Raw genomic sequence first — 71,355 nt, forward strand, 5'->3', positions numbered from 1 at the left:
TGGGGTTTTTGAATCTGGCGGTACCTCTTTCTCCCTCCTTCAGTGGGTCCAGACACAGCTTCTTAGCCAGAAGCCTCAGGAGGTGTGGGCGGCTTGCACCTCAGCCACGCACAGGGCTGACTGTCCTGGATGTCCGGCCTGGCAGCACTCCAGGTCCCTTGGGTGGCAGAGGCACTGAGCTGTGCATTTTCTGTCCTGTTTGTCCCCCCCAGATCCCCACCCAAAGGGAGCCTGCAGCTGTCTCTGGGATGGAATCCTACAGGCTTTAGGCTGAAAGAGAGGGATTTCCTCTACAAATCTTCAAATGAACCCACAGCCAAAGCCTCTTCCCTCCGCTGATACATCCATCTCCGTCATTCATTGACCTGCTCATTCATTTAACGCACAAATGGAGCCGTTCATTCATTGAGTTCCTTGTTGAGCCCCACGAGGAGCCAGACTTTGAGGAGGGAGGGGTCTTGCCTTGAGTCCTTGGAGGGGACAGCCCCCCAGCCGGGGTGAGTGGAGCCCTTGCCTGGGGCAGAGTCCTTGTCTGCCTGTTCACCTGTATGCCACAGTGCCTGGCACATTTGTTGAAAGGACTCACAACACACACGGATAATGAGATGGCTAAAGGGACAGGTGCAGGTTGTGCTGGGGGTGGGGGTAGGGATGGGGAGGCATCTTCTTCAGCATAGGACCCAGAGGAGCCTTCATGGAGGTGATGGCCCTTGAGTTGGGCCTTTAGGAATGGGGCAGATCTCCTCTGGAGGAGGGGGTTGGGGTGGGGATGGCACCCCGGGCAGAACCAGCAGCATCAGAGGAGACATGAAGCAGGAAAAGTCAGGTTTGTTTGGAGGAATAGCCAGGGGTCTGAAAAACTGGTTGGAGCATGGGGTGAAAAAGTGGGGGGAGGAGAATCAGAGGCATGGATCTGTTTACCCCTGTCGGCTGGATTTGACCTTGAAGTGGGGAGGTTTAGAGAAGGAGATCAGAATTCGAGAGCCCAGAATTCTAGAAGCTTGGGACAATCTGATCCAATTCAGAGAGCCCACCTTTGATGGGAGTGTCAGTGTTGGGCTGTGGGTGGGGGGTTCCTTGGCAGACAGGCTCCCAGTAAGGGCAGGAAAGCATGGACTCCCTAGAAGCATCCATAATGGGGAAAAGGATGAGGCTCCCTGGCCCCAGGTGAGTGGGCAGGGGGCAAGGCCAGAGGTGCTTGGTGGACTCACCCTCTGCCTCTCACCCAGGCCCAGCTGAAACTACTCAGCCGGGGAGCTCTGATTCTGTGGACACCAGCTGGGGGAGGTCTGACCAGGGTGAGGGGGAGAAGCCTCCAGAATGGCTGGTGGAAGAAGGCGGCCAGCCAGGCTGCCTTTGAGAGAAAAAATGACCTGAGAGTAAAAGGAGATGGGGCAGATTTCAGCTCCAAGGGCCAAATCAGAGTGTTAGAGCTAGAAAGGGCTGGGGGTTCGGAGCTGAAATAAATAGAGTCAGGGGATCTGGAGCGTTGAGGCTTCAAGTAGGTTTATTGACCAGCAAATGGCCAGGAACACTGAGAGAAGTCTCAGGCTTCCCAGGGTTGGGGGGGGTGGTAGTAGGTATTATAGGGGCTTGTGGCTGAAGTGACCTGTGTCAGGGTTCGCATCAGGCTACATGGGGGTAGGAGGAGAAGGTGAGGGGTTGTAATGGAACATTCCATGATAAGGTGTGGGCTGAAGATGAACAAAGTCAAAACGTAGTTAGGGCACAAAATTCTCCAAAACCCCACAGCCCCTTTCCTGCTCAAACACAGGAGTTTCTGGGGCAGGCACCTGGGCAGAGACTCAAGGACCTTCCCAGCTTGGCGGTCTTGCTCAGGGGTCAGCCCAACCCAGGAGGGCAGAGGACAGAAGCCCCCGGCCTCGTCGGGACACAACTGCTTACTGCTCACTCTCAGGACAAGCATTCTTTCTCTCTCTCTCTCTTTCTTTTTTCGTATTTTTAGGGCCACATCTGCAGCATATGGAAGTTCCCAGGCTAGGGTCGAATTGGAGCTATAGCTGTGGGTCTATGCTACAGCCACAGCAACACAGGATCCAAGCCACATTGGCAACCTACACCACAGTTCATGGCAACGCTGGATCCTTGACCCACTGAGTGAGGTCAGGGATCGAACCTACATCCTCATGGATATTTAATGGGTTTGTTACCACTGAGCTACAAGGGGAACTCACAGCATTCTCTCTTTTATGCTCCCAATTTCCTAGGAGGTGGGTACCATTATGGTCCCATTTTACAGATGCGGAACCTAAGGCACAAAGGCATTAAGGAATTTCTCAAGGTCACACAGTATGTACATGGCAGAGCCTGGCTGAGTAATTGGCCCAAGGTTACAAGGAAGTGGCCATCCAGGGACTCTAGCCGCATGCTGGGACCAAGCTGCTACCTCACAAGCAGATTTCTCTGTTTCCAATCTCTTTTTGAAAAGCAAATATCCCCTGGCAAGGGAGGCATGAGGCCCTGCTCCTTGACCCCAAGACCCCTTATTCAGGAAGGCGGTCTCCACCCCTGCAAGGACAGCCTAGGACAGGTGGGCCCAGCGTGCTTCTCCTTGTTCCCCACCTGGACATCCTTCCCATGTGGCATCTAAATCAAGTCACACTGCGCATGCCACAGGCACCTGTCAGCCCAGCCTCTGTTCTCAGCTTGGAACCCTGCACCCCAGGCTGTTCCAGGACAACCTGGGGCCTGGGCTATAGGCTTCCCCAGAGGCCTCTCTGGAGCCTGGAGGGTGGATGGAGGCTGGTGGAGTTCACGGCGCAGTCAGGATCACAGCTGCACCTTGAGAGGCATCAGAGCAGGATGAGCCCAGTGTCCCCAAGGCTCACAGCCCTCTTTCGCCAGGGTCCCGGTCCTCCCTCCTCCTCACCATCCCTCCCTCCCTTTCTCCCTTCTTCCCTACTTCACCCTCTCCTGTGCTCAGTATGGACCAGGAAGCAACCAGGGGGAGGGAAGGCTTTGGAGAGGGCTGCTTCCTCTCTCAGCAAGCCTGACACCTGCTAGGTGATCCTGCCTTCCAGGCGTCCCCCCTCAGTTTCCCCACCTGTAACATGAGAGTGTGTGTGACCTTAGTGATGATTGCAAAGCCCTAGACCCTGGTATGTGCCTCCATTGAGAATCCCTCCTGCGCCCTGAACCCTTGCAGGGAGCTGGGGCCCAGGCAAAGGAGGAGGTGCACCACCACCCTCCCCGGTTCTTATAGAGCTCACAGTCCTGGGAGGGAGTCCAGTCGTTCCAGATGGGCTGTTACAGAGCTTTGTGATGTGCCATGTGGCAGACAAGTGCCAAAAGGCTGTGGAGGCCCTGAGGAGAGTATTGTCTGATGGGCTGGGATATCAGGGAAGGCTCCATGGAAGAGGTGACATTGGAACCAGGTCTTGAGTGGTGAATAAGACTTTGAAAGGTAAAGAAGGCAACTATGGGCTCCAGCATAGGAAGGGCATTGTGAGAAGGTCAATGTGTTTGGAGCAGAGTGAACATGGCAGGAGGCAACACTGGACAGAGATGGGCACCCGATGAGGAAGAGGCTTGAATGTCATGCTAGGAGTTTAACCTGCCCTGTTGGACAAAAGCAAATGGGAAGCCATTAAGCTCAGGGGAAAGGAAGCTTGCACACATGTGTGCACGTGTGTGTGTGTGTGTGTGTGTGTGTGTGTGTGCTCATACAGGGAGACAGAGGAGATCAGAAGGGAAACAGCCTGGAGGCCAAGGGACAGGTAGAAGCTGGTAGTGATGCTTCTGGACAGAGCAATGAAGTAGTGGCAGTGGGGATGGAAAGCAAAGATTTCGGGAGAGCATTTGGGCAAAAGTGTCAAGGTCTGGGGAGAAGCTTAATGCAGGAGGCAGTGTTAAGGACATGGGCTCTATGGTCCTTCTGTTTGGGTTAAGTCCCAGCCCCATCATCTACTGGCTGAGTGGCCTTGGATAAGCTAACCTTATCTCTCTGAGCTTTGGTGTTTTCATCCATGGTACATGGGTAGTAAGAGTCTCTACCTCTGAGGGGTGCTACCCAATAATATATGTTAAGCACTTGGAATGATGTTCAATCATTTGACAAATATTTACTGAGCCACTACTATAGCCCCGTATTATTCTACGGGTGGCAGATAGAGTGGCCAACAAATTAAAATCCTTGTTCCCGCTGTGGCACAAAGGGATCGGTGGCATCTCTGCAGCACCAGGATGCAGGTTTGATCCTGGCCCAGGACAATGGGTTAAAGGATCCAGGGTTATTGCAGCTGCAGCTTAGGTCACAGCTGTGGCTCAGATCTGATCCCTAGCCTGGGGAACTCCATATGCCAAAAAAAGAAACAAACAAAAATCCTTGCCCTCAGTGGGGCTTATACTCTATCTAGAGAGTTTAGGGGACATGTTAAATAGGATATACAAGCAGAATATACAGTCTATGAGATTGTGATAACTGCCCAGGAAAAACAAACAAGAAAACAGAGCTAGGAAACGTGGAGAGGTTGCAATTTTAAGAGCGATCTCAGTGCCTGAGTGACTCAGGTTTTGAAGATGGAGGGACCATGGATAGCATCTCAAGTTCAAGGAATGAGTGAAAATGGGAGACCGAGCTGGAGGGACAGCAAAGATGACTGAGATTTGGGATTTGGGTGACACAAGCTCGGGCAGTCAGGTGCAGTGTTCCCATGGAGGCTAAATTCATCCCGGATGATGACAGGGTTTGGGGAGCAGGAAAGCCAGGAGCCAGGGGCCAAGTGTTGGCTAAAAGGAGGATGTGTTTGGGACCTTGAAGATGGGGGTGGGGTGGAGCCAAATGACATCAGCCTCCCAACCCGAGGGGTTGGAGGAATAAGCAGCCCCTCCTAGAAGGAGGGGAAGCGGGTCCTCAGGCAAGAACACGGAATCTAGTGGTGGTTGCAGAAGGCACGGGGAGGTTTGGTGAGGAGGAAGATGGCCGGGGCTGGCTCCGGGGCACAGAACAGAACATCCCATATGGACAGATGCTCTGTTCAAAGGTGAGTGGGACCTCCGGGCTGGTGGGGAAGGTATATCTAGAGCCCCGACTCATAGACACTGGGACCAAGACCTAAACGATGAATTTCACTTCAACATCTTCCCTGATGAGATGCCCTGGGCCTGATGGCCAGAGAATTTCTCTCCCTTAGCTGGAAAAATGGGAAACCCAGAAATGGCCAGCTCTGTGCTGTGATTATACACGTAAATTGACTCATTCATCCAACAATATTTATTCACCACCTACTAATAGCGCAAGCACGATTTGAGGCATTTGGGATGTATCAGTGAGAAAAACGGGCCCCAAATCCTTGCCCTTGTGGAAGGGAGACAGATGATAAGCAATAAACATGATTAATGCTTTATATTGAGTATGTTAGTAACAAATGCTATGGGAAAAATAAAAGAGCAGATGAGGGACTCAAAGTGAAGATGGGAAAACAGGTTGCAAGTGTAAATGCAGTATTAAGGATAGGCCTCCCTGAGAAGGTACCATCTGAGCAAAGACTTGGAAGGAGTGAGAAAGTGAGCCACATGGGTAGCGAGGGAAAAAGCCTTCTGGAAGTGGAATAGCCAGTGCAAAAGCTCTACAGCAGGAGAAGAGCTTGCATAGTCACCAATGGGGAGGTCAGAAAGGAAACGGGATGGGGCCTAGATCAGGGGGCCTGGAGGAATGTGGGGAGCTGGCAGGGGTTTGAACTATAGCACCACATGGCTAGATCCACATTTTCAAAGGATTTTTCTGATGGCGCCACTGGAAAGAGATTGTAGGGGAACAAGAGGGTGGCAGCTGTTGAGGTGACAAGGAGTCAGGTTTTGAATCTGTAGGCTTCCAGCTTTATATAACAGCTGTCTTTCCCATTCATTTATATGACATCTGCCATGTTCCCCACTCTCTCCCCAGCATCTAGGTGATTACTACAGGCTAGTGTCCTTCGGAAACTGCTGGCATTCATTCATTCATTCATTCATCATACTTACAAATATTTATTAAGCATCTACTATGTGCCAGACACTGTGCTGGGTACTTTATACACATTATTCAATTTCATCTTACAGTACACGTGAGACGGGATCTACTGGCCCCTCCAGTCCTCTGGTTTTATAAACGAGGGACTGAATATCCAGGGATTAAGGTGACTCATGCAGGGTGAGGCAGTTCCTTATCCACTGGGATTCAAACCTAGATTTGTCTGGCTCCAAAGAGGCCTGGCCTAAGGACAATGATCATTTGGGATTTATGAGTTCTAGACCATCAGGGAGCAGTCTTCGTATTTAACCATCACTCGGGGAACCTCCCATAACCTGCAAAGACACCTCCAGGCTCGGGTTCAGCACAACATCTCATTCAAAGAAACACAGTACAACATCCCGCATAATTTGAAGAATTTTAAATGGGACCCAGCTTATCACTCCGAGTAGCCCTTCTTAGAAATCCTCTTTCCTGCCCACATCCCCTTCCCACCCTCCATTCTCCCAGCAGCTGTTCTAAGGTCTCGTGGCCCCGCCCATCCCTTCTCCCAGCCCATTCACTCCCCTTTCTGTTTTCTCACACCTCCCTGGCCCATTTGCCAGATTCTATATCCCCAAAGTTAAGGATCTGGGCAAAGACAAATGGTTTGGTCAGTGAGGAAGGAGGGGAGGAGAGTAAACACCAAGTAATTATTGACCTTGATGCATTAAGACCAGCCCCTGTCACCACCTCTGACCTGTTCACCCCAAACTGTTCTTGAGGCCAAACCTGGCTTTTCACACTGTCCTGGGGAAGACGCTGGTAGCTTCCTCCCTGTTAGGTCCCTCTTGGCTCTTTCTTGTGGCCTGATGCCCACTGGAGGCCCAGGTTGGCATGGGTGGAGGACAGATGCTCAGTGTTGGTTGTCTGGTCCTCATCATTTACAGGGACTCCCTGGGCTTCTCCAGGAGAAAGCCCCACGTGTGTGCCCATGGTGCCTGCACATCCTTCGGGCAGCCCGAACTCATATGCAAGGACGTACACATCTCTCTGAGGCTTCTATGTCCTCTCCTGCAAAACAATACTCTTTATAAGGTTGAGGATTAAATGAGAACGTATGTATGCCTGGCACCTTTTCAATTTTCAACAAATTCCAGCTGCTATTTCTATTATCTTCCCCTGCTCCCCAACTCTTCTGCTTTTGGATTATAAGTTACTTAGGGATGGAGCTGTGTCTGACCTGTGTATCCCCAGTGGTTAATTCAGGGTCTGGAATACAGTAGGTGCTTATCAATATTGGATAAATTGATGAAGGATATGCATGAATTAGGCCCCAAAGAATTTCAAGTTTATTCTTCCTAAGAGGGCTGATGCTCTTAGGGTCAGTTCTGAGTGTGTCTGCCAGTGTTACAAATGTCACTTACCCAAGCCCCACCCCCTGGGTGAGGAGTGGCCCCAGAAAGCCAGGGGAGGCATAGGGACAATGTGGGACAACTGGGTTGGTTGAGATGCTCTTGGCATCATCCACTCGAAGATGACCCGAAGCTGAAGTCCAAGTTCGCCATGCATCTGGAGGCTAGTTCCCAGTCAGCACTCTGAACCGTAGTGAGTGAGGAAGAGGGCGGGAGAGTGGATGGCAGCAGATGAGGCTCTGTCAGGAAATGAGCTCCACCATCTTGCTCTGCCCCTGGGAGCTGCCAGGCTTTGCTCAGGCCCTGAAACAGAGAATTCCTGAGAGAAGCCAGCTGGGGATACAGCCGCTGCCTCCTGGCTTATCTGCCTCCTGCTGTCAGTCAGTCCGCTGCAGATAAGCCTGGCCTGAGAGCTGTCTGGGCCGGAGCCACTGGGAGAACATAATTAAAAAGACATTGCTGGCCTGGTGGGGAGGGCGGGAGCAACCGAGGATCCCAGCTTGGGGACACGAGGAGGACAGAGAAGCGAAGAGTTTCCTTCTCAGAGACAACGCAGGGAAGTCAGCACTCGTTGGACAGCCTTGCAAATACATGGCAACCGGCTACCCGCTGTGCCTGGCACGTGCACTGGTGAGAGAAGACCCAGAAAGAATCTGACTTGCATTTCACACCCTTTGTTTGACTTTGCTTCTCACTCGCACCCCAATGCGCAAAGGCAAGTGATCGCCTGGGAGAGTCGATACCCAGCCCTGAGAATCGATACCCAGCCCTGAGAATCAATACCCGGCCCTGAGAAGGGCTCCGAAGTTTTTGGTGTTGGAATGATGACCGTCGTCCATTCTTTTCTTGATTCAGTCAGCGCCGAGGATGCAATGGGAAGCAAAAGTAGACGAGGGGTCCAGGAGCATGCACGCCAAAGGGGATGATGGATGTGAATAAAGTAAAGGAACAGGACGCATCCCCACATACTAATGAGAGGACTCAGGGAGAGAAGCTTGGCTCGGTGAGAGGCAGACAAAGGATGCTGTGCATGCTTCCCTGCAAAGGGGACCCTGCGTTGACACTGAAGGAGGTCACTAGTTTACAACAGGTCGTGGGGTAAGCGTGGCAAGTACAAAGGTGGACAAGAGCCCAGGACACACCCGAGGGATGGAATGGAAACAAAATGTGTTTGGGAACATGGTGACAGCTGGAGGGGCCCCAAGGCTGAACCACACAGGGCCCTAGGCCAAAGTCTTTAAGGGTTTTGGTCTCTATCCTAGAAGCAATGGGAAACCACTGGTGGGTGAGACAGGGTGATGGGGTGATGGAGACCTGTCCAATCTGTGTGATGGTCTGTTTATTCTGGTCACTGGGTAGAGAATGGGGTTGGGGGGTTGGGGAAGGTGAGGAGTAGACTCAAGAGGCCAGTTAGGATCTGCGGTCCAGGGGTGTGGCAGTGGCTGGGAGGAGGGTGCTGGTGGCAGAAGAGGAAAGACATGCATAAATCATGATCTTTGCCACTAGATTAGGTGTGGAATGGTGGGGGAGGGGGAGAGGTCCCAAGAATGGCTCCCAGGCTTTTGGAGGAATGGTGGCTCCCTTCCCGTCATTATTTTGTCACTTCCCTCACATCCTGAGTGTCAACTCTAGTGGGTTAGACTCACCGAGGTCAGTGAATGAGGGACTCGGTGAGCTTTTCCAGTCTTCTCATCTTCTCATTCTGCAGAGGAGGCGTATAAGGCTCAGAGGTGACAGGACAGACAAAGGGACGGGATCAGAGCCCACAGCCCTGGACTCCCTTGGGAGCTGGGAGAGCACTGTCCTTGGGGAGAACGCCAGGTTGGACGTGAGCCCACCTGGGCTCTAGCCCTGCCTGTGCTCCCACCTGCCGTGCTACTCCGGACAGGTCATGTGTCTTCAGGCCTCCGTTTCTCTCCTGCAAAATGGAAAGAAATGGAATTATCGCTCTTCTTCTAAGGGGTGGCAGAGAGTCACCCTGGGTCACTCAGTGGGAAGTGCGTGGCAGAAATGAAGAGAATGACACTCTGACCCTCTATGGGGGCTAAAGTGGGAGAACTGAGCTGGGGAGGGATGGGGGCGCCTCTTCCCATTTCCCGCCTTCTCAGTCTCTTGCAGGCCCTGAAGGTTGAGCAACCATCAAGATGCCCGGTCTGCTGAACCAGGTCACAGGGGCGGCCCTGCCCCTCACCGCGTCCGACGTCACCTCCTTCGTCAGTGGTTACGCCTTGGGTCTCACTGCCTCCCTCACCTATGGCAACCTGGAAGCCCAGCCCTTCCAGGGTAAGGACCCTTGTTGGGGCTTCTCTAGGGCCACCCCCTCCTCCACGTTGAATCCCTACCCTGACCTGTATGGACATCTCCAGGCCTCAGTTTCCTCATCTGCAAAATAGAAATACCATTTCTGCCCTGTAGGTCTTAAAGCTCTAGCAAGCCAGGTCAGGATTCAAACCCAGATTGGGGCTCAGCCCCAGCCCACTGCCCCAGCCCTATTGACATTCCACAAGACATGCCCACCTGGCTCCAACAGTCAGGCCCCCGCTTTCCCCAAGGAGCCTCCAAGTAGGAGAAGCGTTCGGACTCAGTGGGAGCCAGGAGCTCCCAGTCCTAGGCATGGCTCTCGTCTCTGTGACCTTGAGGAAGCCGCTGTCCTTCTCTACATCAGGATGTTCCTGCGCCTGTCTGGATGCCAGGGTGTGCGGGAGGAGCAGATGAGGTAATGCATGAGGAAGGGCAGCGTGGAATGGAAAACGGTCTTCAAATATGAATCATCAGCGAGGAGCAGCCAGGCGTTGTTTGTAAATTACACTCCTCTCTTTGCACCTAAGAAAGGGAGTCACAGGAAGGCCGGCCCAGAGGGTTCAGTGTAAAGGCTTGTTATAGTTAGGATCCCTTCTCACCCACAATAATGGGGGCCTCCTAACCCCCAGACTTCATGTCTCAGGGCACCACTCTCCAGCCTGATCCGAGCTTCGGAAGCCATTTCAGTTCCCCACCAAGACACCTACAAGGGAAATCCCTCCCTGCAGAAATCTCCTGGGCAGAGCAAATGACCCTGTTCCTGTGTATGAGGAAACCTAGAGAGGGCGGCTTAAAATGAGATTAAATAAATGAACAGCTTTCAGACAGCCCTTTAGCTTTCCCTGTGCAGAAAGAACCAGCCCCCCCATTTTAGAGATGAGGAAATGGAGGCTCAGAAGGATGGGGACCTGGGGTTTGGGGGGGATTCACCATGCACCAGGCACAGTCCTATCTCCATGTTGGTGGGCGGGTGAAAGGAAGCATGACCTTGAACCTCTGAGTGTGGTTCCCCTGCCATCGGCACCATCAGGGCTGGTTAGAAATGCAGACTCTCAGGCCCTGCCCCTGAACTGCTAGATCAGGATCTGCATTTTAACCAGACTCTCAGGTGATTTGTGAGCTTTAAGGTTTGAGAAGCACTGAGATGGAGAAATGCAGGGCACACACTATGGGGGACCTAGCTTAGGAAGTGGTGGTTTTTTCCATTTTCATAATGATCCTGAGTTTGGTTCTCTTATCCCCACTTTACAGATGAGGCTGCGAGGCTTAGAGACGTTAAATCTCTTATCCAAGGTCACCAGGCTGGGATAGGGGCAAGCCCAGATTAGAATCCTAGTCCTAGTCCTCCAAAGTCCCAGCTCTTGGGCAAACCACTGCACAGAGGTATCTTCTTAGGCCCACACAACAGGTCACAGAAAAATCCAGATTTCCACTCTCGCTGGAAAAAGCTGAAACCCCAGCTGTGCCAGCCTCACAGGCCGGCAGAGTAAGAGTCGGCGGGGACAAGAGAGCGGCCGTCCCTTTCCAGCCGCTCCACAGCTCACACAGAGCCTATAGTTACCCCTACCCAGCCCCAGAGCCAGGAGGGCCCCGCCCGAGTCCACCCTGGAGTGGCAGTGAGTATCATCCATCCACTCAGATGGCAGGCCCGGGGCGAGGATCCCTGCCCACGGGTGGGGCATGCAGAGTAGGGCTGGGGCCCCCCCGTGATGCTGGGCCCTGCTCCGGCAGGCATCTTTGTATACCCCCTGGATGAGTACACCACAGTGATCGGCTTCGAGGCCGTCATTGCTGACCGTGTCGTGACAGTTCAGATCAAGGACAAAGCCAAGATGGAGAGTGGCCGCTTCGATGCCGCTGGCCTCCGAGCATCAACGGTCACAGGTAAGAAGGCCAGAAGGGCTGTGGCAGCACCTGGGTATGGCTGGAGTCTCAGACGGACCATAAGGGCAGCAGTGGGATAGTGTAGAGAGAGCACTACACTAAGAGTCAGGAATCCTGTGTGATTGTGGGTCAGTAATTAACCTCTCTGAACCTCACCTTACTGTCTGTAAAATAGATGTAATTGTCTCTGTTCTCACCTAGAAAGAGTGGCAAGGATCAAAGGAGGCAACCAAAGAATTTTTTTTCTTTTTTTTTTTTTGCTGCCACACCTGCAGCATATGTAAGATCCCAGACTAGGGGTCAAATCGGAGCTGCAGCTGCAGCTGCAGGCCTACAGCACAGCCACAACACCAGATCCAAGCCGCCTCTGCAACCCACGCTGCACCTTGTGGCGATGCCAGATCCTTAACCCACTGAGCAAGGCCAGGGATCGCACCCTCATCCTCACAGAGACAACGTGGGATTCTTAACCTGCTGAGCCACAATGGGAATTCCTAGAAGGATTTTTAAGGTATCTCTAAAGAACAGAAAAGCATGCCATTTAAGCTCAGAGGTTGTAGAATGAGTCACAGCAGGGTTTGACTCTCCATCTGGATGCTCGCAAGCAGTAGGAGCTTAGATAAGAAATTAAACCTCGGAGTTCCCGTAGTGGTGCAGTGATTAACGAATCCAACTAGGAACCATGAGGTTGCGGGTTCAATCCCTGGCCTTGCTCAGCGGGTTAAGGATCTGGCATTGCCGTGAGCTGCAGTGTAGGTTTCAGATGCAGCTCGGATCCCGCGTTGCTGTGGCTCTGGTGCAGGCCAGTGGCTACAGCTCCCATTCGACCCCTAGCCTGGGAACCTCCGTATGCCACGGGAGCAGCCCTAGAAAAGGCAAAAAGACAAAAAAAAAAAAAAAGAAAGAAAGAAAGAAAGAAATTAAACCTCATTTGTAAAATGTAACTAATAATCTATACATCCAAATCTCAACAAAGAGCATGCGTGCGGAATACTTATCATGGTCCCTGGTAACAGCAAGTACTCAAAACATGACTGTTAATGCCTGCTATTGAGGGTACTGAGGCTCAGAGAAGGTGAGTGACCAGCCTAAGTTTGCACAGCATGTTAGTGGCAAAACCAATGCTTGAGCCCAGACCAAGGATCACATGATATAAGAGATTCCAACCATTGAATCAGTGATGGAGGTGAAATTTGTTCACCTGCTCATTGAGATGTTCGAGTATCTTTTAATGAATACTCACAATGTGTACGATGCAAAGTTGCCCCCCAAGATTTTAGGACTTCTCCCAGCCTGGAAGAAGAGCTGGAAATGCCTGGGAGTGACCACGGTAGGAGCGTGAAAGTGGCTGTGCCCAAAGGGGTCCAGATAATGTCAGAGGAGGAAAAGAAGGGACCAGATAGGACCGGGGAGCTTTTCGTGGAGGGGTTGGATGGGTGGGTAAGATGAGCTAAGAAGGACTGAGGGATGGGCCTTTCAGCTGAAAGGAGAGGGCGTGAACTCCGGGGGGGAGGGGATGCTCAAATGTGATTCTGGGGGGGAAGCGGAATCTGCGGATGGAGATGTGACCCTCTTTGGGGAGGGATTGTGGGTCCCAGTCTCCCATTCCCTGCAAGTACAGTGGAACATACACAGGCCTGGAATCAGACCCCCATAGGTTCAGATCTTGGCTCGATAAATGAGTTATTCATTGCATAAGCCGAGCAAGTGTACTCCTACACTAAGCCTCAGTTTTCCCATCAGCAAAATGGGCTGCTCTAACCTCACACACAGTGGGCTTAGGGAGGTGACAGGTAACAGGCACGGTCCTGGAGCCCAGGCCTGGCATGTAGGAGACATTTTGCCAATGGGGGTTTCCGTCACCCCTCCTCCCTGACCATCAGGAAAGGTGGCTCTGGACGAGGATTTGGAGCGGATCCTGTTCGTGGTCAACCTGGGGACCATTGCCCCTCTGGAGAACGTCACCATCTTCCTGAGCACGTCCTCGGAGCTCCAGACGCTGCCCAGCGGGGCCGTGAGGGTCCTGCTGCCTGCCGTCTGTGCCCCAACTGTGCCCCAGTTCTGCACCAGTCCCACCAGCCAACCAACCCAAGGGTGAGGAGCCCCTGCCCATTCAAGCCCGGAGACCCGGTGGGAGGCAGGGTGTTGGGCGCGGGAAGCAGGGGTGTGGGGGTGGGGGAGGTGGGGGATGGGGGTCAGGCTGAGCTCAATAACCCCCCTTCTCCTGCTCACTTTTAGAGCACTTAAGACTTTCATTGAGGTAGTCCCACTGTGGCTTGGTGGGTTAAGGATCCATGAGGGTGCAGGTTCGATCCCTGGCCTCCCTCAGTGGGTTAAGGATCGGTGTTGCCACAAGCTGTGGTGTAGGTTACAGATACCACTCAGATCTGGCGTTGCTGTGGCTGTGACGCAGGCCCGCAGCTGTGGCTCCATTTCTACACCTATCCTGGGAACTTCCGTATGCCACAAGTAGGGCCCTAAAAAGAGAAAAAAAATCTAGGGAGTTCCCTGGTAGTCTAGCAGTTAAGCATCCAGCATTGTCACTGCTGTGGCTTGGGTCACCACTGTGGCATGGGTTCAATTCCTGGCCCAGGAACTTTCACATGCATGGGCACAGCCAAAAAAAAAAAAAAAAAAGTAAACTATTCCACAGACTATTAGCCCCAAATTAGTAGAAAAATAGCCCTTGAAATTTACCCCCAACCCCAGTTCTCATCCTGACTCTGAGCCAAGTTGAGATCTGGGAAGATGTACCCTATGTAACAGCAGTTTCATACATACCCCAATAGGGCTCTGGGGACAGCTGGGGGCACGTGCCCACTGGGACTCAGAGGACAGTGTCAGCAAACTCCTGGACACCACCAGTTAAAGTGCTGACCTCAGGCTGAGTGGTAGGGAGGGGTTACGGCAGCCTCCCACGTGGGGTCAGCCTGAAGGGCACGCCTCGGTCACACCACAGATAGTAATCAAACACCTGCCGTGGGCCTGGCACAATTTTGGGTGCTAGGAATACAGCAGGAAACTAGACAGACAAAGTCTCTGCTGGGGGGAGGCAGATATTAAAGAAAGGAGCCCAGGAGTTCCCACTGTGGCTCAACCGACTAAGAACCTGACATAGTGTCCATGAGGATATAGGTTTGATCCCTGGCCTTGCTCCCTGGGTTAAGGATCCTGCATTGCCAAGAGCTGCTGTGTAGGTCATACACAAGGCTTAAATCCTGTGTTGCCGTGGCTGTGGCTTGGGCCTCAGGTGCAGCTCTGATTTGTTCCCTGGCCTGGGAAATTCTATATGCCACAGGTATGGCAGCAAAAAGAAGAAGAAAAAAATGATAGAAGCCCATAAATGTATAGTATGAGCTCTATGAAGATAAATGCTATAGAGGTTAGAAGGGGACAGGACAGGGCAGGTGCTATTTCAGCTAGGATAGTTAGGGCTTAGGCAACATTTGAGGCCTGATCCAATTGAAAGGAGCAAGCCAAGGAACTATTCTGGAGGAAGAATCTTCTGAGTAGTGGGGCAGAGAGGGCAGTAAGTGCAAAGGCCCTGAGGCAGCAAAGGGCTTGGTGTGCTTGGAGGAGCAAGAAGGCTACTGTGACTGCAGCAGAGTAGGAGGGGGAAGGAGAGAGGTCAGTAGGTGGTGAAGAGTCAGACCAGGTAGGGCCTCGAAGTCTAGAGGGAAGACACTGCTGGCACAACAGGAGAAGCTGGTGGTGCCATCCAATCTCAGGCCAGGGAACAATCTGTTCATGTCTCATCTTTGTAAATACTGCTGTAGTCACCAAGTCTGGTGCCTTTGAGAGGCAGGACATTCAGGACTTCGGTGGGTCAGGGAACAAGAGGCCTGAGGGGTCCCAGAGCCACTGAGGTGGCCCCGATAAGCTTATTCCAGCTCATTTCAGCAGACAGAGTTAACAGAGATGCTCTCGGGAGAAGCCTGCCTCAAATTCTCATGGACCTCAAAGTGGCTCAGATAAAGCAACTTGAGAAAAATAAGGAAAAAAGATAATACCCAGTGTTAGTGAAGATGAGGAGAGAAGGAAACTCTTATTCACTACTGGGGGAAGTGGAAACTGGCCCAGCCACCCTGGAAAGCAATTTGGCACTACTCGGTGTGTGCCCTTTGACCCAGGGATCGCAGAGAAATCCTTCCATAGACCAAAAAGGGGACATGGACGAGGATATTCATGGTGGTGATATCTGTGGACACAGGGAGGTTGAAGCAGGAACAGATAAGTACAAAATAACAGATGTCCCCAAGCCACACCACATCAGCAGCAACAATTCAGGGCCTGCAGACAGCCACTTGGACAGAGCTTAAAAACAGCACTGGGAGTTCCCATCATGGCTCAGTGGAAATGAATCTGACTAGCATCCATGAGGATGCAGGTTTGATCCCTGACCTCGCTCAGTGGGTTAAGGATCGGGCATTGCCATGAGCTGTGGTATAGGTCGCAGACGAGGCTTGGATCTGGCATTGCTGTGGCTGTGGCTTAGGCAGGCAGCTGCAGCTCAGATTCAACCCCTAGCCTGGGAACCTCCCTATGCTGTGGATGCAGCCCTAAAAAGGCAAAACATAAAAATAAAAAAAAATTAGAACAGTGTTGCATAGAAAAAAAGGGAAGTAATTGATGAAATTTCTAATACAATGCAATCTTTTCAACCAAATGTCACCGGCTGTTTTACAAGACACTGTGCCTGTCCAGGACATGAACTGCAGACCTCAGAGGTCGCGCCCGTGCAGGGGCGGGGCATAGAGCAGGATCCGAGATACATGAGGGAGGACACAAAGGAGGGACAGAAACGTAAGCGCTCAGCAGGTGACCCTTTGCTCAGTGTTCATGCAAGGCACCTGTGTCACTCATCCCCACTTCATGGATGAGAAAACCAAGACTCAGCGGAGAAGTGGCTTCTGCCAGGGTCCCCAGCTTGCAGAACAGGGCAGGGATTTCAGAAGTGGTGTGACACAGTGCGAACGGTTTCATGGCCAAGCCAGCCAGACCCGGGTGAGGACACGTGCTCTGCCAGGTCTGGACTGTGGGAACTTAGGCTTGGCAGCCTCATCTTACTGAGCCTTGGTTTCCCCACCCAGGAGATGGAGGAGATAGGGGCCCTGATGCCCCCTTCCAGGGTGAGGTGAGAGCAGTGAGGGTGAATGCCGTGACGCCATGGGCCTGATACCTTAGGTCTCAATCCAGGATCTCTCTGCAGTCAGGCTGAGAGGGAGGGTGAGGCTCTGGGGTAGAAGGAATCCCCGCAGCCCTCGTTCCGGTTGGGCTGCAGAGGTGCCCAGGCTGCTTGGGACTCCCCGTTTTCCCCCTGTCTTCTCTTGCCGGCTGGCCCTCTGCCTTGGCCCTGACTGCACCCCACCCCGCCTTTTCTTCCTTCTCCTCTTCTTGGTCCCCCTCCCAGCAAAGACAGGCATTGCTTTGGCTCCCGGGCCCTGGACTCCTGGAACAAATTGTGCCTGTCGACCTTCCTGGACACTGACGTGTCCAATCCCATGGAATACGAGTTCAACTTCCAGCTGGAGATCCGAGGGCCATGCCTGCTGGCAGGTGAGAGAGAGCCACCCAGACCCAGGTGGGGCTGGAGAGAAGATCTGGGGTCCCAGGGTGGGGACAGCAGGGGAGGGCGGGGACTCTGGCCAGCCCGGATGGAGGACAGTCTAAAGCTCATGAAGCCTTACAGCCCCCCTGTTTCCTGCTCCCCAACCTGTGGTCCAGCAGGAGGCCTCCCAAGGACAGGTTTCAAGGCTCTCCCTACCCCCACCTCAGTGGCTTCCTAGGGGAAATGTCCAAGGGGGCGTGGCAGTCCATGGTCCTCAAGGCCACAGCCACAGAGCTGCTTCCTGGTACCCCTTGCATAGCAGAATCCTCCGGGGAGCTTTCCAAGCCCTGCCGCCTGGATCCCACCCCAGAGCATCTGACGACGTTGGTCTGGGGTGAGTCCTGGGCGCTCCAGACATTTAAAAGCTCCCAGATGATGCTAACGGGCAGCCACAGCTCTGATGGCTCTCCTCCCCCACCCAGTCAAGCTTATAAAAGGACACTAGGATGTGGTTTCTTGTCCACGAGTGTCCTCCCAGCGCAACATGACATTCCCGCCCAGGAGGAGTGCCTGAGTGAGCGTGGACCTCTAGCATTCTGTGCACCGTGAGAAGCCACTTCTTTGACCCCCACTGCATCCTGAAGTCAGGGCAGGAAAAGCCACTTGACATGATCCATCTAAGCCCTCATTTGGCAGAGGAGGAAAGGGAGGGGGCCTGCCTGTGGTTTTACACAGCAGGTCAGGAGCCCCTAATGGGGCTGGAGGGCCAGTCATCTCTGGCCTGGGTCTCAGGGTCCCCCACCAAGCCCCTCTCCCTCTGGGGACTCCTAAGCCTCTTCCGCTTTTCTGTGCCACTCAGGGGTGGAGAGCCCCACCCACGAGATCCGAGCCGACGCCGCCCCGTCCGCACGCTCCGCCAAGAGCGTCCTCATCACCTTGGCCAACAGGCACACCTTCGACCGGCCAGTGGAGATCCTCATCCACCCCAGCGGTACCCTGCGCCAGGCGGGCCCCCGGGTGCCTGTGGGAGGGAGGAGGTGATGAACCCGGGGGCACAGACATGTGGACCCCGCCCAGAGGCCGGTGAGAGGGTAGGGCACGTGGCAGAGGAGAGAAGGCCGACTGCTTTCCCCCTGGGAAGCTTAGCTTTAACTGGCAGGATTCAGTGTCTCCTGCCCATTCCATCTCCTGAGGCCCCAGCATCTCATCAACCCATTGGTACAATTTGCCTTCAGGGCAGCCCACCAGAGGATTTTCGAACCCTAAGCTCAGTGAGACCCTAGCAGCTCCAAACCATCAGGGAGCTTTCGTCTCTTTAAGAAGCCATACAATTAAAAATAGTAATAATAATAAAGGAGTTCCCAATGTGGTTGAGCAGGTTAAGAACATGACATAGTGTCCATGAGGATGCAGGTTGGACCCCTGACCTCACTCAGTGGGTTAAGGATCAGGCATTGCCACAAGCTGCAGCTCACAGATGCAGCTCTGATCCAGCATTGCTGTAGCGGTGGCATAGACCGGCAGCTACAGTTCTGATTGGACCTCTAGCTGGGGAACTTTCATATGCCGCAGGTACAGCTTAAGGAAAAAAAAAATCCATATGCCTGCTGTATTGCACAGGGAACCATATCCAATCACTTGTGATAGAACATGATGGAAGATAATATGAGGAAAAGAATGTGTGTGTGTGTGTGTGTGTGTGTGTGTGTGTGTGTATATATATATATGGATGACTGGGTCACTTTGTTGTACAGCAAAATTTGACAGAACATTGTAAATCAACAATGCTTTAATTTTTAAAAATTATTTGAAAAGAATCCATAGAATGTCAAGATGTGAAAAGATCAGAGCCCAGAACCACTCCCATTTTACAGATCAGTTAAACTGGGACCCAGGGAGGGGCAGTGAATCCCCCACAGCCATTAGGCTGCCCTACCTCCCAAGGGGTCTTCTTATGGCCCTACACTACTTCCAGCAGCCAGGGACTCCATCCCCAGCTTCCAACTGGGAGTCCTCCCACTGTGAAGACCTGCCCCTCTGCTGAAGCCCCCCAGCATCACCCTCACACGCCAACAAACCCCAAGAGTTGATGTCATCTCTGCAGAGCCCCACATGCCACATGTCTTGATGGAGAAAGGGGACATGACCCTGGGAGAGTTTGACCAGCATTTGAAGGGAAGAACAGATTTCATTAAAGGAATGAAGAAGAACAGCAGTGCAGAGAGAAAGGTGAGGGTGGCTGAAGCAGCATCATGGGTGGCAGAAATGGGGTGGCATTGGTCTTCCCTGGACCAATGAGGAGACTGAGCCTCATTGGAAGCAGGGGCTGGGGGTGAGACCTGTCCAGCAAGCTGGTGGCAGATCCTCCTCAATGGTTCCTTCAGTAGACTTCCCAGGTGCAGGGATCACCCTGCCTCCTGCTAGGTAACCTTCTCCTAGTGCCATTAAGGTGCTGGAGCCAGGCAGAATTCTAGGCTGGTGGCAGAAACAACCTTGGTGTTCTCCAGCCTAATCCACACCCCCCAAGAGGCACCACGAACCCTACAGCTGCTGGGTGCCCTCCCGGCTCCATCTCTACTCCTGGGTCTCCCTTTTACCACCTGTTGAATGGGTCTCTTGCTCTTCCTTCCTCTGGGATCCTTGCTTGCCAATAGGTAAAGAATAAAGGCAGAACAGGGAAAGCCTGAGAAAGAGGTTTCCCTCTACCCGCCCTTCCCCCATGAAGTTAATGATAAGGGAGCCATCAGTAGGGGCCTGGGGGTGGGCAAGGGGGTAGGGGGATGCTGGGCCACCCCAGCATCTCCCTCCTGCTCACGGCTCTGCATACCAAGCTGAGTCCTGAATGCCAAGGTAGGCTTAAGAATCATGCCATACTTCTTTTTATTGTGTTCCCTTTTTAGATGAGAAAACTCAGATTTAGCACCCAAAATAACTGGTGAGCTGGGAAAAGGGAGCTGGCTTTGGTGACAATGAGGCTAAGGACTTAGCCTTGCTCTTGGGGGACAGTTAAGGGGCCCTCCCATTTCTGCCGACCTCACTGGCAGAGGACGATGGCACCAGAACCTATAGGAATGCAGAAACAGCTTACAGCTAATGTCATTCCCTTTGACAGAGATCCCACAAGGCTCCTGCTTGATGGGGGATGGGGAAGACGGGGAAGGGAATGTACATATGGCTCAATGCCCATCCCTCCATTAGAGACCCCACTGGAAACCCCTGCCCTCTCAGAGGTACCCCCTCACCTAGAGGAGTCAGTTGGGATAAGAGGCTGGAGTGGGGGTGGCAGTGCCAGGATGCACTGAGCATGTGGAACTGCAGCATGTGGACAAGGGGAGTCTGCCGTGAGCCTCCCAGGCCTGCCTGCCAAGCCTTAAATCAATTAGCCCTGGGACCGCTGAAGCAAATGAGAATTAATTTGCCACCTTGGGTTGGTTATGCAAATACCCTGTATTCTCATGAGCTCCAGGGATGACAGCCATCAACCCGCAACTGTTAAGAAGTGATGAGTTTATTGTAATTAGATAATGGCAGCTCAAGGAGACAGCACAGAATCCAGAGCCCCCACGCCACCTCTTGTAGAGGCAAAAATCAGGCTCCTGTCACTTCCAGATGTGGCTGTTGCTGCCTTGGGCTCTTTCATTAAGAGAGCCAGGCTGGGCAGTGGCTTTTGGCAAAGGAGCTCCCTGTGGGATGGAGAGCTCAATCCCTCTCCAGGAAGGAAAGCAGGCATCCAGAGGCATCGAACAGGAGGGGTGGGTGGGATGAGCTGTCAAAAACCATGATTAGGAAAGAGGGGGCAAGTGACATAGAGGGATACACCGAGTACAAGAGATGGAGATGCAGAGAGAAGCAGAGACAAATAGAGACAGAGAGACTGAAAAAAAAATGATGCACACAGGTCAGCAGCAGACCAAAACACCCATACAGAGTCGTCCTCTCAGTTATTCACTCAACAAACACTAAGTGCTCAGGAGGTGTTAGGATCTGTTCTAGGCACTGGGGAGACAACAGTGAAAATAGCTTCCTTTCCTCATGGAGCTTACATTCACCAGCACAGGGAAAGAGACAAGAATGAAACATATGAGCAAAATCAGTTTGAAGAGAGCTGGGGACTGTGGATGACATAACATAGGATGATATGATAATGAGTGATGAGCACTGCGTGCTGTTTAGCCAGGTGTTTAGAGAAAGCCTGTCTGAGAATGAGACCTGGTGGATTGTCAAGCACTGGAAGAATGTGCAAAGAACTGGAGGCAGAATAATGATGATGTTTTGGAAAACAGAAAGATGCCCAATGTGGCTGAAATGTAAGGCAGACATGAGATGGCAGAGGTTAGTCCATAAGGGACTTCATGAGCCCTGGTTCAAGGTATTAGGGGACATTATTGCTTAAGCAAGAGAATAACAAGAACGATCACACTATCTGCTCTCTGTTGAGTGGACCATAAGGAGATAAAAGTAGAGGGAAGAGGCCAGGGAGAGGCTATTGCAAAGATCCAGGCAAGAGATGGTACTGTCCTGCACTTGAGTGATCGCAGGGGTGACAGAAGAAGACAAGTTCAGAATGCATTTTACCTACAGAACTGGCAATCCTCTGCTAGGGGACGAGATGTGGGGGGTGAGGAAAAGAGAGGAATCAAGGATAACTTCTAGGTCTTTTGTTTGAACACCTGGGTAGACGAGGATGTTATCCATTGAATTGGGGAAGGGACCCAAATAGACAGAAACTGAGACGTGGACAAAGACATGTACAAGCAGAGAGAAAGACAAAGGAAATCAGGGTGGAGAGAGAGGACAGCAGAGTGAGGATGGAGGAAGTGAGATTTGGTGCAGAGCAATCATGAGAGTCAAGGACATTTCAGCAGCATCGTGACAAGGCCAGCTAAGAGAACACAGGAAGTGACAGAGAACAATGGTGCTGGCCTTCTGTTGATATTTACTGAGCCCAGCTCTGTACCAAGCTCTATGTTAAGCCCTGGAGATGCAAGAGGCTCAAGCATGGCCTGCCTTCAAGTAGTACACGAGCCAGTGGGGAGATGGACAAATGAGCAAAAACTGGCACTGTGAGAAGTGCCTGGGTCCCATGACAAATAGAAATAACAGCGAGAGCCATGATGGGTGCTGTTTAGAGACACTCTCTCTGCTGGATAGTGGGCCTCACCAGCATTGCATTTCTTCCGTATAACTCGGTGAGAGATGTACTCTTGCTCTCACTTCATGGATGAGGAAAAGAGTCATTAAGTCCACTGGGAAGACTGGGGAAGTCTTTCCAAAGAGGTAAAATTTAAAGCATGAGTAGGAAGTTCTCAGTGGGAGAGACTAGGTAAGCCAGAGAAAGCAAGTTCACAGCCAAGATGAGCCAGGGAATGAATTATCCACTGGGTGTGAAAGGAAAAGAAACCACTATTCAACTGAGGGCCTGAGTGTGTGCCAGAGCCTTCCCTTTTGCATGCTAGCTCATCCTCAGAACCACCCTCAGAAGCAGACATTATTTGCCCTGTTTTACAAATGAAGGAACAGACCCAGAGGAGGGACTTGCCCAAGATCACATGGCTGGACCATGACAGAGCTGGGATTCAAACCTAGATCTTTCTGCCTCCAAAGCCCATGCTGCTATTGCATCCTGTGGACGTCTAGCTGAGAAGCCAGGTAGGGTCAACCTGGAAGTCTTTCACGCAGAGGATGAGTGTGATCCTGACAAAACTTAGAGGGTGATGGGGAGCCAGCCTGAGCCCCCAGCTCTGGACCCTGTGAATGCCCAAATGAGAGTTTTCCTTTCTCCTCCAGACAGAAATCATCCGGAAACGCCTCCACAAGGACATTCCCCACCATTCTGTCATCATGCTCAACTTCTGTCCTGACCTCCAGTCAGTCCAGCCCAACCTGAGAAAGACCCATGGAGAGTTTATCTTCCTCATCGACAGGAGTGGAAGCATGAGCGGGACCAACATCCGCAGGGTCAAGGTACCTCTGATAGGACCCTTCCCTTGGGATCTAGGGCTCCAGGGTAATTGGCCTCTCAGCATTTTCTATTCCAAGCATCCCTCCTTCCACACCAGAACCACTTCCTGGTTCCATTTCCACCCATGGCTAAGAGAAATGACAAACAAATGTTTTACATCAGTTTAAACAGAGACCCCCAAACTTAACTTGTTCCCAAGATAAACCCCTGAAGTGCTATGACCAGAGGTTAATCATTGCCCGTTTACAAGGGATGAAGTCAGGAGTGACTTCCCTTGGCATTCTACATGCCTTTGTTGTGTGCCTGCTCTGGCTGAAACACCTCCCTAGGTACTAAGTGAAGAAGGATACAGAGAAGAGAGGAAGGAAACTAACATTTTCTGAGGGCTTCCTATGGGTCAGACACTTTTCAGCTACTTAATGCACAGCTTGGTGTTTAATCTAGATAATAATCCTATGAGGTCAGTGCTTTTGTCACCATTTTCCAAATGGGAAAACCCGCCTTGAGAGTTTCAGTAACATACCCAAGGTCATGATCTAAAATTAAACCCATATCTGTCCGACTGTTTCTCCTGCATGACATTGGAGATTCATTGAACATACCCCCTGCCATGAAGAAATGTGTAAAACCCAGTATAAATGATTTGGTTCATTTTTTTTTTCGAATGCCTAATATGTGCAAAGCCCTGTGCTTAGCTATCTGGAAAGACAGCAGTTTATAAACATAGTTCCTGTCCTCAAGGAGCTCACAGACAAGTACAGGGCACAGCCCTATTAACCAAACATTCCTGGGAGCACGATCTGGATGCTTTGGAGTGTTCTGAAGGAGTGTAGAAGAAAGAGTGATAACCCCAGCACCACCAACACACACACACGCACACGCACACGCACACACACACACACACATGCAGAAGCATTCCGTCTCCTTCAGGAGATTATTTGCCTCATTTATGGCATTATCCAACTCTTTCTTGTATTTTCAGTTGTGCAGATGTCTGTCTTCTCCTCTGGAGTTATCCCCTCATTAAAGGAAAGGACCAGATCTTCCTCATCCACCTCTCTCCATGGTGCCTACCTCTGTGTTTATACATGGAAAGCCCCCAGTCACTGTTTATTGGACTAAGTAAAGGATCATAGCTCAAAAGAACAAAGGATGAGGGAATAAGGATAGGGCTCTGCTGTCACCTGAAATTTTATCCCTCCCTCTAGCAAACTTGTTTCCAGGGCAACAGGATCAGCAAGGAGGGGATGGGTTAGGAGGGATCTGTGATACCAGCTATTTCCTCAGCCTTGCTATGACTGGGTGTGATCTTGAAATGTAACAGAGCAGTCATATATGAGACCCAAGTTCCTGTCTGATGCCTCTTGACACTGGGGTGGAAGACTGGTTGATACATTTTCCCCACGCCTGCCCACCATCAAAGGCAAGCATTGAAATGGGGGAGCTGTCCATAGTGCTGGAGTGCTGAATCATGCTCCAGGCATGTGTGGCTGTGTGTATTCCATTCCACAGCTGTACACCAATTTGGAAGACATCTCTTCAGTTACTCTAAAGTATCATGGGATCATAAACCTAAAACATTTCTCTTAGAGAGCATTTGATTCATTTTCCCTGCCATTTTCCAGCTAAGGAAACTGAGTCCTCGAGAGACAAAGATTTCTTTCCAACATCACAGAGCTAGTCCTGGAATCTGAGCCTTCTGGATCTTGATTCAATGCTCTTTTTCCTTACATTATTGATGGGGAATTATACAGACTCTTCCACTGAGAAAGTTTTTCTTATCTAATTGTCATTTCTGCTGCATGGCTCTGTGGGAAGAACAATGCCTTTATTCTAGGGTCAATTCTGCCACTGACTTGCTATGTGGTTTTGGACAAGTTGATTCTCAACTCTGGGCTTCATTTATTCTTTTTGCAAAATGAGAAGGAGGGATTAATTCAGGGAGAGCAAACATATGTCACACATCCTTCTGTTCCCCTCTTCCAAGCCCAGACAGACATCAATAACTGACCGTAACATTTTTTTTCCACCCTGATCCTGGATTCAATCTCTATATCCTTCTCAGATTGGTGCTTCAGGTGGTTACTGCCCATGAATTGGAGTTGGTTTATGAATGGAAATCCAGTTCCTGAACCAAAGACCTTTCCAACCTCTACAATAACTTTCTGTGGCTCACATCTCAGTCCCTTCCCCCTTAGTCTTACTGCATTCTTTTCCAGGTTAGCAGGCTGATCTCAAGGTCATCTTCACAAATGCCTTTGCACGGCACACTCCATTGTGCTAAACATGCCCCTTTTAGAGAAAGTCACAGAAACTACTCAGACCGCGCACCCCTTTCTCCAATGACAATGAGGCCATGGAGGGAGGGGTTGCTTGAGTCCTTAGGTGATGCATTAGGTTGAAGTTTTAGGAAAAACTAGGCTTAGGGAGGCAGGAGAGAATAGAAATCCAAACATCCATGCCAAAGGAGAAAGTTCAGCCAATTTAATTTCCTGCAGCTGGTCTCATTCTTCAGCTGCCACTGGCTGCCAAAAACATGGCTTTAAAAATTCTAATAGGTGTGAGCAGAGACAATCTGTATGGATCAGCAGAGTTTCCTGCTAGCAGCAATACACATTAGTGGCTAATGAAAAAATAAACAGATATTGACTTCTTTTGAAGAAAAAATACATATATTGACAGAAGCAACAAAAGGATATGGACAGAACATTATTGTTAATGTTTACTGAGGGGGATGGAAGAGGGGCAGCAGGTCTGTGGAGCTTAGAAGGCCATATGGTGTGAAAGTTGCCAGGATATACTTGCAGCTGCTTCCTTGCAGATTTTGGAGTATAACAGTTTGTTTCCCTGAAGCTATGCTGAGATCCCTGGGGTGCCATCAATAAATTCTCTGGGGATGAGAGAAAGCCCCTCAATCCTGAGCTCTGTGCCAAGGCAGAGCCGACATGAATAAAGATCTTGGAGCGATGTTTTGAAAGCCTCAGTCCTATTCTTAGTTTTTATAATCCAGTACAATTCCTTAACCCTCTGAGCCTCAGTTTCCTTATCTGCAAAATAGAAGTATGGATATTAATGTGTATCTCAGGGGGCTGGTAATTATAAGCATTTACTGAATGTTTACTATATGCCAGGCTAAGGCTCAGAAGAGTGACATCACTAGCTAGTCCAAGGTCAAGTTTGCAATACTAAAGGTGAGACTGAGACCCAGATATGTTTAACTTTCAAGCCTGTCTTCTTAACCACTATGCTATTATACATGTTATAGGGATTAATTAATATAAAGTTCTCAGCACAATGTTTGGTACATAATAATTGCTTGGTATTTATCATTGCATTGTATCAGCATCAGTATCATATTTTCCCTCTTGTCAGCTCCTCCACTTTCCCCCTGTCATTATTTTTTAGAATGTACCTTTATCAAGGTCTCCTGACTTTGGAAAGTTAAATAGGTTAAGGCTCTAAAATTCAGACTTTGGAGGCAAAAGTGCCACATATCTGAGTCATGGCTCCACTACTTACTATCTGGATGCTCACAAACACATCACTCCACCTCTCTGTGTTTCGGTTTTTTTCTTGAATAAAATGGGGATAATACTGTACTTTCCTCCAAGGGTTATTGTGAAGATTATGTTAGGTAATGTACATAAAGCATATCCAAGATATTCAACAAACATGAGCTAAAGAGACTGTTCCTAAGAGATACGTCCCTAGTTCATGACAGGGGGGATGATTCTGATGCAAAAGGCCCTGGATACAAGCCAGAAGCCTGCTCCTTCACCCGTGTGACCTAGAGCCAGCCACATATCTCCCTTAGATATCAGTTTTGTTTGGGTGGAAGGGACTGGGTGCTGCCTGCTCTCCTTACCTCTCAGGGTCAGCAGGAGGTGAAATGGAAACTGGCAAACTATAATAGAATGGCTTGGAGAACTCAGACTTGCTACACGGATGACGAGTTTTATGACGAGGGCTTTGGTGCCGCCTCTGGTCAGCACCAGTGAATTTCTTGATCTGGGGGAGAAAGTGATGTTGGGTGCAGACAGGGGGTGAAAGGTCCAGTTGGAGCCTGCTTCTGGGCTGTTATAAGAACACTACGGTGTGGTACCTAAGTAATAACTCCTTCCTTATTCCTCAAACGTCTCTTCTTACCTGTCAGGATGCCATGCTGGTGGCTCTTAAGAGCCTCATGCCAGCCTGCCTCTTCAATGTCATTTGGTTTGGATCCACATTTAAGACCCTCTTCCCTTCCAGTCAGACCTACAGTGAGGTAAGAAGGGGGCATGGCTGGGACCAGGAGGGGTTGGGTGGTGAGGAGCAGAGGCAAGGAAAGAAAAGGAAAGAGGAGGTAACCCCAAGGTCTGCCCTCAAAGAGCCGATGCACCTGTAGAGAACCTGGACACCTGTATAGAACTTACATGATGCCAGGAGCAGGGAACCAAAGGGAGGCTATCTCCATGAAGCAGTCTTCTGATCTCCCTCTTCCTTAGAATAAAGAACATGTGGGTTAAGCTATGGGTAGACACAGGGAGGAGGTACAGGGAAGGGGTAGGGAGAGGATATAGCTTAGGTCTCCCACTCGCTGAAGCCTCTGTCTCAGTGGAATGATAGACTCATACAAGGTTGAGGGAAAGGAGTGGATAGTAAGGGGTAGAAGAGTGAATAGGTGGGCAAGTGAGCTAAGAAGGACACTCACACAGCTCAAGGTACAATTTGGAACAAGAGGACTGTGGCCCCAGGAGCATATTTAAACTTGGAACATCATACTCAGGTTTCGGAACAAGAAGGAAGGGAGGGAGGAAGAATACAGGAGCCACTTCTCAATTAGAAAATTTATTTATGGGTTTTTTTAATACAGAAATACTATATATTGATTTTCCCATGATTTTTAAATCTAGATAATCAAAATGAAAAATTTGAAAATTTCCCGTGATCACATCAGTCAGAAAAAAAAAATAAGAAAAACTACTGTTGAGAGCTTAGTATAAATGCCTCCTTGTTCTAAGCATTTACACACATTTTCAATAAAGATAGGATTAGACCTTCCATACTCTCTGTAACCTATTTTTCTAACAAAACAGCCTATCATGAGCATATGTCCATGCCAGTAAGTATTAATCTGCAGTGTAATTTTAATAGCTGCCTAGTATTTCACTACACAGATAGACAGCAACTTATTCAACTAAACCCTTAGCAGCTGCACATTTAGATTGTCACTATTTTTTTTCTATTTAGTCATCTTCACAGCAAAGATTTTGCATATATCCCCCTAATGATTCCCTCTGGATAAATTCTACTCTTACTCATTCAAAAAATACCTCTACATTGTAAGACTTTTGATATATGCCATTACTCTAAGTGTGGGCGTTAGAAAAGAATCTTCATGGGCAGAACATCTGATGTCCAGGGAACATCTGTCCTTGCTACCGTGACATCCATCCAGTGCCAGGAATCTTTAGCCAATTGGGTTTCACAGTGATGGTCCAAGAGGGGGGAAATCTGAAGCCCAGATTGGGGATGTTTTCCTCAAACTATCATAGTGATTTAGTGTCACAATCAGGCTAGGACTCAAGTCTTAAGATTTCTAGTCTAATGTTCTTACCACCACACCTCCTGCCTCACTTTCGTGCTGAGCAATTAGGGCTGGATGGGCTGCATTTTCCAGGGGTGTTTGATTTTTAAAGAGGAACAAAGAAAGGCCAGCAGTAAGTTAACCTACCATGAATGGTAGCATTTGGGGGCATCATTTGGTGGAATTATTGGGCAGAATTGCACCAAAAAATGGCCACCTATTCCTCCTGTGCATGGGGCAGATGTGAAATTAGGAACATGATTCAACCCCAGTGAGGCCAAACTAAGATTGAGGGAACCAAAGGACTCATCCTCCAAGGGGCTTAGAGCTTCCACGCCATATAATGACCCTGGGGACCATCTCCCTGCCCATGGCCCTTCTCTGCAGGAGAGCTTGGCCATGGCCTGTGATAACATCCAGAAGATGCGAGCTGACATGGGTGGCACCAACATCCTCTCCCCACTCAAGTGGATCATCCGGCAGCCAGTGCTCCAAGGCCACCCCAGGCTTCTCTTCCTGATCACAGATGGTGCCGTCCACAACACCGGGAAAGTGCTGGAGCTGGTGCGAAACCACGCCTTCTCCACCAGGTGGGCATCAACAGCAGGTCTTAGGGCTCGGTTAGGTTATTCTGGGCTGCCCAGGGCAGGGTGTGCCAGAACAGAGGCAATGTAGAAAATGCCAGAAAGAGAGGAGAAGACCCACAATTCCTACAGCGTTTGTTTCCAGGGTGGTGTGACTGATTTCAAAGTTTACCTTTCCCACAGCGGTTCAGGAGGGATGAGTTGGCCATACCTCCACATTCAGGTCCCAAAGAGCAACCTAGGCAGAGGAAGTCCTTCCTGCTGCTTTGACTCTGTGCTGGGGTGGGACTTTATGGGCTGTCCACATGTGTATGTGAGTGCCCATTGATGGCCCTCTTCCTTCTCTCTCACCCTCTGCTTGAAGCTTCAGCCAGCTCTGGGATAGCTCTGCTGGATCACAATCTGCCCCTTTCCCCATCAGGGGACAAAAATGGCAGAGAGGCTAGGAAGTAGCAGCCTCTCTCCTCCCCTTCCTCCAGGTGCTATAGCTTTGGAATTGGCCCCAACGTCTGCCACAGACTGGTGAAAGGGCTGGCAACCGTGTCCAAGGGCAGTGCTGAGTTCCTGGTGGAGGGGGAGCGGCTGCAACCCAAGGTAGGCAGAATGGCTTCAGTCTTTTATGGTGCTGAAACCTCAGGAGCACAGATTGGTCATACAGCAACTTGGTGAGGGGAGCTGGGATTTCACCCCAAGCCTGAGCCCTCCACTAGGCCACACTGCATCCCAGTGAGAATCAAAGGTGGAGGCCACATGGTGGGTGATTTCTTGAGCTGGGACAGGACACCAGATGCCCTGGTCTCCAGCCCCTGGATCATATGCTTCACCCACGGGCTGGGCAGGATTGGGACTCCTGAAGTAGTCACTGCCTCTGTGGCTATGAGTTGTGTTTGGGCTCATCTCTGGCCATCTTCCTGATTATGACAAATGACACCTCAGAAGAATCAAAAGGGCCCAGAAATCAAGGTAATTAGAATCTTCTCTCCATTTCCTGCATAATTGGCACAAATAATCCAACCCTTAGAAAATCCTTGTGTCGGTCCAGATCCTCTGGAGACAAGGGACAGAGCTGAAGTTAAGAATGCAAGAGGTTTATTGAGGGACAAAATCTGTGAAAGGGAAAAGAGGAAGAAAGAGGAAGGAAAACTCTTTAGTCCGTGTGCAAATGCAACTCTTGTGAAAGAGGAGAGCAGCAGAATTGGGCAGGGAGAACCTCACTGAAGTGCAGTTCTGGCAAGGTCTCAACAAACCCAACAGAAATCCCTGAAGCAAGAATTGCCCATTAGGTGGTATATGTTGGGTGGAAAGTCCGGGCACTAATATCCCTGCCATGCTCATTTGTCGTCTGGGAGCTTCCAGAGAGAGGTGTTTTTTTGTTTTGTTTTGTTTTGTTTTATTTGAAAGTTGAAGCATTGTACATAGAGATTATCATCTAACTGCATTCTTTGCAGCCAAAGAGCACAGTCTTTCTTAAAGGGAGATTGAGACAAAGGGGATTGAGATTTTTCAAAGGGACACCTCTATGGCTGCCACAATTTCCAAATCATTTTTCTCCAGCTTTGCAGTATGTTAGAGGAAACCATCCTAGATGATGTTCAACCACTGTCTAAATGTTAAACTAGCTGTCATTTATTGAACACCTATCATGGGGTAGATACTTTAATTGCAGTATCCCAGATAATCCTCCTAACTACACTGAGAGTTGAGATTACTAGCTCCCTTTAACAGAAGGGGAAGCTGTGGTCCAGGAAGACCAGTTGATTTGCTTATGGTCACTGCTCAGTCCATGTTTTAACACAAACTTTCTGTGTGCCCCGGGCTCATCTCAGCTCTACTCTGAGTCTTAGATTTTTCTCATTTATAAAATGCTATGTTTGGGAGGTCACTGGTGGCCTAGTGGTTAAGGATCTGGCATTGTCACTGCTGTGGCTTGGGTCACGGCTGTGGCATGGGTTTGATCCCTAGCCAGGGAATTACCACATCCATGATGTGGCCAAAAAAAAAAATTAGATAGATAGATAGATAGATAGATAGATAGATAGATAGATAGATAGATAAAATAAATAGATACATTCATACATACATACATACTACACTTAGAAACAGTGAAGATCTACTCCAACTCTGACATTCCAGGAGTCTAAGAAGCTCAGAGGCATATTCACTCCTGAACAAGCCATCTCAAGGCCTGTTGTCACTTCTCTCTTGCTACATTCCTTCATGCTCGCACCCACATGGTCTTCATGCTCTTCCTCTGTACATATCCCTGGTCACACATCCCCCCAACTTGTGTTCTTACCCTGCCCAACAGATGGTCAAATCCCTGAAGAAGGCCATGGCTCCAGTCCTGAGTGATGTGACTGTGGAGTGGGTCTTCCCTGAGACCACTGAGGTCCTGATCTCACCTGTCAGCTCCAGCTCCCTCTTCCCTGGAGAACGGTTGGTGGGGTATGGCATTGTCTGTGATGCTTCCTTATACATCTCCAATCCCAGAACTGTAAGTATTTTAGAAATTCCATGCATCAGTGGGGACAGAACTCTGCCCACAAAGCCACACTTGGCTGGAAAGACTATTTATTCATGGCGTCTAGGAACCAATTGGATCGGTGTTTATGTTGTAGGGTATAGTTGTCAGGCCATGGCCATTTGGTCATGGTGACACTGCTTGGGTAAATGCTACCTTCTCAATATGTGGTTCTCAAGATCCTCTGCAACAGAAGAACTTGGTAAGCATGTTTAAAATGCAAATCCCTAGGTTTACTGAACGGAAAAATCTCTAAGCATAAGGCCTAGGAACCTGCATTTTACATAATCTCCCCAAGTGATTTTGATGAACAATTCAGTTCAGAACAACTTTATTCAGGTTTCTTTCCCCAAACACTCTAGCCAGGTCATGTTTCCTTAGATGAATTTGTGCTTTATTTTTTAATATGTGTAAATCCCTTGTATGTGGTGGCAGAAGTGGGATGAAAGCAAGCAACTTCTCAAAGGGAGGTAGAATTCATGCTAAAATGTAGAAGATTACCCAAGAAGCTGTTTTCTCATCTATCTTCCTCTTTAGTCTCTTCACTCTCCTTTGAAGAATATGTCATCTTGGTTTTGTTTTGTTTTGTTTTGTTTTGTTTTGTTTTGTTTTGTTTTTGAGCAAGAATCACAAACTCTTTGCCTAGAGGGATGAAATAGCTTATAAAAATTAAAAGGGCAAACATGAGGGATAGCCATTGCCACTGAGTTCATAGAGAGGAGAGGTGAGAAATATAGTAAACTGGACAGCACATATCCTGTCTAAATGGTCGGCCCCTCCTCAGCTCTAACAAACTTACCACACAGGAATGTTTCTTCAAGCTTTCAAGATAAATTAACATTTCATTTGAAATGTCCAGATTTTGGAATTTTTAAGGCATCGCTAAGAACCATGGTCAGTAGTGGTAAATGTGTTTTGGAGAGTAGAATGTTCAGCTGCAGAGGGAAAATGCTCAGCCAATGCTGGTCAGGACTGTGCATAGTTTAGGCCTTTCTTGGAGGTCTGGGAGCTAGCAGATCATCCACAGACGTACTACTAGCAGGGACTATCAAATCCATTCTCTTACCCATGAAACTGGCAATGCTTTCTCCTGCTACTAGTAGAGTTGTTGGGTAAAGGGTGAAAACATGACTTGCCCTTCTGGGAGGCAATCTAGAAATAATAATGAAATTAGAACTATATAACTTTTCAACCCAGAAGAATCTTCTAAGAATCAAACACCAAAAATAAAAGTAATGTAATAGATTTATGTCCAAGGATTGAGCATAGCATTTTTATGGTGGCAAAAGCTAAGCAGCCATGAAGAGAATGCTTAACAATAAAGTGTGGTAGCATATTGTATGTTTAAATGAGTTGATATGAAATATTTCCAAAATGTTTTAAGTGCAAAATTCCAGCTACTGATAAATGTCAGTAGTATGGTTCAGTTTTTGTAAGATGACCCCCAAAAGCCCTTATATTTTTATATATGTTTATATCATGGAGAATGGAATGAAAGGGACAGATGATTCATGTTTCTAATTTTGCTTATCTATTTGGAGACAGCAGTAGCATTTAGAATTACATTTTTTAAGTTTAATATATAATTCACAATATAAACAACGTAATGATACAGAAAAATCACTTCCATTCACCATCCTTTAAACAGAAGTCTCCCTAAATTCCCCAAGCAAGCAAAAAAACTTTCCTATTATTCCAGTTCTTCAAGTGTGGAACCTCTACCATCTCCTCTCATGCATCTTGCTGCCCTTTGGACATCCTTCCTACAAGTAGCCCAAGTCCAAGCCCTCTTTTATCTCTCTCCCTCCAGGACAAGAGAAGACGATACAGCATGCTACACTCTCAGGAATCTGGCAGCTCTGTCTTCTACCACTCACAAGATGAGGGGCCCAGCCCAGACAGTGGAGATTGTGCCAAGAGCTTGGGGGCACCCTTCAGCCTGAGGCAAGCCAAAGACACCCAGCCATCCAGTAGAGACCCCACCATCAATCCTGGTTAGTCTGCTGCCATTTCTTTTCACTTCCTTTTCCAAGGAGGCCATGATTGCTACATTTTACTAAGCACTTACTATGTCCTAAGCACTTTATTCAATCTCATTGAATGGTTAGCAGCTGTGGAGGTGGGCACTATTTTATCATTGGTACAGATGAGGAAATTAAGACTTGGAGAATTCTAGCAACTTGGCTAAGCTCATGAAACTTGAAAGAGAGTACAGATAACAAGTCTAGATCTGTCTTCCTCCAAAACTTCTTTATGGTGTCAGTTTCCATTCAGAGGGTATTTACTGATCACCTACTAAGAGTAGGTACTGAGCGCAGTGTGAGAAGCAAAGATAATTGAAACATGACACCTATCCTTCAGAAGCTTTCCATCTAGTGAGGGAGATACAGTTGACCTTAACTCTGCCAGAAAGTAGAGTGACATGGACCACAGGAAAGGTTAACAAACCATGGGGATCTCAGGAAAGGGCACATCTAGTAGAGGATATTAACAAAGATATAATGAGGGCATTGAGAGGAGATTCCAGGCAGCAGAAACTACTTGAGCAAAGACATGTAGGTATAACACCTGGAAAACACATACACAACTGGTTAATCATCTGGTATGTTTGGAGCACCTTGAAAAATGAGTAGAAATGAGAGTAGCTAGGTAGATAGGTTAGGGCTTGATTAGGCAAGGCTTTGAATTCCAGGAGAAGTGAAGCACATATTTCAGTAGGCAAGCAGTGGAAAACTCAAGTTCCCAAGCAGGAAAGGGGTATGCTAGCCCCTCTCTTTCCCCACTGTCCTCCACTCTGATGGCTTCCCTGTCACCACTCCTGCTCAGGTCTAGTCCTCTCCCAGCGACGGCGGGCGTACAGCACCAACCAGATCACCAACCACAAGCCCTCCCCAAGGGCCCCCACGGCCAGTGACCCCACAACCGCTGCCAGGAGATACCCACTGCGGAAAGCCAAGCTCCACGACCTCACCAACCAGACCAGCCTGGATGCTCCGCGGTGGCAAATTGATTTGCAGGTACCCAAGCAGGGCACATTCGAGTTGGGAGGAGCATGGCTGGAGGAGAGCTATGTCTCCTGCTTCAACCACAAGGATGGGGCTTGACCAAAACTTACACTGAAGTGAATTCAGTCTTTCTCCTTTTTCTGGATCTTCATCTGCCTGACATCCAATGACATCTTCCTAATAATGATACCCATTGGTCAGTGACATCACCCAGTCTCTGCTCATAGAACTCCCCATTTGGCAAGATGCACTGCCATCTACACTCTCATTTGATTTTACAGCACCCCTTGCAAAGGTGGAAATGTGGGGGCTCACAACCCCCACTCTGCACACATGTGGAAATTGAGGATCAGAGAGTTAAAGTAACTTACCTAGGAGCCACTCAGGAGATTGCAACCTAGGACCTCCTGCCTGCAAAAGCCCTTGCTTTCTCCTCTCTACCACCTTCAGCACCTTCTGAAAATCCTAAGAGTTTTACCCAGGACAGAGATCATCTTCAAGTTAGGGCTACAGCAGAGTCAGCCATCCAATGTCGACTTGGACCAGTTTCACAGCCCCTACACTTTTGACATGGTCATTCTTTGCTGTGGGGGGCTGTCCTGTGCCTTATAGAATGTTGAGCAACATCCCTGGCCTCTATCTACTGGACTGCCAGTAATACTACCATCCCCAATCAAGACAACCAAAAATGTCTGCAAACACTGCCAAATGTCCCCATGGGACGGGGGCAAAATCACCAGGTCGAGAAATACTGTTCTCAATCAAATGGGTGTTTGCTATTATCTGTTTGCTATATCCCATTTTCTTAAGAATGGGCTTTGTTATTGTGAGTCTACAGTTCCGTAAAAACAGGCTTTCACTCTGCCTCTCCCATCCATAACCCCCCACCCCCCCAACCTCCACATACACATAAGCCCCCTATGCTTCCCAACAATGGAGACATTGCCACGTTGTCACCAAAGGCTCTTCTCTGTGCTTAGCCACTCAATGCAGTTGGAAGGCACTGACCTTGGAGTCAAGCAGACTCTGCTCCCCTAGCATATTTCTTAGCCTCTCTGAGACCCAGTTTCTTCGTCTATGAATAGCTTGTTAGATGACTGAGCTAACAACCATCAACAGATGTAGGTGGAGGATTCTTAGAGGCATCAACTAATAAGAAATGAGGTACTTGGTGAAGCACCTGGTATACAATAGGTGTCCTTTAAATGCAACTCTACTTGGTGAGAACTCTAGGCAGCTTGGCTTCTCCTCTCTCCTGCTTATTTCTGGCCCATCTTTGGTCATCTCTCCCCATCCCTTGCTCAGCTTCTTCCACAATCTGATTCTTCCCAACACACTTGTATGAATGCTCACATATGCACACCCATACACAGGTATACACTCCTTGCAGCCTATGGCTGGGTGAAGGGGGCTGAATCTTAGACTCATCTGTTGCTATGGAAACTGTAGCAGCAGCATCTGTTTCTCAGTGTGGTGGTGATGATGGGGCAAGAGTGGGGGGAATCCATTTAAAGGGGTAAAGGGGTTAGGGATGCCCTGGGACCCAGCAGCCTTGGATGGACACCTGTTCCCAATAAGGCCATCCTAAGAGGGACCAATTCCTTTTGTGTCTCATACCCTTGTACCATCCTCAGAACCTCAGGCCCAGAGGAAATAGGAAGGAGACGGTCTCCAGGGGGTTCCAAGGAGCCCCCATCAGATAGGGAGGCATGGTCCTCTTCCCAGTAAGCCCTTGACAGATGAAAAAGACCTCATGGTTAACTCTTAGTCTGAAAACTAAGAGGCATTTTTTTCTCTGTTACACCTTATAAGTGCCTTTGCTCACCCATTCCCTCCTCCTTCCAGGCACAAAATTTATTTTTAACTAATTTGATATTCTTTAATTACAAAAGTAAAATATATTCGGGATTCTCAATAAAAACTCTTAAACAGTTCAGCTGAATATAAAATAACAATAAAAGTCCCCTTCCTCTGGGCCCCAACCCACTTGGTTTCCTTCCAGAAAATCCAGCAGACACTCAAAAACACACTTAGGCAACACACGCATATTTTGAATAATCACATTTACAAACTGTTCCCCAATTTACTTTTTGGGGGGCCATGCTCATAGTATGCAGAAGTTCCCAGGCCAGGAATCAAACCACAGCCACAGCAGTGACAATGCCAAATCCTTAACCACTAGGCCACCAGGGAACTCCTCAATTTACTTTTTAGATGTCTTCTTTTTTTTTTTTTTTTTAATGTACCCTTGGCATGTGGAAGTTCCTCGGCCAGGGATGAACCCACACCATGGCAGCAACTCGAGCTGCTGCAGTGATAACACCGGATCCTTAACCTGCTGTGCCACAAGGGCACTCCTTAAATGTCTTTTTATTTTTGCCATCCCTCTTTACAGCCACACCCATGCCATATAAAAGTTCCTGGGCTAAGGGTCAAATCAGAGCCTCAGCTGCTAGTCTATGCCGCAGCCTTAGCAACACCAGATCTGAGTCACATCTGTGAACTATGCCACAGCTTGTGGCAACACTGAATCCTTAACCCACTGGGTGAGGCCAGGGATTAAAGCGCATCCTCACAGACACACTCTGTCAGGTTCTTAACCTACTGAGCCACAACAGGAACTCTGTTAAAGGTCTTTTAAATTCACTCTTTATATGCAATAAAACTACTCTTTTTGGTGAACAGCTCTGAGTTTTGACCAACGCATGTAGTCATGTAACATCACAATCAAAATACAGAGCAGTTGCAATTGACTTTTTTAAAATAAATTCTATCTTGGACATCTTCCCATATCAGGATAGATGACTGTTAGATGACTGAGCTAACAACCATCAACAGATGTAGGTGGAGGATTCTTAGAGGCATCAACTAATAAGAAATGAGGTACTTGGTCTTTGTAGGTTCCATTGCATGGATGTACCACAACATATTTACCAGCCCCTACTGATGGACACAATTTCCAGATTTTCACTTTCACAAACAGTATTACGATACATATACAATACATGCACAGGGATATTTGCCTCCTTGTGTATTACCACAGAATTATATTCCTAAAAGGAGAATCACTGGGTCAAAGGAACTTGTTCATTTTTTTTGGGGGGGGGTCTTTTTGCCTTTTCTTGAGCTGCTCCTGCAGCATATGGAGGTTCCCAGGCTAGGGGTCTAATCAGAGCTGTAGCCGCCGGCCTACACCAGAGCCACAGCAATGCGGGATCCGAGCCGCATCTGCGACCTACACCACAGCTCATGACAACGCCAGATCCTTAACCCACTGAGCAAGGCCAGGGATCGAACCCACAACCTCATGGTTCCTAGTCGGATTCGTTAAACCACTGAGCCACGACGGGAACTCCCAGGAACTTATTCATATTTAATGTTGATAGCACATTGCTAAATTGTTCTCCCACAGTGTGCATCAGCTCAGAGTCCCATCAACTGTCTATGAGAAACTCTGTCTCCTCAATGACAACTATGGGTGTCATCAAACGTTGAAATATTTGCCAATCTGGAAGATGGAAAAAATCATCTGAATCTTATTTCAATTCAGACCAGTGCTCGTGAGACTAAGCATTTTTTTATAGGCTTACAGAATATTTTTTCTATGAACTGCCTGCAGATGCTCTTAACCCATTATTCTACTGAGTTTATCTCCCTGCTCCTCTGCCCCAGTGATTTATTAGAGCATTTTCTTGAAAATGATCTTTGTCATGCAGATATATTTCCCAGTTTATTCCTTGCCTTTTGAAGTGCTTTGCACTAGCGTGAGACAGATTAAATCCACAAAACAGAACAGAAAGTCCAGAAATAAAACCAAATGTACGTGACAGCTTTGTTGGATAGAGGTGAAGAATTGATAAACATAGGGACTCCATGAATGAACTGTATTCAGTAACTGGTGTTGACATTTGTACTCTTCAGAAAATCAGGAAAAGTCTGTTTTTTCTTTTCTTACACCAAAATAAATTTTTTGTGAATCAAAGATTTAAACAAAAATAAAATCGCAAAAAATCTAGAACAAATTTGTTTTTACTGGGAAAGAATTTTTAAGCATGACATATGAGAAGACATAAGGGGAAAAGTTGATCATTATAACCAAACATACACACAAAGTTTTAATCTTTATAGCCAAAAAAAAAAAAGTGGGTTTAGAATATTATCCATGGTATGTGATTTTCCATGGTTTTCTGAGGTTTGGACTTTATCCATGGTTTGGGATTATCTGTGTTGATGTTTCTCACGGGTAGTGGAGCGTGGGTGGGTCACGTGTCCGTGGGTACTGCCCGGGCAATTCTCCGGGAGGCGCTGGGGTACCCGGGGAAAGAGCCAAGGCTGGGGGCGGAGGGAAGGGGGGCAGCCACCAGTAGCTCAGCCTCCTCCCCTTTCTCTTGCTTTCTTAGCCCTTGCTGAACAGTGGGGCGGACCTGAGCCAGGGCCCCAAACTCCGGGGTCCAGGGGCCCGCAGGCCCTCTCTGCTGCCCCAAGGCTGCCAGCCTTTCCTAGCCTCTGGCCAAGAGACCCAGATCTGGAGCCCCCTGAAAGAGCTGGATCTGGGGTCCAGCCTCAAGCCTGCCTCAGACAGCCGCAGCCCTGGGGACCCGGGTAAGTGCCCTCAGGGTCCAAGACCTGACTGGGGACAGGGAGGAATCCTAGGTTGTAGCCTAGCTTCAGATGACAGGCGGAGGGCAGATGCCTGCACCTGCTTTTGTGTCTGGATGGGGGGCACCTGCTGTGGCAGAGGAGCCATCCCAGAGGACCTCACCAACCCCTCTTTCCCAATCAACCTGTCTTATGGGCTGCCTGTGAGGCTCTGTCCTCCCTGCGTGTGTGAGCGCCCCCCCCCCCAATCTGGCCCCTTAGATACTGGGTTCCTGAGAGGTGGGTCCACCCTACTCTAGGGGACAAGCCCAGGCCAATCCTGCTCTCCTAAGAAAAGAGTTTTGTGTTCCCTGGGGGCGGAGCGTGGGGGACTGTCCTTGCTTAGGCGTGTCTGCGTCCTGGGGAGGGATGATGTCCCCTGCGGATGGGACCGCTGTCCTTCAGCCCAGACCACAGCCCGCCTGTCCTTCCGGCCCCTGCAGAGCCGTCCCATCACCTCTCCTCCTTCGAGACGGAGACATCCTCGGACTGGGAGCCCCTGGCCGAGTCTGAAGAGCAGGCCAGTCCCAGCAGGCCTGCCACCCCAGGCCCTGTGAGGGGCAAGGCTGTGGTCAAGGGCCTGCGCGACAGCCAACGTTTGCAGTGGGAGGTGAGCTTTGAGCTGGGGCCTCCCGGCCCCGAGAAGGGTGGCGCTCGAGAGGCCGACCTGTGGAGCGAGACCTTCCACCACCTGGCGGCCCGCGCTATCATCCGCGACTTCGAACAGCTGGCGGAGCGCGAGGGCGACATCGAGCAAGGTGAGTGCCGCGGCCCCGCCTCCTCCTCGTAGCCCCGCCCCATGCCCCTCCCGCTTCCTTCCCCCAGGGACCGCCCTTCTCCCCTGGCTACAACCCCTTCCTTCTCCCCGCTGCCTTTCCCTCCCCAGGACCTGAGATCAGGACTCAGGATGGTCTGACCCTAAAGCCCCAAGGCGCTCCAGCCTCCCTCCCCATCGTGGCCTCCAGGTGCCTTCCTTTACCCCAGTGGCCCCATCTCCCAATAAACACACACACACACACACACACACACACACACACACACACACACCAGGGGCTCCACTCCCTGCTTGATCTGCCCCCATCCCCTGCCTCAAAGAGCCTCTCTCCTCCAGCCCTGGGCTCCTTCACCCCTCCCACGCCCACCCTTTGACCTGTCCCCTCCTCTCCTCCTTCCTTCCCTCTGCTACAGGTCCCTCACTCCTCCTCACTTCCCAGGCCTTCTCTGTGCAGCGCCCCCTGTAGGGCTCCGAAGACAGAACCGTGGGGGCCTCCCTATTCCACCTGTCTTGCTCCGCTGGGACCACACCTGTCTTCCCACAGAACCCCCTAGATCTAATCGGTCCACTCAGTCACCCATCAATATGTCACTTATTGAGCGAGGACCAGTGAGGGGCCAGGCTCCGGGATCTACAGCGCTGTGACCACCACTGTCCCCCTCCTTACTTATGAGTGCTTGGCACAGACTGGCCGCCGGCCGACATTAATCAAATAATTATACCCAAGATTAATTGAGGGCATTTGTCCTAAGTGCTATTAAAAAGAAAGACAGGAATCCAAGAAAGTGTATAACAGGGATGACAGGGAGGTTAATTTAGTTCAGGAATTGGGGCAAGCTTTCCTAAGAAAGGGATTCCTGGGATCTTGATGGAGTGCACTTGCAGAACAGAGAGATATAGATATAAATAGAGAAAATTTCCAGTATTTGTTCTAGTTTGTGCTTTATTTATATAGTAATATGATATTGCTTTTATTTGATATTATTTGTATTTTCGTACAGATTATTTTTTCTTCCCATGAGCACTTCATCTTACAGTTTACAGGACATTTGTCCACTCTTCATGCCAGGAAGATTGGTTACCTGCTCAGTGGGAAGCGCCTGGGCTTTAGGGTCAGACCATCCTGAGTCTTCATCTCAGGTCCATTCCTAACTTGCTCTGTGACCCTGTGCTCCCCCACTCTCCCTCTCTGGTTGTCTCTGTAAGATTGTCCCCAAGGGCCAGACCAATGGTCCCCATGCAGCCAGGAGATCTGTGAAATCCTGCAGTAAGATTCTCGTCAGACAGCTACAAAATGAAAATAGAAAATATAGGCAACACAGAGATTTGAGTTGCTTTTTATTTTTTTTCTTTTCTTTTCTTTTCTTTTTTTTTTTAGTTGTATAATGATCATAACAATCCAATTTCACATGATTTTCATCCCACAACCCCAGCACATCCCCCCATCCCCCAAACTGTCTCCTCTGGAGACCATAAGTTTTTCAATGTCTGTGTGTTTTTTCTTTTAAATAACACTAAAGTTATTTAAGGAAAGTAACTGTCACTTTTGTTCTTAGAGTCTTGCCTCTTTTACATTAAAATGTCCTTATTTTGTGAAATGATGGTGGAGGCTAATAAACTTTCTTTTTTTTTTTTTTTTTGTCTTTTCCAGGGCTGCACTCGCAGCACATGGAGATTCCCAGGCTAGGGTTCTAATTGGAGCTGTAGCCGCTGGTCTACACCACAGCCACAGCAACATGGGATCTGAGCAGCATCTGCAACCTACACCACAGCTCATGACAATGCCAGATCCTCAACCCACTGAGTGAGGCCAGGGATCGAACCCACAACCTCATGGTTCCTAGTCAGATTTGCTAACCACTGAGCCACGACAGGAACTTCCGAGGCTAATAATCTTGAGAGGAGTTTTTTTTTTTTTTAAATCTCCTTGATGGCAAGTTGATAACTTTAAGGGCTTATTTAATTCCAAAGATGGGGCCACCAATCTAGCCCTCCTTCCAGCTTCCAGAACTTCCAGCTCAGGGAGGACTTTCGGAGTCTACGCAGTGACCCCAGCTTCTCCCTCCACAGGGTCCAGCCGCCGCTACCAGGTGAATGCTGTCCACACCAGCAAGGCCTGCAACGTCATCAGCAAGTTCACAGCCTTCGTGCCTGTGGACATCAGCAAGAGCCGTTACCTGCCCACTGTGGTGGGCTACCCCAACTCTGGTAAGGCAGGTGCACAGCCAGGGAGCCAAGGGGGCAGGAGGAGGGGGACTGGGATACAGAGGAGCACAGACCTGCAGGAAGGGGTGCAGGGAAGGGCCTAGAAGCTGAAAGGCCCTTGGCAGATGGTTTGTCTGGGGGGCGAGCACCCGAGTCCCTGTCCCCCTGCTCTGCAGAGGGCTGTGAAACCATCCCACTTCCTTTTGTCCGCTAAATGAATATGCCTTTACTGTGTTTCTCCAATTGGTATATGCTCACTATAGAAAATTCTAAAATACTGAAAGACGTGGATGAACCTAAAGATTTTCATACTAAGTGAAGCTCGTGAAGATATCATAGGATATCGCTTATAGGTGAAATCTTTTTTTTTTTTTAAAGATACAAATGAACTTATTTACAAAACAGAAATTGACCGACAGACATAGAAAACAAATGTATGGCTACCAAAGGAGAAAGTAGTGGGGGGGGGTGCCTAGGGGGGTATTAGGAGTTTGGGATTAACAGACACACACTACTGTATATAAAATACATAACCAGCAAGGGCTTACTGTATAGCACAGGGAACTATACTGAATATTTTGTAGTTAACCTATAAGGGAAAAGAATCTGAAAAAGAGAGATAGATAGATACATACATACATAGATAAACTGAATCACTTTACTGTACACCTGAAATTAACACAACATTGTAAATCAGCTATCCTTCAATTAAAAAAACAAATAAAAATAGAAAATATAGAAAGATGTAAAACAAATAAACGTGACTAGAACTGACAGTCATCCAGAAATGAGCACTAATTACCTCCTTGGTGTGACCATCCTTCCAGACTTCTCTCTACAGGTATCCACATGTAGAGAAATCAAAAGACAGTTCATTTTGCACTAAATGGATCATACCAGGATGTGCTATATCTTAAAATGGGTGTGGGAAGTATCTTTCCATCATTTTGTTTTAATAGCAGCAGGTAGCCCACGGCAGGGACCATCACCATCATAACAGCCAATGAGAAAGCCCTTTAGGCAGGCACGCACACACACGCACACATAGGCATAGCCCAGGTCTCCACCCCCTGCTTGATCTGCCCCCATCCCTGCTTCTAAGAGCCTCTCCTCCCCTCTTATACACGTTAAATTACTTCATCTTCAAGACAGTTCTATAGAGAAGGTACTATTACCTTTATTTTATGGGTGGGGAAGCAGAGGCAGGGGCTGAGCCTTTCTCCCCTCCTTGTGAAGGCGCTGCATTGAGGATGGCCAGCTCTCGGGTCCTGACCCGACAGTGGAGGGGCACTTCTGCTGGTTTCGGATGGTCCCAGACCATGCTGGGGGAAGACTCGGCAGCAGGAGATGGCAGATTTCAGAACCTAAGTAAGAAGCCGCCTGGGGTGTGTTCTGAAGCCTGGGCCCCTGAGTCACTGCGCTCTCATGTCCGAGGCCCCCAGAGGCCTCTCCCTGATTTTCACTCTGGGCCTTATGGGGCTAGAGCAAGGCCAGGCTTCCTGGACTCTCTGAGGCCTAAGATAGGCAGAGGGGCTGGGCATGACTCAGGCATGCCACCATGAAGATATCTTTGCTGAGAGAGCCACCAGGAGCCAGAGGGCAGCTCACACCATCCCCCACCGTGTATCCACACCATCCCCCACCTCTCCCCTTTCAAGGTCCACCAGTCCCTATGGCTGTTCCTTGCCTCCAACCTCTGAGTCCTCCCAAGCACCAAAGGCCAGGAAACCTAATAAATTGGGGAAAAGCAAAGAGGCAATTCCATCTGTTTGGATCCCAGTGCTTCTTCCAGGATTCACAAAATCTTCCCCTCCACCTTCATCTGATTTCATTGTGCCTGCATCTTGGGTCCTTGAAGATCCATGCCTTGACCATTTGGTGACCTTTTGTCTTGCTAAAGACAGCCTAACTGCTGCACTAGTCCTAACCCCTTCCTACACGCCCTCAGATGTACCACGAGGGTCTCTTGCCTTCTTCCGTGCATGGAAAGGACATCAGAGGTCCCACCTGGCCCCTAGCCCTGACACCCAGATCACAGCAGTGTTTTACCTGAGGGATTAGAAAGTGCTCACAGACATTGATGGCTTTAAAAAAGGGACCGTGGTGGTGGGGATGGAAATCTCGAGGAAGATCTCTTCAGAATTAAGGAGTTCTGCCAACTCCTTGGTCCCCCAGAGCCTCCAAACCCAAGGGGGACCTGCCCTAGCCCTGAGCCAGACTAGGCTCTCAGTCTAGAGGAGACTTCTGGTCTATCTTTTCCCTTCTCCATAGCCCAGCTGTTGGTGGGCCATGGATTCCATCAGAACCACACATTCCTTCTTTTCAGTTGTCTCTGATTCACACCCAGTGTATATGATCTCTAAACTCTTAGTCTGTCCCAAGCCCTTTCCCTCCCCAGAGATGACACTGGCTAACACTCACGGAGAGTCTTCTATATGCCAGCACCACTTTAATTATCTATGACTCCTCACACCCATCTGAGAGAGTTTCTCTTATTTTCCATATCAAGAGATGAGGAAACTGAGGCTCAGAGAGGTCGAGTGATTTACACAAGGTCACACAGCAAATGCATGGCAGAGCCAGGCTTTGTCTGGCTCCAGAGGCCATGAGGTTCATTAACCACCATACCCTTTGCCTGCTGGCTGCCTCTGTCATTCAGTCACTGGTTCAGTCACAGGTTGTGCTGTCCCCAGAGTGCCCAGTGATAAATGGAGCCTCTTGCCCTCACAGAGCTACTTATGGTCTCAGAGGGGAGCCAGGTTTTGTGGAACATATCTGTGCATGAAGCTCTTGCCATAATTTGGATCGTTCCTTTATGGTATATTGCCCATCACTCTCCAGTCCTGGAAATAATAATCAGAAGAATAACTACCCCAGTGGCACATTTTGAACAAACTATGTGCAATTATTATCCCCACTTGGCAGATGGGGAACTTGAGGCTTGGAGCCCTCGGACAGGTGGCTGCCATGTTCTGGTGCCTCCTGGAAAACTGGCATGAACCTGTCTCTTCCTCCACCCCCAGCCCCCACCCTCAGGTCCCTACCTGCTCCCGATTCCCTGCTGGGTCTGTAACTCTGGGATTTATTGAGCCCTTACCTTGGGCCAGGCACTAAGTACCGTCTGTGTAGGATCTCATTTAATCTTTACAACAACACAGATCAGTACTACCCCAACTTGCAACTGAAACTTATAAAGGAGGTAACTTTCCCCAGGGCCACACAGCTAGTCCCTGGGGGAATGAGGATGTGAACCCAGGCATGGCCAACTCTTTTATTTGTTTATTTATTTTTTGGCCTTTTTGTTTTTTTAGACACCTGTGGCAGGTGTCTAGTGGAGGTTCCCAGGCTAGGGGTCGAATAGGAGCTGTAGCCACCAGCCTACGCTGCAGCCACAGCAACTCGGGATCCGAGCCGTGTCTGCGACCTACACCACAGCTTGCAGCAATGCTGGATCCTTAACCCACTGAGTGAGGCCAGGGATCGAACCCGCATCCTCATGGATGCTAATTGGGGTTGCTAACCGCTGAGGCACGACGGGAACTCCGTGTCCAGCTCTTATGTTGGAGCCTGGTAGTGTCTTTGGGAGATGGAGGCCCATCCAAGCAGATGGGAACCCTGACCTTGCTCTCCCAGCCCTTTTCCAGGTACTGTGGATTCAGACCAGCACTCTCCTCGGGTAGGGCGGGGCGGGGGAAGTGGGGTGAGAAGTCGAGGGACCGGGCTGGGCAGCTGGGGCCTCACTGGCTTCCTCTGTTGTAGACCTGGAGGAAAACCCCACTGTGCCCTTCAGCGAGAACACGACCCCAGGCCGCGAGAAGTACACGCCTCCTGCAGGTGAGCAGATGGTCACCAGCTCTCTCTCTAATTAAAACAGTGATTTATCTTTGGGCCAGGAGAGTGTCTTCACCCAACGAAGTCCTTGATGGTTCATTTATTCCTCAAAACAGCCCCATGCGAAATAAATAGGAGTATCCCCAACTTTAAAGATGAGGAAACTGAGACTCAGAAAGGTGAAGTGACTTGCCCCAGGTCACACAACAAGTTGGTGACAGAGGCAGGCCAGGAATCAGGCTTCCCAATATGGAAGTTCCCAGGCTAGGGGCTGAATCAGAGCTACAGCTGCCGGCCTACGCCATAGCCACAGCCAAAGCAACGCGGGATCTGAGCCACATCTGCAACCTATGCCACAGCTTGTGGCAACGCCCTAACCTTAACCTGCTGAACCAGGCCAGGGATCGAACCCCCCTCTTCATGGATACTAGTTGGTTCTTAACCCACTGAGCCAAAACGGGAACTCCAGGCCTGCTTCTTTACACTCAACATATTTCATCCCTCTCCTTATAAACTGGGTCAGAAACAGCCTTGCAGCCTAACCATTAGCTCAGATCCCCAGGGATGTTGGCAAGCCCTGCCCCTCTCTGGGTCTCTGTTTCCCCAGCCAGGCAGTGAGCAGTTGGACAGGGTCATCTCTCAGGCCCTAATTGTCATTCTGTGCCTCTCCAGGTCCCCTGCGTGGTCTGGCCACCAATTCCCTTTCTTCTTTGAAAGCCTCAGAGACACTCTTTGGATCCAGGTATGTGGGATTTCCATAGAGAATTTGCCCCACCGCCACGATTCCTGGCTCAGAAGGCCAAAGGGAGGCCCAGTGGGACATTTACACAAAAATGAGCCACCTGAAGGGCATCAGGAAGGGCCCCCTGCCTGGAAGCACCACTGTCTCCAGGTGTCAAATGATGGTTCTCCCATGGGCCTCTCTGCAAATGCAAGTCCTCCAGGAGGGCTGGCGTGAGGCTGTCCAACCACTGGGTTCAACAAGAACATGCTATCAAAGAGGGTCCCCAAAAGACCCCTGCCACGCTCCTTGCCCAGGCTGCTGCTAACTCCGTACGTGCCCCCAGGGGAAGTGACCTCCCCCGGGGCTTAGTTTTTCCAGCTGTCCAATGAGGGGGTTGAAGGAGGCCACCTGTCAGATCCCTCTGGCCCTGACTTTGGGAGGCTCCTGAGTGGGCTTGGGAGGTGGGGCGGTGCTAACCAGGGACACTACCGAGGCGGCAGTGGCCCCTCTTTCTCGGCTCCACCCACACAGGCTGAATCTCAACAAGTCCAGGCTGCTGACGAGAGCAGCCAAGGGCTTCCTGGGCAAGCCACTGACCAAGGCTCCAGAGTCAGCCCCCGGGAGCCAGAGCTTCGACTACATCCCACTGGTGAGTGCCCCAGACCCCCGACCTCTGCCCCTGACTGAGCCAGGGGGCCGCCCCTCCCCCTCCCCAAAGGGAAGAGGACCTAGACCTTCCCACTTAGCCTGCAGGGCAGAGGAGGTCGGCCTGAGGACCCCCCACCCACCCACCCCGGGTCCAGGCGTATTGGCAGAAGCCAGCACCAGCACCACAAAAATTCTCTGCATCTGCTGTCTTTGCTTTAAAAATTCACGGGAATTTTGCCGTCTATTCTGCCACTATGTGCGTGTGTTTCAGCGCATAAAAATAATCCTTGAAATGACTCACAAGTGAGTGAACTGAACACCCCGGGGACATGCACTGAGTTTAGCAAGTGGTTCTGAAGAAGCTCCAGCATGCAGGGCAGTGTAAGAAGCCCAGGCCCAGAGCCGGTGTCTCTGAATTGAGGAGCAAGGGAGCCTGGCCCTGCCCCAGCTGGGGCCCCATGGGGCTAGGGATCAGGAGGTGCTAGAAGGACATGGTTTGAGCTTCACTGCCCAGCTCCAGTCCCTGTCACTGTAGGTGGTCCGTGTCGCTGTAGGTTTCCAAATATCCTGGACCACAGAGCAGAGGGCGTGGATTGACTCCGCAAGGATGTGTTGAGCCAGGAACAGTGGTAGACCCTGCAAGACAACCTTGAACTAGGTGAACATAGTCGCTGAACTCAGGCACTAAGTGTCTAGTTGGGACATCCCTAAGGAATCAGGCAATTCTGATGGTCGGGCATTGTGACAGGTCAAGTTCATGGGGCGGGGGTGCGGGGCGCGGGAGGGGAATGGGGGGGAGGCTTGAGGTCATGGAGGAATGAAGCAGGACTTCTTAAGGAATGTAATAGGTAAGCCAAGACCTGAAGAGGTGAGGAGTTATGGCCAGTGGCTTAGAAAGGAGGGCAAGCTTAGGGGCTTGAGAATGAGGTGGGGGAAGAGTCAAGGATGAAGCAGCACTTTGGAAATCAGAGCTTGGATTTATTCTAGGAGAAAAAAACAGAAACTGCTGAGCTGATGGCCTCCAAAGAGGGATATAGCCTTACAGAGACCCCTCAGGGTGCAGGAAAGATGGGGGGAGGGCAAGGGAGGAAAGGAGAGGCAGCGACAACATGAAGTGGCAGGTGGTGGATTGCAGAGCTGTTCAGCAAGTGGACCTTTTAGGACTTGGAAACTGACTGGTGTGGGGGGAAGATGGGGTTTGGCGAGCCACCTAGAGTCCGCTGGATGGCCCTGGACAGTCCCAGTGGCTGATCCAGGCCCACCTGCCCAGGACAGGAGGCTGGTTTGGAGAGAAGATGTTGAGATGGGCTTGGGCAGTTATCAGCAAAGTACCAGTGGGACAGAGCATGGCAATGCTCAGCTGGGCTGTGTACCCCGTGGTCCCTAGGTAGGTGGGGCGAGTTGGTGAGATGAACGGGAGGGTTGTGTGCACCCAGACTTTGGCATGGCCTGGGGCTCCAAGGGTGAGAAAGTCTGAGGCCCACTGAGGGGCTGCCCCACACACAGGTGTCTCTGCAGCTGGCCTCGGGAGCCTTCCTGCTCAACCAAGCCTTCTGCGAGGCCATCGGCATCCCCATGGAGAAGCTCAAGTGGACCTCGCCCTTCACCTGCCACCGAGTGTCCCTCACCACCCGCCAGTGCCCAGGTCCTCAGATATGCACCAGCCACTCACCTCGGCACCCCTCCTGTGACAGCTGCTCCCTGGAGCCTCTGGCCGAGGGCAAGCCAGGCTGGGAGCCCGGGGCTGTGATAGAGCACACAGGGAAGCTGTGGGCCACGGTGGTGGCACTGGCTTGGCTGGAGCACAGCTCTGCCTCCTACTTTGTTGAGTGGGAGCTGGTGGCGGCCAAGGCCAGCTCGTGGCTGGAGCAACAGGAGGTGCCCGAGGGCCGCACACGGGGCACGCTCAAGTCTGCCGCCCGCCAGCTGTTCGTGCTCCTGCGACACTGGGACGAGAACCTGGAGTTCAATATGCTCTGCTATCACCCGAATTATGTGTAGTGTGGGGAGGAGGCGGGCAGGGCAGGGGAAGAGGGAGGGAACCCCTGGAAACTGTGGCCAATACACCGCTTGCTAGAAAGAGCCCTGGATTGGAATCAGGAGGCCTGGGCTCAATGCAACTTGGCTACCACCTAACTGCCACTTTAGGCCAGTACCTTCCCTCCCTTCTGGGCCTCCGCCTCCCCACCTGTATAATAAGTGGTGAGGTGAGGAACTAGAGCTCTAGAACATTCAAAGTTTCCTTTCTGCCTGGACATCCAGGGAGCTGAGGGATTCACTGCCCCTGTGGGGTGGGAGAGAGAATGCAGTTTAAGCCCGAGTTCTCTCTGGAGGAGGATCACCTGAGCAGTGCCCGCTGCAGATAAAGGATGGATGAGCCGACCCCAAGCCTGAAAGCAACCCCACGTGCAAGCTTGCATCTAGGTAGAGGGAAACCACCTCTGCCAGCGACATTGTGGGCTAGGCTCTTGCCTCCATGGTGACAGTCCAGGACTCTAAATCCCTCTTCCGAACTGCCTGGAGAGCCAACCTGCCCAGCACTTTGCAGGACTCACCCGGGGAACTTTCCCTTTGGCTTGGAAACCCTTCATATGTATTGGTGGGGTTCTGGACACGATTTGCGACTTCTGTCTAAGAAGAGGAGGTAGGCAGGACAAGAGGAGGCACCCTGCAAGCCGAGACATTAGAACTAAGCCTCAATCTGTTAAAAAATAGTCCCCCAAAGAAGAGACATGGTCACAAAAGTCAGTGAAGAAACCAGAGGACACCTTAAGTAATTTACAAGCTGTCAGGAATTGCATAATGCAAACTCTGTCTTCTTGTGTTGAGGGGCTAGAGAGGCACCCTGTGTCAGCTGCATTCTGGGATAGTGGGGGCCCTCTCCTGCACACTGGGGCCAGGCGGGTGGCGTGTCTCTGCAACAGAGAACCACCCTTGGCTGCAGTGCATCTGGGGATGGCAGCTTGAGCTGGGCGCTGTGATTTAGTCAATGAGTTGAATTTTGAAGCTTCAAAGCTGCGAGCTCCTGGAGACGTCCCTATCTCAGGCCCACCTTGTGTGCCTTGTGGGGACAGGTGTGTTCCAGCCTCACATTCCCAAGTAACTGGGGCCCAGTCACCTCTGCCCAGCAGACTCCCCTGGAGGTGGGTCTGGACCTCATGGAGGAAGCCCATCGGCTTCGGACCCCAGGCTGAATCCACACCCTCCCCCAACCCCCTCTCCAAGGTCTTAACCTCTTCTCATCAAGGGGTCCTTTCTGGCCCCAGGGCCCTGGCATGAAGCCCCTGCCAGATGTTCCCCTTTGGGGAGATCTGGAGGACCCCATGGATCAAACACCTTCATGAGGCCGCATGAAGACTCAAGAAATGGCCAGTCTTCAGCAGGGGGTGAGTGAGAGAAGGCGATTGTCAGCTGAACACGCATTGGGTGTGGAGAAAAGGCAGCCCCGCCAGGATGTGGTATCCTTCACCAAACACCGCCCACCCCCAGCAAAGCCTGGCCCTGCCCTGCTGCTGTGCTGCAAAATCTCCCAGGAGGGGCTTTCAGCTCACCAGCCTTCTGAGGCTGTGCTCCATCCCCCAGGGAGGGGAAGGGCCGGAGACTTTATATCAAGTCCCATCAGCTTGGCTGACTGTTCTGTTCAGTCCCACTGTCTGGGGAGGAATCCAGCCAGGCGGTTACCCGACCAAGAGGGATGAGGGCTTTGAGGCTTTCATGCTAGACCATGGTCCTCCCCTGTGCCACCACGAAAGGAAATACTGTCAGGCCAAGAGTTGAAATGCCTGGCACTAGTTTGGGCAAGTGAGTTCCCCTCTCTAGGTGCCCTGAAGCGGGGCATTCCCTCTGCTCTGATATTCCCAGATTCTCTGCCTCTGAGAGGTTTCCCTCTCAGTGACCATGGACTTGCTCTGATTGTCTATGTGACCTTGAACAAGTGCCATGTGCCTTCTGGGCCTCTTTCCTCCTCCTAACATGACCAGGTTGGACTGGGCTGGCCAGCCTCCTGCTTAACCTGATTCGGGGTCTCCAAGCTCAGTGTGGATAATGACCGGGGCTCAGGTGGTCCAGCACCTGCCCAGTGTAAAACCAGTGCTACCAAGAGCCCTGGAAGGAGGAACTGAGAAACCTAGCAGGGCAGTAATCACACCACCCCTTTCTCCAAGGAGCCACCTCAGACCCTGCCCTGGTAGCAGCTTCTGGAACCATGGACAACTTAGACGCACAAGCAAGTTGCTGACTTCACCCTGGTTCCCCTTCCCAGCACCCAGAGAGGCAGAGAAACAAATCCTCCTGATTTCAGATAAACCAAGGGCTTTGGGGGACATCTGGATAAAGGACATTTTTTAAAAGAACTTCAGCGGTATTAAAAGAACATGCAGTTTCAAGAATCTGCCTCCAGAACTGCCAAGCTGAGAACCAAAGGGACTTGCTTTAAAGGAGAGAGAAGAATCTTAGGTAACTAGCACATGCATTGAAGCTAAAGTGGTTCCAAAGGTGAACTGAAGCCCCTGCAACCAGAATTGATTTGGATTAATCTGGATTCTTTGCTAACCTAGCCCTTGCTTTCTAGATCATGCAGATGGATGTTTGTGCCCTGCCTGGATGCACAGGAGGGTACAGATGCTTAATGGCACTCTCCCACAAAGCCTGGCCTTTATTGGAAAGAGTACTGAGCTGAGAGCTGGGGAATTTCAGAGCTGGTCTAAACTCTACCACTAGTATGCTGTGTGACTTTTGGCAAGTTGCATGTTTTCTCTGGGCCCCATTTCATCTTTTGCAAAAGGACGAGATGACACTAGATCAGCATTTCCAGCGCTGTTCCTTGGTTGACATGTACATTAGCAATTCATGAGAAACTGTCCAGAGGTCAAATATGTTGGGGAAACACTAGGAAGACAGATTTCTTGAAGTCAGGAGGATGTAAATGTGCATTGTCAGTGTCTAGGAGGTGATTTAGAAGGTCTTTTCCCAGGTTATTCCATTGGGAAAATGCTGGTCTGATTTCCTTCACGTTCTTTGGGCACCCACATTCAGAAAGCCTTTACTGGAGTTCCTGCTGTGGTTCAGTAGATTAAGAACCCAACTAGTGTCCATGAGGATGCAAGTTCGATCCCTGGCCCCCCTCAGTGGGTTAGGGATCCAATGTTCCTGCAAGCTGCAGTGTAGGTCACAGATGCGGCTGAATCTGGTGTGGCTGTGGCTGTGGCGTGGGCCGACAACTGCAGCTCTGATTCCACCCCTGGCATGGGAACTTCATAGGCTGCAGGTGTGGCCCCAGAAAGAAAGAAGGAAAAAAAAAAAAGCCTTTACTGAGTAGTTCCTGCTGCGGCGTAGGTCGCAACTGCACCTCAGATTTGATCTCTGGCTGGGGAACTCTCTATGTCTTGGGGCGGCCAAAAACAAAGAGGAAAAAAAAGGCTTTTTTGAGCGCCTTACGCCAGGTGGTGTAGTGAATGTGTTAGGTGATGTTTCTGTTCTTTTTGGAGCTTGGCGAGAAGCATGTGAAGGATGTCTGCTCCTTGAACCATTTTTCCACTACTCTGCCTTCTGGGTGGGCGTGTCTTGGCTGGCCACACCCCACCCTGTGGTCCTCCCATCTGTGGGTGTGGCCTCAGGCACCTTGGCCCTGAAGTTGAGTAAAACTAACGGCTGCAGCCAGGGAGGGGCAGGGTGGGTCCCTGCAACAAAGTGCCCCAAGGGTCCAGCCTGCTGCAATGCTCAGAGGCAGAGCCTGCTCTCTTTGTCTGCGAGGGACCAACTCCAGATCTCAGGAAAACTGGGATCCCAGGACCCCACACGCAGGAAGGCTTACACTCGACTTGTAAATAAGCAGCCTCCGTTTCCAGCCAGCACGTGCGTTTTCCCAACCTTCCCCTTGCCTGTGGACCAAACAAATAGCATCTACTGTCCTCCACTGCTCTTGAACCATGCTGTGACTGATGATGGAGTAGCTGCTGGTGGGTTTCCACCGCTCCTCGGATGTTTGAGAAAGCAAGGGTTCCTCTTCTTCCCTTCTAGCTGTTCATGTGGGACATCCATCAGAAAAGACCTCTGGAAGTTTCCTCTAAATCCTAACTTGCCCTTGTTAGCTCCTACCCTTATTTGGAGGGGGGGGTCTCCCCTGATCCGTGTGCAGCCTACCCTGGGGAATGGTCACCCCATTCACCTGCCTGGCTGGAACTTATGTGACACTCTAGCATCTGCCCTTGTGGGGTCCAAATGCTGCCTCTTGCATCTTGGAACCCAGTGGTCCCCAGGCACGAATGCATTCTGCATCGCTAGGACCCTGGGAAGGGAAAGAGAAGGGCTCTGCCACCCCAGGAGATAGGTTGCAAGTTCACTGCCATGGCATTTGGAAGGTCTTTTATCCCCCACCCATCTAGCAGGGCCTAGAGAAATCCACAACAAAAATGGGCACATTCTTCAGCTGTAGCACACTCCGCAGCGCCAGTGTAAAAATAACCAGCGCAGGGGCGTGTGCGGCATTTTGCAGCTGGATGATCTGATCCACAGAGATCTCTCCCAAGGTCAGGAGCTTGGCAGCCTCTCCTGGCCAGGCCTCCAGCACCCACTGTGGGCTCCAGCCCCAACCCATGCGTTCATCCGGCCCCCAGCCTCTCAACAGCACTGCCTCCCAGGTGACCTGACAAAGTGGGATTTCTCCTGTTCATGCTGCAAATCTCCTTGGCTCAGAGCCAGCTATCTGGAGCTTACAGCCGCTTCCCAAGGCAAAGCGCCTCGTCTCTCTGTGGTGAATATGGGCACACCCGCCGTCTAGTTTCACTCTTTGTCCAGGTGGCTTTAGCTCAAGTGGCATGGCCGGTGCTTGTCCCCCTCAGAGCCTCAAGTGCCTACAACGTGCTATCCTATCCCTTTGCCTGCTCCCCTGTAACAGCCTCCACGGTGCCTGTGGCACTTCTTGTTTTTGGAATACACGTCACCTTTCTGCCCAGTAGCCAGTTCTGCAGACCTTGTAGAACCCTGGACATCAGCTGTCTAACATCCATCAGTAAGCAGCAAATCATACCCTGGGGCTGTATGACTGTGCCTGTTTCAAAGGAATGGCTTCTCTGTAAATGGTGGCTACTGTTCTCTTAGAGGCTTTTGGCTCATAAAAATTGTTGATCCCGATGATATGACAAAATTATACTCGTGTCTCCTCTTGTGTTCTCAAAGCCAGTGCTTGGCTTTCAAACCAGGGGTTCAGAGATCTCTTTGCCTCACTTGATGTGGTGACATCTGTCCTGGTTTGGGCTCTCCCTTGGATGACTGACTGTCCCCCGGCTTGCCTGGGACTTGAGGGGGATGGCCCAGGATGTGGGACTTTGAGTCTGGAAATTGGGAGCACTGCAGGAAAACCCGGACAAGTTGGTCACAGTAGCTCCCCCAGAAGCAGAGCCTGAGATAAGGATTCAGTGCAAAGAGCGTATTCGAGTGGTTCTAGGAAACGCCGTAGGCAGGCGAGGAGGTGAAATGTACACAAAGGACATCCAGAGAGTGTCACCAACAAGGCTGTTACCATGGGTGTGGCCCCTCACTCCCCTGGGGAGTGAGGACTCTAGGAACCAGAAGAGACAACACATCTCAAAGCTCACAGGCAAGGAATGCGGTGGGAGGTGCACCAGCCTGACGCAGCCACAGGTTGAAGGACCCTCCCAGGGGCATTAATTCCTTGACACTTCCGGTTGGCCACAGGTGCACCAGCCAAGCTAACTTCTGAAGCTGGAGAAAGCTGCCTGGCAAAGGACAGCTTTTGGCAGGTGTCCAGCCCCTGTGCACTTGAACTGAATTGCGCTGAGAGGATACATCCAGGCATTGCGGCAATATCTCTGCAGCACTGCTTTGTCTATTTCAGATTTTTCTCAGAAGCCATTAGTGATCCCACAAAATATATTTCTTTGAAAATTGTCACCCGCCACCATTTTGTCTTGGAATCCACACAAACAGGATAAGGCTCATTCGGAAATCCTTTAGCAGCTTGCCTTATTTCCTCAAAATCAATCATCCCTTTGCAGCGTTCAGGGAGAACAGTTGACTCAAACAGGAATTCCTAATAGGCCAAAAGCATCGGCACAGCGTGCTAACAGCCCCTAATGGAGACAATTCCAGGAGCCAATAGGCTGAGATTAAATGGTCAGCAGAAATACTGCTCACAGACTGCCCTCGGGGGTGATTTTCAGCCGGGTCTTGGCTTTCACTAAGGTAGACAAGTCTTTCCTCTGATCCCCACCAGACCTCCACGCTCCCTTTAGCACCTCACTGACTTTACATGAGCTGGCCACTGCCTCCACCTTTGTAAGAAACTTGCAACTTGCTGTTTTGTCCTCTTCTCCCGTTGCTCATCCTGCAAAAGCACATGCAAACACACACACACACACACACACAAACACACTTGTGCGTGCACGTCCTGCTGGGGTGGCAGTAAGTGTCTCCTGGCCATGAAAAACCTGCTCTGGAGGAGTTCTTGCTGTGGTGCCACAGATCAGCAGGCATCTCTGGGGTGCTGGGACTCAGGTTCCATCGCCCGCCCAGCACAATGGGTTAAGGATTTGGTGTTGCCAGAGCTGCAGTGCAGGTCTCCACTGCAGCTCAAATTTGATCCTTGGCCTAGGAATTTCATATGCTGCAGGGCAGCCAAAGAAAGAGGGAAAGAAATGCTCAGGAAAGCAGGGACTCTGGCTCTGACAGAATGAAGTGAGCCCACTGGGTCTCTGGGCCTCCTGAGTCCTCTGTCCCCTCCAAGGCACTACTGGTCCCCCTGGGAAACCTACACTCCCTTGAGCTCAATTAATCTTTATCCTGGTGTGAAAAGGGGAGAAAATACGACGTTGGGTTCCAGCCCAGCTCTGCCAAGCTCTCTTCTTCTGCCACCCAACACGCTTGCCCTCATTCCCACCCCGAGCATCATCTAGAATCTTGAAACCTTCACTCCCTCCTGGGGACCGGAGTCTGGGAGCATCCAGATTACCCACCCAAAGTCCAGCCACCAGGTCCTGGGTCGGGAGGAAGAAAGGGACACGTGTCCCCTACAAATCATGAGACGTAGGTAATCTTCTGGGCAGGGGGCCTCCCTGGGGCGGAGGAGGGGTCCTGGATACTCAGGGCAATGGTCACCCCAGGTCCTGAGCCCTCGGTAAGATCTGGGGGGCCAGTTATCTCTGACGGCTCCCTCAGTCACCCCAAGCAAACTAACCCCCACCCCTATACTACTCTTAAGCTCCAAAATCCTCCAGGTTGCAGATATAGTCCCTCCCAAACACTGGCCCAGGACCTGTCTATCCTTCATTCCTGGCTACAGAATCTCCTCCCCAGGGCATGAAACCAGGGGCTGCCTGCACAAATGCCTTGAAATGCAGAGCGTGTTCTGATATTGTCCAGCAGAGGGCGCTGTGGGCATGCACTGCCTTCCAGACCCCGGGCCTGCAGAGACAACATTTGGGAAAAGAGGAGCAGCAGGGATGAAGGGAGGCTTTAGAAGCTATTCCTGGCCCCTGTCAACAGTCTTTTTTTCTCTCCTAAAAATGGGTGATTCGTGATGGCTAGGAAGCCCACTGAAAGGCTGTGCTGGTCACGTATTCACCCGTGTGTCCAGATCCCAGGCTCGCTCACCTGGGGCTGAAAAGGACAGATGATGGCTTGGTCCCTCCCTGCTCTGCCAACTCCTCCTCCTCCCCACCATAGGGAACCTCCTCCTTCCCCCAAACTCTGTGCAAACCCACTTCTTTCAGGAAGCCTTCCCGGGCCTCCCAGCAGCAGCTTCTTACGGGATATTTTGTTACGGTATTCGGCCTCTGCCATCAGACTAGGAGCTCTGGATTATACTCAGGTCTCTCCCAGGACAGAGGCTTTGTACCCACATCAGACTGGGTGCTCTCCAAGGCCACAGATCTTATCTCCTCAATCAGCCCCGGGCTCTTCCCAAACAGGGCTCTGTCTCCTCCTTCGGACTGTGCCTTCTCTGGGGCAATCTAGTGTAGCTCCTGCACCACGTGTTTATGGACTCAGTTCACTGACAGCAATGGGGCTGGGGACAGCTCTCTTCCTCATTCCCCCAAGAGGCAGGGTGGATTTGAGATGCACCCAAGTTCCATGAGCTTTGCACACCAGGCAAGAGAAAGAGGGAATTTGATCAGGCAGATCACCCCTTTGGTAAGAAGAGCAGAAAGGGGAGCAGGTGAGACTTGGAAGGAACTGAAGAGACCATCCCATCCCCCGTCTACACAGCTCCTCCACAGTGCTGCTGCAGGTCCTCTCTGCCACGTGCACGCTCATCCAAGATCTGGCCCGTGTCACAGCCAAGCTTCAACCACTCAAGAGCCATGAATTGTGTTGCCTACTAGACTATTCTAGACTGGAGACACAGCAATGAACAGAAAAGTCTCTGCCTGTATCCACCTGCTCGGTCAGGCTGCCCTCACAGAGCCCCACAGTCCAGGAACTTAAATAGCAGAAATGTATGGTCTCAGTCCTGGAGGCTAGAAGTCCAATATCAAGGTATCGGCAGGGTTGATTCCTTCTGAGGGCAAGGGGAGAGCTGTTCCTCCTAGCTTCTGCTGGTTCCATGGCTCATGGAAACATAACCCCCATTCTCACATGGCAGCCTCTTTGTACACATGCCTGTCTCCAAATTTCCCGTTTTACTGAGGACGCCAGTCATATAGGATCAAGGCCCACCATAATGACTTCATTTTAACTTCACCCCTAAAAAGAGCCAATCTCCAACTATGGTCTCATTCTGAGGTTCTAGGTGTTAGGAATTCAACCTATGCAGGGGCATGTGGAGGTTCCCAGGCTAGGGGTCTAATTGGAGCTACAGCTGCCGGCCTACACCACAGCCACAGCAACGCCAGATCCAAGCTACATCTATGACCTACCACAGCTCATGGCAACGCTGGATCCTTAACCCACTGAGCAAGGCCAGGGATAGAACCCACAACCTCTTGGTTATTACTTGGGTTTGTTAACCACTGCGCCACGACGGGAACTCCTACGCATACCTTTTTTTCTTGGGAAGGGGGAGCATAACACTTCCTTGGAAAGCACCTTAACACTGTGCTCATGGGGCTGATGTTTAGTGGAAAGAGACAGACCAAAAAAAAAAAAAAAAAAAAACCACAAAAGCAAGTACATATATATTAGGGCCAAAGGTGAGGCAGAGGGTGTTCCTGTCATGGTACAGTGGGTTAAGAATCTGACTGCAGCAGCTCCGGTTGCTACAGAGGTACAGGTTTGATCCCCAGCCCAGCACAGTGGGTTAAGGATCTGGCATTGCTATGGCTATGACATAGGTTGCAGCTGCAGCTCAGATTCAGTCCCTGGCTCAGGAACGTCCATGTGCTGTGAGTGCAGCCATAAAATTTAAAGGAAAAAAAGGGGGGTGGGGCAGAAAAAGGGAGCCGTATTACGGGGAAGGGAAGAGCAGGGTGGGAAGGATGCTATTTATCCTCGCGCAGTTAGAGGACGCTTGCTGGGAAAGTGACACAGGAGCAGAGACTGGATTCCTAAGTGTTCCCCAAACACGCCACTCACATCTGCCACGTTTTCTCTGCCTATGATAGACGTTTACCACCAGCAAACTCCTTCAGAGCTGAAGCCCACCTCCCCCAGGAAGCCTTCCCTGACCTGCAGCCCCCTGCCCCAAGGGCAAACCTGACTTCTCCCACAGCCCTTTGTATTCCAGGTAACAGCTGTTCTGAGCACAGAAACTTCAGCAGTATTTCAAGGTTGTGCGGCCAGATATCTCTCCTCTCGGACTGCAAGCAGCCCGAGAGGAGAGGCCGGGCCTCAATCACCTCTAGGCCCCCTGCGGGGCCCGGACATCCTAGAAGCTGAGTAAATGCAGGCTGAAGTGCAAGGTCAGAGGGTGACCCAGTCATTCTCTCTTTAGTGAAAATAATCAGAAATTCGAATGGGGGGGTGTGGGGGGGGAGGGGCGGAGTCCCTAGATGTCAGAAGTGATTCTAAGGCCTTCCCATTGCTTCATCCTATTTGCTCCCTGAAACTCTAGAACGTATCATTTGGGTGTTACAGATGAGGAAGCCCAAGTTCAGAGACATGAACTAATCTGCTCAAGGTCACCCAGTCAGAAATTATTGGGACAGGATCCAAACCCAGGTTTCTCCAACTCCAGGGCCAGGCCTCTTAATTTCAAGACTTTCCTTCCTTCCTTCCGTCACTGCATCTGTGAACTCCCCCAGTTCCACCGGGTGCCAGGTGGCCCGCAGGGCTGGGCTCACCGTGTGGAGTAGGGGAGGGGAGTGTTACACAGGGTTTCATTTCTCCACGAGGAGGAACTGCGTTTCCATGCTCAGTCCTGGGACGGCAGGCTCACCGCCCCTTTGTCCACTAAGCCCACTGCTCCCCACACTGTGCCCAGAAGGCACATGCAGCCCAGCTCTTTCTTTCTGTCCTTCCCCAGGAAGGCAGCCAGGGACCAGGAGGCTCAGGAGAAGAATGGCTGACAAATTGTCCTGCCTGTCTGTGTCACACACCACTTACTGGGCCCCAGAGATCTCTGCCTTTTCTCCACTGTTTTTTTCCCCATGACCTACCCCTACTCCTGCCCCAAGGAGGAGAAGCAGCAGGGGGGGCCCTGGCCTGGCACCCAGGTCCCAGCTGCTCCTCCTGTCGGCAGGCCTGAGATGCCACAGCTGGAAAGGGTGCTTAGGAACCTCCATGTCCATTCTACCCCCACTTTACAGATGGAAACACTGAGATCCAGGGAGGAACAGGGCCTAGACCAAAAGGCCACTCGGGTCCCCCCAAACCTGCCCTTGCTGGGTCTAAAGATCCCACATTACAGCTACTCTAAGGCAAAAGGCTCCTGGGCTAATATGTGTGTGTAGGTGAGGACTAGAGACAGGTGGCTTTGGAGAGGCGATACCCACAAGCTAGACAGCTAGGCTGGGGAAGAGGAGACCTAGGGCTGCAGAGAGCACTGGGTGGGGGGGGACAAGGGCTGGAAGAAAGGCAGGGGGCACAGAAAACAAACCTTGCTGCCCTCCCCCTATTGTAGTAAAGCCCAGACCCCCGATGATGAAATAAGATGGGGGAGGGCCCATCCATACCTCGGAGCAATCACTCAGTCAAGGCAGAGGTCATTTCACAAAGACAGATTGTGTCCCCTGGGCAGGTCCCTTCCTCTCTCTGGGCCTCTGTTAAATCCGTGTGATGGACTGAATACCTCCCAAGGTTCCCGCCACCTCTGAGGCTGGCGTGTTTAATATCCTGATTCCAGACTCCAGAATGTTCCAGGATGAAAGGATGGTGGGGGTCGCCCCCATCCCACCTGCGCACCCCTGGGGTTGAGTCAGGTCCCCTGAGGACACGGCCCTTGGGCCACAAGACTCCCAGCTTTCAGGTGGCAGCATCCAGCAGGGCAACATCGGGAGCAGGGATGGAAAAAGCTCTGGCCACCTGGGGAACGTACACAGCACACAGCAAGCCCAGAGTCTCCAGCAACCACCAACCAGGCAGATCGACTGGATCCAGTTCCAGAAGGCTCTGCGGCCACCACAGCAACATCCCCCAGGGCTAAAGGCCTGATGAAATTACAGCCACCCTCCATCAGAGGTTTTGGCCCTGGAGAGTGGAAAAAACGTGAGCTTCTGGGCTGGCCTCTCCATCCAGCCTCTGCCTGTCTCTAGCTGTGAGAGTCACTTCACCTCTCAGAGCCATTCTCCCATCTGGAAAATCACCATACTTATCTCAGCAGCGTTCGCAGGGAGAAAAGCAACTGGCCCAACGCAGCTCACAAGAGGGTCCCTGCAAAGCCGCTTTAAAACGATCTTTATTTAGGGTGGGGGTGGGGGCGGGGACGGGCGGCACAGAACTCTAGGTTTTATTATACTTCAATTCCATCTGGGAGACAACTTTCAGGGTGACACCAACAAGGCCGAGGAGTCGACACACAATGTACCCCCAGTACCAGTAATAAAATCAAATCAATGTCCCCAAGTTACCCGCCCCCATGAAGCCTACTGCTTGGGATGGGGCTGTGCTGACGCAGGGAGGTGGGGGGGAGGTTTCCAGACAAAAAAAGGGGAAGCGCCTCCACCTGGCAGAGGGCAGAAGCCAGCCTGGCAGCGCCCCTCGCCCGGCTGTCTCTCCAGCCTCCATCTCGCCGGTTTCTGCCCAGCTGTATTTTCTGTCGCTTTTCAACTGCTTCTCTCTCCCAATCGGCGTCGCCCAGGCCTGTCCTGTCTCCTCTCTCCAGGGGCGCCCAGCCCGGGTCTCTCTCAGGGTTTTGCGCGCTCGCCTCCCAGCTCCCACCAGCACCTCCCCCGCCTGCGCCCCCGCGCGCCCAGCCTCCAAATCACATCTGTCCTTAACCCCAAATCTTGCCAATTAAACCGCTGCCTCCGGCTCCGGCGGCTGCTGCTGACGTCGGGAGAAGCAGGCGAGGCGAGGCTGCCGCCCACGCGGGGAGTGGGCAAGGCCCCCCCAGAGATTCGACGGTCGTCTATCTGTCCGCCCACAGCCTGGCGATCCGCGCAAGGTCCAAGCGCGGCGGCTCCAAACCTCACTCCCATCTGGCCTCGCGCGCAAAGTCCCTCTACCTGCTCCAAGACCCCGAGAGGGGTCCCCCCACTGCCCTCCTCGCTCAGAGATTCCCCCACCCCCACTCCAAGACTCCAAATCTCCGGGCACGCTCTGGCCCCGTGCCTCTGGGGCCCCATCCCTCGCTCTTCGCGCCCCCAACTCTTCAACTGCGCGCTCCCTGAACACCCCGGCGCCTCCACCAGGCACCTCCCGCGGCCCCCGCGCCCCCACTCTGCGCGGGCACCTGCACTCCCGGCACCCTCCGCGCGCGGGTCCTCGGTCCCCGCTCCAGCAGCGCTGACTCCGCTGCCACAAAGACGTCGCCTTGGGAACCAGGAGGGGGCACATTAAGAGCAATTAGCCCGCGCACAGTTGGCAGCGATACCTTAATAAATAATAGTCTGAAAGGCATGTAAATAAATATTAGAGCGCATTATGCGGGCAGGAGGCGCAGCACGGGGCCCGTGATTTGGTTCGGAGACGCGGAGAGATTGGCACGTGCCGGCGGCTGCCGGGGTTGGGGGCGTGGGCATCCCGGGCTGAGCAGGGAGGAGGGAAGGGAGAGGCCGGCGAAGGGGCCCAGGGGAGAGAATGACACTGAGAAAGATGCCAAAAGCGGAGGCACAGAGAAAAAAAGATAAGGGGAAGAAAAGGAAGCAGAGACAGGGAATAACCCATGGAGGGAAGTGAAAACGGGAGAGGAGTGCCAGAGGCAGAATCTCGTGCCCAAAGGGGGTGGAAGGAAGAGCGTCCTGCCTCCTGCTCGACGGCTTTCTTCCCTGGGCCTTTCCTCCTCCTCTCTGATCACCGTTTCCCAGCCCCGCTGGCTTCGGTCCCTTAGCCCTGGGCAGCCCTCGCTCTCAGATCCAGGGCCTCTTCTTACCTGTCCTCGCTCACTAGCTGAGCGCATCAGATCTGGATGCTTTAATTACCATCCGTGTGTGGAGGCCCCAGCCAGACCTGTCTCCTCTGAGTCACTGACTAACCCGCTCTTGGCTGTCCAGACCTCGGCATATGCCCAGGACCCAACATCAGACCTCCCTTCTGAATTCTGCTCCCCCCACCCCCAGTCTTCCCCACTTGGCAAGGGGCAGCTCCCCCCTTTCAGCTGCTGAGACCAAAAGTCTCGGAGTCATTCTTGCCTCTCCCTCATACCTCATATCTAGCCCTTGAGGGAATTCCATCCTCTCCACCTTGAAAATGTTTCTGAAATCTTTCCATGCCTCCCAGCTCCAGGCCTCCATGTTAGCCCAAACTCCCACTGTTTCTCTCCCAAGAAGCCAGAGCTTTTCTTCATTGGATTCCCCCCCCCCCCAACACTCCCTACCCCTAGAGGCTCTCTGTGGACAGGGTAGAGTTAGAGAAATACAAGTCGGATTAGGCCACGCCTCTGCTTAGATGGTTCATTCTGAGGAAAAGTTGACATCCTATTTTTTTTTTAATTATTTAAAATGTTTTTGCTTTTATAGGGTCACACTTGCAGGATATGGACAGGCCCAGGCTAGAGGTTGAATCAGAGCTGCCGCTGCCAGCCTACACTACAGGGGCAGCAACGGGATCCAAGCAGTGTCTGCGACCTACATTGCGGCTCACGCAACACCAGATCCTTTATCCACTGAACAAGGCCAGGGATCGAACCTGAATCCTCATGGATACCAGTCAAGTTCCTTACCACTGAGCCACGATGGGAACTGCGATTTGACCTCTTTAAAATTGCTCACCAGGCCCTGAGAAATTTACCCTCCATCTCCTTTTTCTGGCCATGCCGGCCTCCCCCACTTCTCTCCCCTTGCTCTGATCCGGCCAACCTGGCCTCCCTGCTGTGCAGCAAACACGCCAAGCCTGCTCCCACCTTAGGGCCTTCACCCTAGCTGTTCCCTCCTCCTAAAACAGTCTTTCCCCACATAGCATCATAGTTTAGCCCTCACCTCCTTCAAGACTTTGTTCAATTAAAATTGTGAATTTTTCTCCCCTCCCAAAGAAAAACCGCCTCCTCTCCATCATTTTGCTTTATTCCTCCCTAACGCTCAACTCCTTGGGATGTACTATCTAACTCACCTCTCCTGTTCCTGCTCTTCCCAATAGGAAGTGAACTCCATGAAAGCATGGATTTTTGTCCCTTTCCCGCACCGCTGTATCTCCAGTCCCTTGAATAGTGCCAGGAACGTAAAAAAGACTCAAAACTATTTGAAGGAAGGAAAGAAGGGAGGGTAGTTGGTTGGAGCAAAGGAAGGGGGAGAAAAGAGGAGAGAAAGAGAGTCCCAGGAGGAGAGGGCAGGATGGGTGGAGGCAGGGCAGCCTGGGCAAGCAGAACAGGGTGGAGGGTGCTTAGAAGGAAGCCCCTGGGGCTGGCATGTCTGGGCATCCTCCTCACCAGCCCAGCGCCCACGCTGAAGGAGCACCAGTGGGAAATGCAGCAGCTTCGTCTCAGCCAAGCCCCCCAAGCCTGTGGCTGGAAGCACCAGTTCCACCTCAGGCCCCAGCTGGGTGTTGGACCCCAGGGCTGCAGGCGGTACTGGTACTGCCTGGGTAGGCCCCTGGTAACAGCCACAGTAATTACTGGTTGTATGCGATTAGGGGATAATTATGCTTAATAAGTCCAAAAGTAATTACCATGCAGGCTGCTTGCTGCTTTGGAAAACAGAGGCCTCTGGTGAGCAAGAACCGGGAATTGAGCAGGGGGAGAGTGGCCATCGTGGCATGGCAGAGGCACTGGTCCATTTCTCCTGCAGATGCCTGGGTCCCCTTGGGGGTGCCCAAACCAGGGGCTTGCTCACCTCCTTCGATGGAGAGTTTGCTGTCACACAGGCAGTTCCTTCCATCACTGGAAGTCATAGCGCATACAATCGTACATTCCATCTTGGCTCTTTCTGACTGCGCTGTGACCTCTTCCCTTTCTCACTCAGCATCTTAGCAGGTGCATAGACGCAGAACTGAAGTACGACTTGTAAAAGGAGTGAAGTGTGTCATCATACGTGTCACCACCAGCTGTCTTATTGAATCCCAGCATCACTGAGGCAGCCATTTCCATTAGTGCCATTAGTCTTCAGGTGAAGAAGCCAAGCCCCTCCGAAGCCAAGCTCCTAGCAGTGGTGAATAGCGGAGTCAGAACCCATCCTTCAGCCGGTCCAATGTCCACATTCTATGTTCCTAACACCTAAGCTTTACTGCTTTCCCCTGGGGCCACAAGGAACCAACCCAGTCCGTCTTCCCAGAAATTAACCCACAGCCCCTCAAGTCTCTTCTTTTTTCGCTCTGGGCAGAAGCAGTGACTGGAATTTTTTCGCTGTGCCTAAGAGGCCATGTAGCACCATGAAAGGAAATTTCATTCTTTCCATTGATTCTGCTGCCAACTAACTCTGTGGCCTAGAAAAGAAAAAAAATTCACCTGACTCACATGGGCCTACATTTTCCCATCTGCACAAAGGGGCCAGAGGGGCCCCCTGTTCATGACCTTTGGTTCTGCCCCTCAAGTCAACCCTAAGGCCTGAGCAGCCCCAGGCTCACCCTGGTGCAAGGCTTCCACACTAGGGGCCTGGGAAGACTCAGTGACCTCCGACCCCTGGGACAGTTTCCTTTCTTCCTCTGGATTGGACTGCTTTTTAGAGGCACCTCAAAAGATGCCTTAGAAGGGACAATGACCAAGAGTATGCTCTGGATATAACCTTGACCTTCTATGACCCCAAACATCTGCCTTCAACTTCTCTCTTAGAACTTGATCTCCAGAGGAAGGGGAAAGAAGTAGTTTTCAAGACATCAAGAATATCATAACAATGGGAGTTCCCGTCGTGGCTCAGCGGTTAGCAAATCCGACTATACTATTTTTATAGCAGTAGCAATGTTTTCCTACTCAGGGAGCTTGAGGATGCATAGCCCCTCCTGATCCAATATTTGTGGTCCTCTAAAGTCCACTCCATTCTCTCCCTCTGCCTTCAGACCTGGAGATTTAGGGCACTGGATTAGTTTGAATCCAGTGCCCTAAATCTCATGAAGACACAGGTTCAATCCCTGGCTTCACTCAGTGGGTTAAGGATCTGGCATTGCTGTGAGCTGTGGTGTAGGTCACAGAAGAGGCTCAGATCTGGCGTGGCTGTGGCTGTGGCATAGGCCGGCAGCAGTAGCTCCGATTGGACCCCTAGCCTGGGAACCTCCAGGTGCCAAGGGTGCAACCCTAAAAAGCAAAAAGCAAAACAAAAGAATATCGTAATAAAAGAAAATACCTTCCTTAAGTTTACAGCCATCATCTAGGTAGAGATTCATTTGTGTGATTTTAATAATTTATGGCGGCTCATAGGATGATATTTTGATGTCCATTTTCTCCTATGATCTCTTCATCAGCCTTAGCGAGGCAGAGAGAGTGCTGTTCATATTTTATACATCAGGCAACTGAGGCCCAGGAAGTGGGAGCAGCTTGCCCAAGATCACACAACTAGCAAAAGGCAGAACCAGCCTTTGAGCCCAGGTGCGACCCCTAAAGACTGTGCTTGTGACCACTGTGTGCACCTCCTCACAGCCTCAAAGCCAGCTGCTCTGGAATCTAGAAATCAGGTAGGAGGGCGATGCAGCCTGCAAAGGTCCAGCCCACCCCTCACAGCATTAGAGCCCAAGGGGGTTGTCAGAGGCCACTGGAGCTCTCTGGCCCCATCCTACTGGCATCTGTCTTTGTAGAATGTCCAATGTGACTATTTCTCCACTGAGGATTTTTCTTGAGGTCTTGGAGGGAAAGAGAAGTATCTGAAAGACTAGATACCACAATAAAGGCATCTCATCTCTGCCTGGATCAGTGCAATGTGGAGACACAGAGCACATGAGAGTAATTAAAACTAATCCAGTGCCCTAACTCTCCAGGCCTGAAGGCAGAGGGGGAGAATGGAGTGGACCTCAGAGGACCACAAATATTGGCTCAGGAGGGGATATGCATCCTCAAGCTCCCCGCATAGAAAAACATTGCTACTGCTATAAAAATAATAGAACTGTCATCCACCCATAAAATCTGCTCCAATAATATGAAATATATAAAATATTTGTTCTTCTGTGAGACTATCAAAATTAAAAACTTCTTAAGAAAAATCAGAAAACAATGTCACTGGAAACAGATGATCCATGAGAGAGGTGGGCTAGGTTTGGGATACAAAGATATTCCACACGGAAATGGGATCCCAAACCACCCCTTGGAAGATTTTCAAATGTACAGAAGTTGGGCACTGATCCCAGGAGGTTTTGATCCAACAAGTGAGATGCAAAGCCTGGGATGGGCTCTCCCCAGAGATTTTGCAACAGCCAACCCAGCCAGGTTTGAAGTTGGGAACCCCTGCCCAGGTGCCAGCCACGTTTCAGCACCAGGGACAGGGGTGCACACGATGGCTCTCTCAAAAGTGCCTGGTCCATTAAAAGGAATGAAATAACGGCATTTTTAGCAACATGGATGGACCTAGAAATTATCACGCTAAGTGAAGTCAGTCAGACAATGAGACACCAACATCAAATGCTAACACTGACATGTGGAATCTGAAAAAAGGACACAATGAACTTCTTTGCAGCACAGGATACTGACTCACAGACTTTGAAAAACTTAGGGTTTCCAAAGGAGACAGTTTGGGGGGGTGGGGGGATGTGCTGGGGGTGTGGGATGGAAATCCTATAAAACAGGATTGTGATGATCATTGTACAGCTACAAATGTAATAAATTCATTGAGTAATAATAATAAAAAAAAAAGTGCCTGGTCACCCTGCCTGTGGGAGGAGTTTAGCTCTTCTACATTTTTTTGGTGGGGAGAAGAGGGGGGACTTCTCACCTCATCCCTCTCCCTGGTGAGGAGGAAAGCATCATTGGTTCTTTATGGCCCCTGCAGCCCAAGCCTTGCAGGGTGTAAAAAGCTAGTGGACAGGGGGCAGAAGAGAGAAGAGCAGTTTCAACGATGAGGGAGACCCTCTCCCCACCAGAAACAATCTCCCACTTCCACTTGACAATGAGGGAGGAGGGAGGAGGGAAGTAGAGGCATCCTGGGCAGGGAGTTCTCTGTATGAGTCTTGGGTTTCCCTCGAGCTAACAGTCCAGCCTTGGGCAAGTCGCTTCCCCTCTCTGGAGCCAACTGTGACATGTCCTGAGCCCTGTGGCTGGTCAGGTAAAGCTGGAGTTTGACTTCAGATCTCCTTGAGGACTCAGCTGATGCCTCCTCCCACTGCCTCACTCACCATGGTCTCAAAACAGTGAGCAATTCCAAACCCGTTTTTCTATGATCTCCAAAAGTGGGTGTGTCCTAAAAGATCAGTTTTGGTGCTTGTAAAGAACAAAGGGGGAGTACTTAGAGATGCATAAATGTGGCAAACAGATCTCTTTGCTCTAGGACTTCTGGGGCCTCTAATGCACTATTGTGTTTTGATTATTTCCAAGATAATAGGGGAGAAGTACTCAGGGTTTCTCAGAATTTCTTTCTTTTCTTTTCTTTTTTTTTTTGTCTTTTTACCTTTTTTAGGGCCATTCCCATGGCATATGGAGGTTCCCAGGCTAGGGGTCTAATCAGAGATGTAGCCGCCAGCCACAGCCACAGCCACAGCAATGCCAGATCCAAACTGTCTTCGACCTATATACACCACAGCTCATGGCAATGCTGGGACCTCAACCCACTGAGCAAGGCCAGGGATTGAACCCTCAACCTCATGGTTCCTAGTTGGATTTGTTAACCACTGAGCCATGGCAGGAACTCCTCTCAGAATTTCTTTCATGGAACACCTATAGGAATAGCTAACAGTTGTATAGCACTTACTGTGTACCGAGCACGCCTCTAAGATCTTTCCATTTGAAGGCATTTATTCTTCATAACAACCTCTGAAGCAAGTGTTATTATTATTATTACCACTTTGCATAATGGGAAACTGAGGCACAGAGGGATGGTATACTCCAAGGTCACATGGCGGGGGTGCTATAGAGCAAGGATTTGGGGCTTGGGGGGGGTTGTTTGTTTGTTTAAGTTGTATTGAATTATGGCTGATTTACAAGGTGTGATGGTTTCTGCTCTACAACACAGTGATTCGGTGTTATTTATACACACGTGCATTCTTTTACAGATTATTTTCCCATACAGATTATCACAGAATACTGGGTAGAGGTCCCTGTGCTGTACAGCCATCTCCTGTTGGCCAGTCATTTCATCTCCCACAGTGTGCATATGCCAGTCCCCAACCCCCAATCTAGCCCTCTCCCCCACTTGTCCCCTTTGATAACCATAAGTCTGTTTTCAAAGTCCGTGAGTCTGTTTCTGTTTTGCAAATAAGTGCATTTGTACTCTTTTTGGATTCCACATATAAGTGTATCATATGATATTTGTCTTTGTCAGACTTACTTCACTTGGTGTAATCATCTCTAGGTCCACTCATGTTGCTGCAAATGGCATTATTTCATTCTTTGTAATGGCTGAATAATTCTATTTTGTGTGTGTCTGTGCATATACATATATATATGTATATGTGTGTGGGTGTAGGAGCATTTTTTACTCCTACAGGAAGTAAAATATGGTTGTTTTTCCAATAAAGTGTAATAGACAAGTTTCTTAAGCAAAATATAATATGTAACATAAAATTATCCACTTGTATATACACACACACATATATATATTCATATACATATGTATATACCACATCTTCTTTAGCCAAACCTCTGTCAATGCACATTTAGGTTGTCTTAGCTATTGTGACAGTGCTGCAATGAATATTGGGGGGCATGTATCTTTTTGAATTATGGTTTTCTCCAGATAGATGCCCAGGAGTGGGACTGCTGGATCTTATGGTAGTTCTATTTTCAGTTTTTTGAGGCACCTCCATACTGTTTTCCATAGTAGTTTTACCAATTTACATTCCCACCATCAGTGTAGGAGGGTTTCCTTTTCAGAACCGGGATTTGAACGTAGGCAGACGGCTCCAGAATCTGTACTGTAACCATATCACCGAGCTGCATCTCTCACCTGGAGGGTCTGCCGTTCAGAGGCCACTGTTTGGGAAATGCATGTCTATTTAGCTTTGGAAAATTTTAGCAATAGATCTTTCCCTTTCAGTCTTGCTGGCTTTGGGCTGATGTTTTAATTCCCTGAGCAAACAGTGGCAAGGGAAAGGGGAGGAAGAGGAGAGTGGCTGGAGAAGGGAGGGAAGGAAAAATAGAGGAGATGGAGAGAGAAAGAGGGGGACAGAGGAGAAAGAATGATGGCAAGAGAAGGAAGAAAGGAAAGGACGTAGGGGAGAGCGAGAGGGAGACGGACGAAGAGGGGAGAAAAGAGGGAAGCAGAAAAAGACCTCCTCCCCCAGGCTCCTGTACCTGGGGTCCTCCCCCACTTCCTCCTAAGCCCCCCCTTTCCCTTATTTTTCCCCCATGAGAGCACCTCCCTTCTCCACATCCCAGGTGAGAGCTGGCCTCTCTGGGCAGTGCTCTGAGGAGCCCTGGGGAGCAGGATCTGGAGCTGGTCCTACCCAGGAGCTTCAGAACTATATCTTGGCACCCCTCCCCTCCCCAGAACCCAATCTGGGGCTAGCCCTCTCTCCAGGCACTTTTCTGTGTAGTTTCTCCAGAGCAAACCAGCCTGCTTATCACCCACCACTGCCAGGCATCTCTGCTCCCTTGCTCTCTCCCTGGGACTTCAAAAGGACCTGCCGCAGTTTCTCTCCAGCAGCTCCTCCCTGCTTAGGTGGCTCAGTGAGCTTTAGGACTCAGCTGTGCCTCTCATCTTTGTCTTTAAAAAAAAAAAAGTTGAAACACAGATCCTGCTTCTCTTCTCTTCTCACTCAGAGCATCAGCACCAAGTTAGAGCATCATTGGTGACAGTCCCCGCTCAGGGCCCAGCCCCAGGGGCTTCCTTGAGGGCATCAAGGTGATGTCACCTCAGTGGCTTGAGATGCAGGTGGACTCCAGCTCCATCCAGGTCAGCCCCCACCCCAGCCTTAGGCCTCTCACAGCCCAAGGCATCTCTGGGAGGAAATTCAGGGCCAATGTTGCCACGGTAACCATGGTACCAGAGATTGTTACTCATTATACTCGGCTCATAGAATTATATGACCTGGAATTTTAAAATGAGAAGCAGCTGACATCGTGGAAAGAGCAACGGACTGGAAGTCATGGGCCCCGCTTCTGGACACCCCAAACTCACCGTCAAGCAAAGTGACTCTGACAAATTACCTGTCCTTGCTAACACTCAGCTGTCCCACCTGTCAAATGCACACCCATATGAGTGTGGGGAGGGCTAGATGAGATGATCCCCAGGATCTCTAAA

The 71,355-nt window shown here is 50.6% G+C and overlaps 1 protein-coding gene across 1 annotated transcript; it reads left to right on the forward strand.

Annotated features, from left to right (window-relative positions):
• Positions 1-9,509: 9,509 nt before the first annotated feature.
• On the forward strand, positions 9,510-52,071 carry VWA5B1 (von Willebrand factor A domain containing 5B1). Its single transcript, XM_047793102.1, is given in 21 exon segments — positions 9,510-9,648; positions 11,398-11,550; positions 13,383-13,644; positions 16,961-17,106; positions 17,958-18,089; positions 19,203-19,327; positions 22,886-23,062; positions 27,214-27,324; positions 29,014-29,216; positions 29,690-29,804; positions 31,519-31,704; positions 33,542-33,725; positions 34,558-34,748; positions 39,137-39,338; positions 39,818-40,132; positions 42,220-42,357; positions 43,591-43,722; positions 46,114-46,188; positions 46,858-46,927; positions 47,441-47,558; positions 49,064-52,071. Coding segments are annotated over 21 exon segments (3,669 nt in total). The 3' UTR covers positions 49,559-52,071.
• Positions 52,072-71,355: the final 19,284 nt, after the last annotated feature.

This window comes from Phacochoerus africanus, chromosome 8, assembly GCF_016906955.1.
Source record: "Phacochoerus africanus isolate WHEZ1 chromosome 8, ROS_Pafr_v1, whole genome shotgun sequence".
Lineage (NCBI taxonomy): Eukaryota > Metazoa > Chordata > Mammalia > Artiodactyla > Suidae > Phacochoerus > Phacochoerus africanus.